General features: G+C 35.9%; 4 protein-coding genes across 4 annotated transcripts; all 4 read left to right on the top strand.

Annotated features, from left to right (window-relative positions):
* Positions 1 to 20,066: 20,066 nt before the first annotated feature.
* LOC147501009 (cytochrome P450 CYP72A219-like) lies at positions 20,067 to 25,496 on the top strand. Its single transcript, XM_086606039.1, has 5 exons — positions 20,067 to 20,503; positions 22,797 to 23,017; positions 23,348 to 23,589; positions 24,134 to 24,521; positions 24,824 to 25,496. Exons 1-5 carry the CDS (start codon positions 20,224 to 20,226, stop codon positions 25,247 to 25,249), a joined length of 1,557 nt encoding a protein of 518 aa, XP_086462165.1. The 5' UTR covers positions 20,067 to 20,223; the 3' UTR covers positions 25,250 to 25,496.
* A 13,170-nt stretch (positions 25,497 to 38,666) lies between these two features.
* LOC147501008 (F-box protein At2g26160-like) lies at positions 38,667 to 41,041 on the top strand. The gene has a single exon (XM_086606038.1). It carries the CDS (start codon positions 38,682 to 38,684, stop codon positions 39,879 to 39,881), a length of 1,200 nt encoding a protein of 399 aa, XP_086462164.1. The 5' UTR covers positions 38,667 to 38,681; the 3' UTR covers positions 39,882 to 41,041.
* Positions 41,042 to 42,459: 1,418 nt separating this feature from the next.
* On the top strand, positions 42,460 to 47,084 carry LOC147501007 (uncharacterized). The gene is made up of 9 exons (XM_086606036.1): positions 42,460 to 42,916; positions 43,333 to 43,438; positions 44,076 to 44,380; positions 44,477 to 44,582; positions 44,662 to 44,973; positions 45,066 to 45,145; positions 45,244 to 45,368; positions 45,706 to 45,960; positions 46,809 to 47,084. Exons 1-9 carry the CDS (start codon positions 42,852 to 42,854, stop codon positions 46,835 to 46,837), a joined length of 1,383 nt encoding a protein of 460 aa, XP_086462162.1. The 5' UTR covers positions 42,460 to 42,851; the 3' UTR covers positions 46,838 to 47,084.
* A 1,736-nt stretch (positions 47,085 to 48,820) lies between these two features.
* LOC147501006 (uncharacterized) lies at positions 48,821 to 51,699 on the top strand. The gene is made up of 3 exons (XM_086606037.1): positions 48,821 to 49,915; positions 50,798 to 51,026; positions 51,321 to 51,699. Exons 1-3 carry the CDS (start codon positions 49,038 to 49,040, stop codon positions 51,483 to 51,485), a joined length of 1,272 nt encoding a protein of 423 aa, XP_086462163.1. The 5' UTR covers positions 48,821 to 49,037; the 3' UTR covers positions 51,486 to 51,699.
* Positions 51,700 to 52,043: the final 344 nt, after the last annotated feature.

Here is a 52,043-nt window from a genome sequence, read left to right as displayed (position 1 = left end):
AACGAACTCAAACGCTTTCCAAAGCTCAAATGCTGAATGACTAAACGCTCACTCGAGCTCAGAGGCTAGCTACATAACCCATCAATTCTCGCTAATTGAGGACCTACACTTCTAGGATCAATTCAGTGTGGAACGCTTACATAACCGCTAAAAGGTACCTTGACCAACTGGAATAGAACGCTTACATAAGCGCTAAAAAGTCCATTGACCAACTGGAGCATAACACTTACATAAGTGCTAAAAGGTCCATGGACCTACTGGAGCAGAACGCTTACATAAGTGCTAAAAGGTCCCTTGACCAACTGAAGCAGAACAATTACATAATTAAGCACTAAAAGGTACCTGGACCTACTGGAGCAGAACACTTACATAAGCGCTAAAAGGCCCCTTGACCAACTGGAGCAGAACGCTTACATAAGAGCTAAAATGTCCATTGACCAACTGGAGCAAAACACTTACATAAGCGCTAAAAGGTCCCTTGGATCTACTAGAGTAGAACGCTTACATAAGCGCTAAAAGGTCCCTTGACCAACTGGAGTAGAACGCTTACATAAGCGCTAAAAGGTCCTTAGACCTACTGGAGCAGAACGCTTATATAAGCACTAAAAGGTCCATGGACCTACTAGAGTAGAATGCTTACATAAGCGTTAAAAGGTCCCTTAACCAACTGGAGCAAAACGCTTATGTAACTAAAAGGTCCATGGACCAACTGGAGTAGAATGTTTACGTAAGTGCTAAAAGGTCCCGAGACCTGCTGGAGCAGAACGCTTACATAAGAGCTAAAAAGTCCTTGGACCTACTGGAGCAGAACGCTTACAAAAGCGCTAAAAGGTCCCTTAACTAACTGGAGCAGAATGCTTACATAAGTGCTAAATGGTCCCTTGACCTACGCGCACTCGAGCAGAACGCTTCTATAAGCGCTAAAAGGTCCCTAGACCTACTGGAGCAGAACGCTTACATAAGCGCTAAAAGGTCCCCCGGACCATCGGAGCGTAACGCTTATATAAGAGCTAAAAGGTCCCTTGACCTACTGGAGCAGAATGCTTACGTAAGCGCTAAAAGGTCCCTTGACCAATTGGTGCAGAACGCTTACATAAGTGCTAAATGGTCCCTTGACCAACTAGTGCAGAATGCTTACATAAGCGCTAAAAGGTCCCTTGACCAACTGGAGCAGAACGCTTACATAAGCGCTAAAAGGTCCCTGGACCTACTGGAGCAGAATGCTTATATAAGTGCTAAAAGGTCCCTTGACCAACTAGGAGCAGAACACTTACTTAAGTGCTAAATGGTCCTTTGACTTACGCGCACTCGAGCAGAATGCTTCCATAAGCACTAAAAGGTCCCTTGACCTACTGGAGTAGAACGCATACATAAGCGCTAATATATAGGTCCCTTGACCTACTGGAGCAGAATGCTTACATAAGTGCTAAATGGTTCCTTGACCTATGTGCACTCGAGCAGAACGTTTTCATAAGCGCTAAAATTAAAGGTCCCTGGACCTATTGGAGCAGAATGCTTACATAAGCGCTAAAAGGTCCCTGGACCTACTAGAGCAGAACGCTTACATAAGCGTTAAAAGGTCCCTTGACCAACTGGTAAAGAACGCTTACATAAGCGCTAAAAGGTCCATAGACCAACTGGAGCAGAACGTTTACATAAGTGCTAAAAGGTCCCTGGACCTACTGGAGCAGAACGCTTACATAAGCGTTAAAAGGTCCCTTGACCAACTGGAGCAGAACGCTTACATAAGCGCTAAAAGGTCCCTGGACCTACTAGAACATAAAGCTTATATAAGCGTTAAAAGGTCTCTTGACTAACTGGAGCAGAACACTTACATAAGTGCTAAATGGTCATTTGACCTACGCGCACTTGAGCAGAACGCTTCCATAAGTGCTAAAAGGTCCCTTGACCTACTGGAGCAGAACGCTTACATAAGTGCTAAAAGGTCCCTTGACCTGCTAGAGTAGAACGCTTACATAAGTGCTAAATGGTCCCTTGACCTATGCGCACCCAAGCAGAACGCTTTCATAAGCGATAAAAGGTCCCTCGACCTATGCTCACTCGAGCAGACTGCTTACTTAAACACTAAAAGGTCTCTTGACCTACGCTCACTCGAGCAGAATGCTTACATAAGCACTAAATGGTCCCTTGACCTATGCTCACTCGAGTAGAACACTCACTTGAGCACTATGGATCCCTAGACCTACACTCACTAGAGCAGCACGCTCATACGAACTCCAAAACGTACTAGAGCAGAATGCTCACTTGAGCTCCAAATGCTCTCTTGAGTTACAATCTTCTCACTAATTGAGGGCCTACACTTCTAGGATTAATTTAGTACTTGTCAAAGCAGCATTATTTTCATCTTCAATCATTACGTAACCGGTGTGTTTCCCACGTGTGGAGTTAATCTCTCATCAGATCGTCCTACGAACGACCTATATGAGAGGGGGCTATGTGAGGGACTAATATACACAACAACCAACGTATATTATACACGTGTTCAACACAACTCGTCACTATATCAAGACCTGCCAGGTCACTCATACCAAGACCTGCCAGGTCGCTCATACTATGACCGCAACCAGGTCGCTTATACCAAGACCACAACTAGGTCTTGTAACGCTAAAAGATGGAAAACCAGACATTACAACAATTATATAACAACAACTATGCCCTTTATTATATCTACATTAAAGCTCATTCAAGACCACATTACGTGGATGAGCTATAAAATCAATAGAAGACATTATCTAAAAAGGAGGAGAATTCTATGTTTCTTCTCCACTCTCCATCTTCCCCCTAAGCGCTCCAGAAGAGACAACACCAAATCATTCATCCCAAATCATGAACTACGTCTGACTTGATTTTGGCTCCTCTCGAGAGAGCTAGATACGTAGGCAGTTCGTCCTAAACGAGCTTAATCAAATCCATATCAAATCTCTTTCTTCCCCAATTATCCAATAATTGTAAGGTCTCTGACCAAATCTTACCTTTACAATATTGTGAATGATCTTGATATTTACTACTCTGTTTGTATTTTATTGTATTTCCCCTATTATTGTTTCTTAACGATAAACAAAGTTTTTTACTGTATGTGGATTTGACATCTTACTTAACTCACGTATTGCAATTCCGTACAAGGAATGATTAATAATTAGGCAACTAACTCATGATTTGTGAGTTGCGTATACGTTTAACCTTACTTGAAAACATATGAGTTTGCCGCTCTGCGCACATTACCGCATGTATAGATACACTCGAAAGATCTATCTACAATTCTACATACTAATCTTTTGTTTTTTAAGACATTTTCTCTCCACAGTAGATACCCCCAGCCCCACTACAACTGCCCCCACACACGACATAACTGCCTGATATGGTTATATACTAAAAGCATTACTTTTGTATTAACTCTAATTCTTTATTTTTTGAATGAGAATCATATGGGCAAATGTTATGCATATTATATATGTTATTAGTCATATGCATGTGTCTAATACTTTATGTTGTAGATGATATGGTGTGAACACACAGAAGATCATATCATCAGTACCTTATAAAGTATAAGTAATCGTTCACAACTTAGATGGATTTGGACAAACTATTAGTACGGTTGTAGCATAATCTGGTATTAGTCTATCTTGACTATATGATTACACTAGTACACTTTGTGTGTATTGAACAGGACCAAGTGAGGTTGTTTTTCCTTATACTGACTATGTAAGAGAACAAACGCCTATGTTATTATGAATGTTTGTCCTCCTAATCCGGATATAATAACGGACACTTTCATGCATTGTACATTGCTTTAAATCATCAATGAGTGAGATTCATTTGTGAATCAATAAACTCGATGGATTGGGTAATGACATTGTATGTAAGGTGTGCTGTTGATTATAGAAGGAATCCGTGTCCCGCAAGAAGACGGGTTGATGATGTCCCCTTGAGGAGCTCAAAAAGATTGTCATGTAAACCCCGGCAGTGGATTTATTCCGACATGACAATGAGGTTGAGTGGTACTACTCAAGGACATAAGAAGTTGATTAATGTAGTTGTCAGTAACTTGACTTAATCAACGGATATTCGATATCTTAAACACGAGGAGATCAACGAGCATATAATATGGAGCCCATAAACGCTGACACGTAATTTGGGATTAGGGCGATAGTGCAACAATGGCCTTTAGTGGAATAAGCCATTTGTTGATGGACTTGGGTCGTGTGTTCTGGGCGAACATGGGAAGCCCAAGCCCGTCAGGAGGCCCAACCCTAATTTCTCCTCATGGTCCCTGTTGTAGCCTCTAAATAGAATATTCTCTCTCTGGCCGAAATTCACTATTCATTGTTATGAAAAAGATGCAAGAAAAGTAGATCTGAATTCGTTTATGATCTTGAGAGAAAGAAGGGGGTTGGTAGATCGTTGTCCACACAACGTCCAATCTATTCCAAAGGAATACAACAGAAGATCAAGATGTTGATTTTGGATTTTATAAATGTTGGATTCTCAGAGTTATCTAAACTGATTATCAAAGGTATGTTTTCCAATCACAAATCATGGACACCCATTAATTCCGCTCCGTGTGGTGTTCGCGGTTTGTAGAAATAGTCATTCTGAAATAACAGTTCCTACACTGCCCACTGCCCCCACTAACAAATTAAAACTGAAAATGATCAAATACTCCAGATACACACAATTACACAGCACACACCCCCACCATCTTTTAGATTTGTCAAGTCATAATTTAGATCTAATGGTTTTTATGTGAGTGTGGGGCTATGTTTTATTAGATAGATAGGCCAATCCCACTGTCTAATCATGACATGGATGGTAGAAGGTTCCATATTCAAATCAACACACGTGGTTTCCCAAATGTCATATTTCTTGAGTAGCAAGTTGCAACACGTCAACACATCCGAACACAAGTCTTCTATTATGTCATCAGTTACGTCTAGGGCTCGCAATGGGTCGGGTAAGAACCGATATCCGATCCGGTCCGAACCAATAAAAGCGGGTCTGGGACAGGTAGTTAGCATATTGGACCGGTTCTGGGTCTTGAAAATCAGAACCGGACTCTTATTGGATTGGTTCTGGATTATGTATGTACCGAACCGTTATGGGCCTAATCCAATTAAAATTTTTATTCTTATTCTTTCTAATTTTCCTCCACCATATATTTCTATTACCTTATACAAAATTGCAATATTTAAAGTTCCAAAATAAGATATGCAAAATACATATGTAATATTACGATATTTTTTTACATAATAAAAAGATGGTTTCTATTACAAATTTGGATTTCAAATAATTCATTATTCCTTTTTTATTTGTATATCTTGTTTTTGTGTTTAGCAAAAAAAAATTATTTAATATTTATATAACGAAAATTAGGATCCAATTATTAAAAACTCGGTTCACCGGGTTGAAATTGAGCTTATTGGTTCGGAACGGATCGGATCCGGAATCAAAAAAAAGTTTTTGGTTCGGTTCTGGTTCTCTAACTCAAATATCCGTTCGGGTTGGGTCCGATTCTGGGTCTGTATTGTTAAAAAGCATATCGGTTTTGGATTTGCCTATATCCGGACTGATCCAACCCATTGCCAGCCCTAGTTACGTCCATAGGTCTTTCTTTCTTTTTTTCTTTCCGTCCACAAGTCAATAAACGAGAATTATCGACTCCTCAATTCCTCATACTAACATTTAAAAAAAAGGAAAATACCAACTTATCGAACACTCTCGGCCATGATTCAAAATGATACTCAATAATCCTGGTCCATGTATGTTCTATGAGAGAAATGCTAATAGTCAGTGATGGGATTTTTATGAGTGCTAATTTTTTTATCAAAGATTCTACACATAAACTATTTTCTGGATACTTGATAGGTCACACAACGGTCGGTATGGAGTCCGGAATCTGGACGGACGGTGATCATTGTTTTAGTCCTTTTAAGTTTTAACTGTTTTAAGTGGCTTTATATTAGGTAACTAGTAAACCAATGACCAAAGAAATTTCCGCCGTGGTATATAAGTATTTCCCACGGTTTTTGGAAGAACCGTGGTATAAACGTTTTTATTGACCGTGGTATATGTGTCATTCTGTAGTAGTGTCTGTTACGCTACTTCTAATAACATAACAGTTGGAAGGCGTAGCAAAGCATGTTTTGTGGCCCATTCACAATTTTTATGTAAGAGCTCGTGAAACAAAGCTCGTCCTATAAGGGACCAATCTAAATTAGAACAAACAAACAGAGAACATGAATTGGGAAAGCAACAGTTAGAAAAGATATAAAACTAAGCTACTTCGATTAGGTATTTTAACATGTTGCTGCTGAAGTATATACTACTCCACTTTCAAGAAAGATGCTACTTCACTTGCCAGTGGTAGAATCATGATCATTAGGAGGGTCATCAATTATATAGTTTTTTTTTTTAACATAAATTAGATATACCAATTTAATACTTGGTTAAATATAAACGGATAGCTTTTTACGGGGGGTTTTTAGCAACAAAAATGGCATTTGTTTTATAAGCAGCTATGTCTTAAAACATGCTTTAGTTCAACTTCGACCCATTTAGTTTGAAGACCATGCTCTAGGACTATTTCCTAATTAACTTTTGTGCAAATTCAAAGAAATACTAAAAAGACCTTAATGGGTGAGACACACAAAAAGATCAGGGCAGTAGGTATAACACCAATATTCCAATATCACTAAACGATTATATTAAACGTTGAATGCATATAAAGCTTCTGAGTGGAGTGAGAAATCCCAAATGAGCATGTTATGAACTGAAGTAAAGAAATATAGCATGCAAGCATAAACTGCTTAAGTCTTCAGAAACTGAGACCAAATATTTATGTCACACCGTAATATTTTCTAAAGAAATAGATGATACATTACCACTGAAAAGATTCATTCCAGGCTAAGATTTTGAGGTTTGTGAGATATACTGTAAAGTCTAACCCATAAAATCAGATATTCTCATTAATGTGAAATAATTAAGAAATGATTAAATACACTTTTTTCGGTCAATTTGAAGCAACTATGGATATTGATCAAGGGATTGGAATAGAAATTGTGAAGGTATCAAAGGAAGACGGAAAAATATGCGTAGGGGCAGAGTTTTTACGTGGGTGATATCATATGGGATTCAAGGCCCAACACTCATCATCATAAGACTGCATAAAAACATTAATGAACCGCAACTATGCAATACTTACTGAGTCAATTTTTTCGGCCATAGCATCAAGAAAGGTAAGTTCTTTCCTATTAAGAATAATATTGAATAGTGTAGCATTACAATAGGTAGAATGGCTTTTTTCTTAGCCAAAATAATTGTAGAAACATAACAGCAGATACTTCGCAGAAACATAACGCTGTAGAGACTTTTCTCTGTCTCAGTGCTTGCTCATTACTTCAAAAAAAAATCTTCCTAGTGGTCAAGCAAATTGGATCAATCAAATTTAAACGAAAGTGGCATCAACTACCATATTGTCATTTTCTACAGATACTTTGCAACACCGGATTCGTATATTGGATCAAAGTTTCACGACGACAATCATTATTGGACATGGGAAAAAATGGACTAACAACATCGATCAACATAAAGGAAAACAGTAAGAAACAAAGCAAAACTTCATTTCGTCAAGCGTGGCCGACGAAGAAGGATACGTAATAAGTAATCTGTAATGTAAAACTTACCTGAGACTTTGCTGGTTAGAGACGGAGAAGAGATGCCTGACTGAAGTCGATCACTGACGGTTCAAACACCTAGCTTTGACCAAAAATCAATATTTACCAAGGCCTAGGTCCCGATGCACACCTAACTCAGATTCCCAAGGACAGAACGAACATGAACTACCAAGGCGTGTTCCGCTGGTTGTTCTTCGATTATTGAATTGAGTAATGAGTATAGACTTGTCTTCTCTAGGAACCACTTCAGTAGGTTTCATAATTCGTTTGATAAAATTATGGAACTGAAGTTGCATGGTTTATTCCAATTGTGTTTCATTCAATACGCAGTAAATGTTAATCAAGGCTAAAGAACCTTTATGAATGGGAGTAGCTAGATAGTGCATATTTAGATTAAACCTTAGAAGGGCGCAGGTTGTTGACCTTTTAATATAATTTAAACTTGCCAAGCAAAAAAAAAAAAAATGCAGTAATTGTTTTGTTTCTGTTGTGATGCCGTTTCTATTTACAAAATGGTGTGCATGGTGGCATGTAGCTCTTTAAGTTCCTTTTGTACGTGTAGCATTACAGATAAATACCTTGCATTAGCCACACAAAAAAATCTGTTAATTTAACTTGGAAGCAAATGTTTGACAAAACTGACTGGCTAACTGAATTATATATTGGTGTAGAGCAGGGCATAAATTGCTTCTACTGCCTTCAGCACATGCTATTGCCTACTGGGTTAGAATTCCACTCTTCATCACATCTGCAATCTACTTAACAAAATCACCAAGTTCTTATACGGAATACATTTGCAAGTCTTGTACGCCATTAACTCCGCGCAGAAAAGGGGGGGAAATGTGCAAATATTGTAACAAATTTCAAGTCGTTATTAAACAATAAGAAGTCAAGATGAATTTATTCAAATTCATTTAGGCTATATTTGGTTTGAGATATTGAAATTCCTGGAAATTGGTGAAGAATACAGAAAATGAAGAGCGTGGTAGCAGTAAAGTTGGCTTCACGCCAAGTACTTGACAGAAAAGAGAATTCTAGCAATTTATAACACTTTAACCATTTAGGCTTAACTAATAACTACAGTAGCCTGAAAATCCATATGCTATCACAGCAGCCACAAAGTTTTATTCCACCCATAGTCTCCTGCACCCTTTCAGGACGTGCTCCCCGATGCACTTCAAAATCGCCAAACACTCAGCAACGAACAGAGCTTGTATTAATACCAATATTCATACATAGCACCTGAAGTATGGCAATCACGATCTCTATATATCACTTCTAAACCTACTACGCCAGAATTGTCATTTGCTGACTTGTCTACACTGATTGGTTAGGTGGCTCCCATTTAATCTCATTGACCTTGACTATGGTACACACACACAAATGAGCAGTGAACAAATCTATCCTTGGCAAACTCTTCATAGAATAAAGAACAAAAAAGGAGAAGTGATAGAGATTTACCATAGCCTGGCAACGCAATATTGCTCAGTTAACGATCCCCTATTCTGAATATACTCAAGGCACTTAACAACACCAAAATTTGTTTAATATGTATAACCAACGATTAGAGATGAAATAACTGACCAAATTTTGAAATTTACCATCCAATATCCAAAAAGGATCACAACCGCATTCCAATAACTACCTAATTTCTCATCCAAATGATAGTTCAAATAAAATTTTAATAGAAAAATATATTAATGAAAGATAAATAAGGGGTTTCAAAGTCGTACCTGAAAATCCACCAACACCAAACATTCAACGTTTTGGTGTTCCTGTAAAGAAGCTTGGGCGAAGTAACACAAATACGTTAAACATTTCTAGCTATCTAAACAAATCAACAACCCACAAAAATTAGGGCAAATAAAGTTAGATAAGCACATTAGTTACTGAACCAAATAACAATGTCATATGCAATTAAATAGCCATCACGTAAAAAAAATCAGTTGTTGGGAGTCCTATAATAATGTGCCATTGAATGCACATTTTATTATATCTATTATAATAAAATGGCTTGAGTATGCCATTTTGTTTTATTAAAATAAAAAAATAAATTAATAATGTAATAAATAAGACAATATAATAAATAAGACAGTAGAACTGATTGAACGATAGTGGAATTGAAATTTGACTTTCTTTTTGTGTGTATTTAGGGGGGGAGACCCTAATTTCCCATCTGGGGGGGGGAGGATCCTAATTGGCTCATCTAATGGGGAGTAATACTCGTTAACCCTCAAATTAATATATAAGAGCAAGTTGAATAATAGTGCAATATAGAAGATCTGAGGATTAAAGACTTTAAAAAATCAGACCAAATTAGGATTGCCATTGGTATGCAAGTCTTACCTCACTGATCTTTGATGAAATATCGGCATCAACTGTTGAAATGTCAATGTAGCATTTTCCCTCTCCTATTTGCTCAAGCACACCATCTTTGTCAAAAACCACCTGCAAATCTTCCAAAAGTTGCAACTTGGTGACCTGTACAAAAACATTTGATGTGACAAAAAGTAGAAAACAAATAATTTCTCACTAACCGAGATAGAAGCAGATGGATCAGAGAGCGGTGTACTTACACTTCTTGACTACTTCTGCAGGGGTTGTTCCAACATAAGCGCCATGCTCGAGAGGCTCGTTGCACTACAAAAGTTATATAAAGTTGTGAAGATGATTTGATGAAAGAAGGAAAAACGACTCCATACAAATATAAACAATTATATTTGGGTACGTACATATAAACGAACATTCTGCTGATGATAACATTGCTTAATTAAGATATACTTCAAGCAAAAAGAAAAAAAACTAAAGTAACACATTGGTCATTATATTAAATAGCATATTATTCCTTCAATATTTTTACAGCTCATACATGAAACTGCACAACTTTTAGTATTTCATGTATGACCGAATCGATTTGCTCATTGAATCCCCCCATCCCTCTCCGACACATGTTTAAGATAACCACCATTGCAATTCCAGGACTGTGACATGATAGACTAAATTATTGGTGACTTACAACTGCACAAAGAGTTACATATCCCACATTCTTTGAGAATTATTATTCTAGCATATCTCTTTAATTAGAAGTTACCTTTTTTTTTTTGCTAATCCTTAGGAGTTACAACTTTGACACATAATTAATACTTTTGTCCACTTGGTCAAGTTCACGAAACAGATAAGTAGAGACCATGGATAGTCCAACATGTTCCACTTTGACACATACGATGCGCTGGTAAAAAACATTTAATTAACACACGTACATATTATGTTATGTCCTTTAAGGTTGTTACGGTGCCGTCTTGGTATATATCCATACAACTACAACATCATAACATGAAGTAGATTAAGACCAAATTCCATCAAAATCATGTACATGCAAACTTTTGGTTCATACCAAAGGTATGCTGTAATTTCTTATGCATGCTCATAAATCACACAAAGTATATACATAACAAAGGTAATTCTCTAAATAAGCTTAAAAAAAAATTAATTCAGTGCATGTCTCAATGACCAGAGTAAGCAAAATTTAACTTAAACCAAAAGCTGATAGTACGACATACTATATAGTTCAGATACAACCAGCGCCATTAAATTACAGTATATATACAATGTAAAGAGCAAGTCTTAGGGAATGAATCACCCCTTGGTCTTTCCATGTAATTCTATTGGAAAAATGAAGGTTTCAAATTTCTCAATTACAAACGCACATACCTAATATTCATTATTTCTTTTGTTGTGGTTGGGTCCTCCTTATAATTGTTTATCCTTCTAATTGATATTCATCAACACAAATCAGAATAATATAGAATGTTTTTTTTTTTTGGTTATAAGGTTTGGTAGGTTATATATTTCTCACATGCTTGCCTAAGGCATGCATTGACATGCTGAGTAAATATTAAGAAGGCGTGCAATGCTGATGGTTGGGCAATTATTGTTTGTAGTTCAATTAATGCTGCAAACTAATTTACTTTTATATTAATTATATATGAAATGAAATGTGAAGTCATTGTCAGCATGAATTAATTAAGTGCTTACCCGACGGTGCAATTTCAAACACCTACGCATAAATCAAAATAAATCAAACACCTAACGCACCTTATGATGGGCAAAAAAAATCATTGGAAATTGATTGCACAGATGTCAAGATCTTACTGTGATACCACATAAAAGAGAACGCCGTCTGCCATTGTCCATTGAGAAGATAATCGTAGACTAAAAGCAACTCATCCTGTAGGCATGAAAATTCGTAACTATTAGTGGCAGTTAACCATTAGCAAACGAAACTTCAAAAATGTTAATTGTCAAAACTATAATGAGTAATTATAATACTAATAACAATATATAGTAATAATGCAAACAAACAAAAATATGTAATGCTCTGAACAACAAATCTATATCATTATCCATAAAGTAATAGTTATTCTATTTGTCGAAAAATAAACAAAAACATAAAAGGGTGAAAGATAGAAGTATAGAACTTGTAGATGTTATGGAAGAAGCCAAAATATTGAAATTTATAGTTAGAGAAGAAACACCATAAAAGGAAATCTATCATGATGGGAGAGAATGAGGGAGTAACGGATGAGAACTTTAAGATGTAATTTGTGGAGTTTGGGAGGGGTTTAAGAGAGAGTAAGAAATGGGTAGGCATTAATGCCATTTAAGATGAAGAAGGGCGTTGGTCTAGCAAATCTTTAAAGAGGACTCACCATTTAAAACACCCATTTGTCATTTACTTTATTAATAAAGCCCAACCCACCTCCTTTTGAACGTTTTTAGGATTTAACTGAATTTATGTTAGTAATTTAATAGTTTTACTAATTTAGATATTAAATGAAGCAATCCCGTCCCCTATGTTTAATGCACCCCTAAAATTTCTCAATATATTTAGTGTATGACATTTCTTCTCAAATCCAAACGTAATATTTTTAAATGACATTGAAAAGGAATTTCAAAATGCTCTAGATCGCACATCTGCCCCAATCTAACTTAGATCCCCAGACAATCCCGACCACCCTTTGTCTTGCATTGTGTTTTATTATAATAGACTAGGTATCACCCGTGCCTACGGCACAATTTGTTATGAAGTGCTTATTATGTTATTTGTGGTATTAACGTTGGTGCACCCATAGTTCGTGATTTTGAACGGAATCACGGATGAATTCCGACAATTATTTCAGTTTTCCAAATAACCGAAACGGAATCGAAACGAAACATCATACAATAACCGAAACGGAATCGAAACGAAACATCATACCACCAGTAGTATTTTGAGTAAATATATGGAATACCGACGAAATTATGGATAATCAACTATCTAACAAAACCGCAAAACTAAAACTCTGATTGGAATTGGAACGCAAAAAAAAAATTAAATAGTATTTGAATTTTTTGTAGCAGCCATTAATGGCTTTTTTTCAGCTTCTTCTTCATCAATTAAGTAACTCAATAACTTTAGAGAAGATGAAATAAAATAGGATTTGCATAAGAAAATAAATAAATAAATGAGTAGAGGAGAATTGGTAAAGAGAGTTGCAAAGATTGGGAGAGATGAATGAAGATGTGTTGACGAAGATGAGTGGAGGTGAAAACAGATGTGTTGGCGAAGATGAGTGAAGGTGAAAAACCCGGATGAATAACCGGTTATTTTCAAATGTGTTTACTCAAAATAAAATACTACATGCCATAATAATAATATTGCAAACATGCAAAATAAAAAATAAAAAGCATTCTCAAATTGACCATGGATGGATAAAATAATTATGAAGATCCATTGTGTCTTAACTTTCTTTGGTAGCTGAGATAACAAAGCCTCTTTGCCAAGCAAATGCTTCAACGTAACAAAACAGACTACATCGAAGCACATGAGCACATGAGTTTGCTTCGTAAGTCGGTTATCATAAAAGCCTTTGGTAGATACATCTACTAAAGCTTTGACTCGTAACTCTGAAAAAATTTAACACCAAAATTAATAACATTACAAAATCATTCCACCATTATTAACGGGTTAATCCCCACTAAAACATGTTTTCTTTTACATAAAGGCTTGACTAAAATATTATGTTAAGTTGGTATTTCTTCAGCACCATTGCAGATCTGGCATGATGTCCATTTGCTCACATAGGCTGGAGCACATGTCTCAACTATCACACCCTCGTTGATAATTGAAATATTTTCACCCAAGAAAATATCAAGATTAAGCATCAGTAACATATAATATGTGAAAGTGAGCTGGGACCACTTTCCAACATACTTGCCTTTGAATTGTCTAGTTGTTAACTAGGAAGTCTAATGAGGACTTGAAACACCAAGTCCAAACAGTCCTTCACAACACTCCTTGTAAGCGTCACTTGCACCTGGAGTCAATATACAAAACGGCATGCAAGTATATCAGAATAAGGAAAAATCAAATCAATGCATATCAACTTAGGGGATCACCTACTTTTCTTGGTTTTCACTAAAGCATCTAACATTGCATATACATGTCGGTTGGCATAAGTATAACCTCCAATGAATTTGAAGCAACAAAAAAGCTAAACGTAGTTATTATTTCTTCCAATATACTCACAAACAGAGTATATTTAACACCTTGGTGACATGTGGTTTATACAAGCAAGATGGAGCACACGACTGCATCAACAGTTCTCAATATTGTACTCACAGTCGAGAACACCAAAAATAATAAATCTACTGAAAATTCCCATAATGGTCTTTCTTAAATGTATGTAAGCGAGAAAACACAAAACAATGCATCGGTTTATTAATTAGTTATCCAAGTTGAACGATGCAATCTAAAACCATTTCGCAACCTGAAATAAGACTTGCATAGTTTCATTCAAACTAAAATAGCTGAATTTGAAATGAAATGAAAATGAAAACTTACCAAACATGATCGGATTCATTAAACTTGTTCAATTATAGAAATCAGAAAATAGAAAACCTACCAAGTGAATTGGAATTGTATAATTGTATCATTAATAAAAAGAAAAAGAAGGAGTTTATTAATTAGTTATCCAAGTTGAACGATGCAATCTAAAACCATTTCGCAACCTGAAATAAGACTTGCATAGTTTCATTCAAACTAAAATAGCTGAATTCAAAATGAAATGAAAATGAAAACTTACCAAACATGATCGGATTCATTAAACTTGTTCAATTATAAAAATCAGAAAATAGAAAACCTACCAAGTGAATTGGAACTATATAATTGTATCATTAATAAAAAGAAAAAGAATGAAAAACTCTGCAAGTACCAAATTGAATTCTGAAATTGGAATTAAGATTCGCCCAATGAACAATGATTGAAAAAAGTTAGTTCTAAGAAATTGACGAAAACAGGAAGACTTAGACAATGATGTTGGAAATTGCAGTTGTTTTATACCTTATAGAACCCTTCTAGAGTTATGGGGGATGGTTACAACAAGTGAGTTTGAGCAAGTTCGGAAACCACCGATCTTGGGAGAGAGAGAGTAGGGAGTTGGGGTTTTATACGTGAATTGTGGTTCTATTGAATAATTGAATTGAATGGAAAAGGAAAATGGAAAAACAAAAGAGGCTAGGGTGTAACGACTATACTAATGGCAGTTTTGAATAATCCAATTAATTTTTTGGTGAAGAAAAAAGAAAATTTTAGATTTAGTAATGGGGTGAGGAGAGGAAGTCAAAGGGAGTTGAGTAACTCATTGCCACTAATGGGAGTCTTGAAAAATCAAATAATTTTTCTGGTAAAGAAAAAGGAAACTTCAATGATTCCGTTTGGAATACAAACCGCCACATGTTTGCTAGGTTTTCTAAAGAATTGAGTGCATGGTCTTTCTAAAGTACTCTACCGTTTCAAATTTCATTATTGTAAATTTAGTGGATGTTATATCGTTTTTATATTTAGATTTTGGTAACTCTTCATGTGATGTAATTTTAACTTTCAATATATTACCCTTTCATGCTAAATTGTATTTTTGTGTTACATATTTTTTTACCAACAACTTCAAGACAATCTTCTCATCAGCAAAATAAGATCAAGTATTAAGAAAAAAAATGACATTGAAGATGAGGTCATTCGACAGGCAACTTTTCAAGAAAATAAACACAAACTCTCAACACAAGCGATAAATATATAACCAAGCTAGTTGAATGCTCCTAGCCTTCTAATAGATCGTATCATTGTATCATGCTCTTGAAATTTAACAATTGTGTCGGTATTAAGATACTCTCAACACAAACGATAAATATATAACCAAGCTAGTTGAATGCTCCTAGCCTTCTAATAGATCGTATCATTGTATCATGCTCTTGAAATTTAACAATTAAAAGAATTATTAAAAGCAGTAATGCTACATCGAACCACTTATTTGACCTACTATTTGAACCTACCGATGTGTTAAAAGTCCTAATCATATCATTGATTTACATAGAGATCGTGTCCATGTGTATTGCAATGCAAACTGTTTATCCAAATATAGTGAGTCGCAATAGTAGGTCTAAAATTAAAGTAAGTCCGTAGTACCACTTGTTAAAAGTCACAAAGCAATGCAATCAACATAAGCGTTAAATTTTTTATGCGTTCACCAGAATAAATTTATATATATTAATTGATTATCCACAAACTTGATTAGTTATATAACTATAATATCAACCGCTTTTGGGTAGAACAAATTAGACTTACATAGTAGGTGGGGAATTATTGTTAATAAACTAATAAGCAAATTAATTTATGATAAAATGTCAAAACATAGGAATACCATAGAAAATCAAAATTTAAGAAATGGGGTTTAAAAAAAGATGTACAAATCTATCCAAGTACCAAAACTTATCGATCTTACTTGATACAAAAGAAACTTACATCCCTTGACTTGATATGGTCAAGAAATAATAATATTATTACAATAGAGATTGCAGCAAGGCAAGGTTAGAGTTAAAGAATGAATGATAGTCACAACGGCCGTGCTCAATAGGAAAAGGATACCTTTTTAACAACGACAAAAACAAAATTTCAAACTGAACTGAAAACAAATTGAACTCAAAACCAATATTGTACTCATTGCCTCATTGGAGAACATTAATCATTCTTCTTCCGTGAATAACATTGTGTTAGACTTATGGGCTATGGCTAGCTTCTACCAGCATACTAACTACCCCGAGTTGTTTATCAAAGAAAAAGAAAAAGAAAAACGCTCAAGCTATATTGTCTTGCACCTAGACACCTTCATCATCAACAAATTGAAACTACAAAATAAATCAATTCAAACATGCTAAAAAAGTTGAAAGCAAATAAAGAAATTGTTGATGTTTAATTGCTACTATTAATGTTAAAATTGCACGAAAAAAAACATACACAAATATTTGTGGGCAGTCGCAAGAGAAATGAACAAATATAGTTTTACCTTGCATGGTTAGCAACTCGAGAACATCATGAAGCCATAGTTTCTTGAATCTCGAGATAGATTAAAATTGTGAAGAAACATATGCATCTTTGCTCTTAAAGCAACAACAAACAGTTAATTAGTATTATATATAATTCATTATCAAGACAAATATGTCTTAAACATTGGTAATACCATATATGCAACATGGAGTGAACAGAGTAACAACGCGTCGTAACAAACTAACAATGGAATTTACGTCATATTGTTGAACCCCCCATATCATTGTCCTTGGTTTTAGAAATGCATTAAACCTGCCAATAGTATTCATTAGCTTCACAAAAATATGTAAAAGTACCAAAATCAAAGTTACACACCAAAAAAAAAAAAAAAAAAGGCTAACATGACTAAAACAAATTAGTTAGAATTAAATGGAAATAATTTAAAACTTAATCAGAAGCAATAAACGAATAAAACACATAAAATGTTGATGAGAAAATAAAATGAAAAATGAAAAATAGAGAAGAAAAGCAATGACAAAAACAAATAAAACTAAGAGCTAGTCTAAGAGAAATTGTCATTTTTATTGACTATTGAGTAGTGGTTACATTTTAGAGGTGCCTTTTAATGGTGCTAATTAATGTGAGAATACTAATTAACCTCATATCATAGCTTGTTTACCGTTTTAATTAAGAAGAACAACAATTGTGGAAAAATTAAGATAATTCCAAAAAACTAAAATGTAACGAGGTACATTTATATTGATGGGTAAATTGATGATTCATAATTATGAGAATGTTACAAATTGATTATGAGTATAATATTGTGTAAAAGGTCATTCCAAAAGACTACGGGCGTTTCAAAATTTCAAAAATGGTGTAGAAAATTTCTTAGATGGTGTATTAATCCTTACTATTAATACAGCCGTTTTTTTTGTAATTGATTAATTTCTTTTAATACAATCTTTAAAAACACTTAATAAGTTTAATATAGGTAGGGAATAGACTTAAATGTCATTGAGAATTAGCATCAAAGGGGTTTCAAAATGCTCTAGATCGTACATCTGGCCCAATCTAACTCAGAACCCACGCGATTTCTTAAATTAGCATTAATTGGTTGAAAATGAACGGGTAAGAAACCAATTGGTTGAAAATGAACGGGTAACAAAACGTCACATAAACCGTCTAGCACGGTTACAAACTGACAATCTTAAATTGGTTGATACTCGAGTGTATTTCAAGCTTACATCTTGGGGTTTAATATATTTCAAAATCATACATAAATCGATGAAGACTTATCAAAGCATTATTTAATGTGTTAAGTAAACACTTTAAATGTTATTAAGAGACCTTTCAAATGTCCACATTACCCCATATGTAAAAAAAACGTCCAATGTATGTATTGTACACAAAATATTTTTTCTCTATTAAATTTTTATTAATTAAAATATTAATTACGATTAGGCATCCAATGTATAACCAATGTATGCATTGAACACAAATTATTTTTAATTAATTGAAACATTGATTACATTAGGCATCTAATGTATGTATTGAATTTGTATTTAAAACAAGATGTTTATGCAAATTTTATAACATCTGGATTCCGGATCCGAGTTATCTAAACCCGATTCTCAACCCATTTTGTTTTATTATAATAGATACCCAAAGGGTACATGGTCCCAGTACTACATTATCATTTATCAACACACTTATGGATATAAATAGTAGAGAATAGCTGGTTAAAACTGCCCCCACTAACAAATTAAAACTGAAAATGATCAAATACTCCAGATACACACAAGCACACACCCCACCATCTTTTAGATTTGTCAAGTCATAATTTAGATCTAATGGTTTTTATGTGAGTGTGGGGCTATGTTTTATTAGATAGATAGGCCAATCCCACTGTCTAATCATGACATGGATGGTAGAAGGTTCCATATTCAAATCAATACACGTGGTTTCCCAAATGTCATATTTCTTGAGTAGCAAGTTGCAACACGTCAACACATCCGAACACAAGTCTTCTATTATGTCATCAGTTACGTCTAGGGCTCACAATGGGTCGGGTAAGAACCGATATCCGATCCGGTCCGAACCAATAAAAACGAGTCTGAGACAAGGTAGTTAGCATATTGGACAAATTTGGAGGCCCAAAATTTATACTCTTATCTTTTGGTTACGGATTTATCGATGAACCGTTATGGGCCTAATCCAATTAAAATTTTTATTCTTATTTTTTTAATTTTCCTCCACCATATATTTCTATTACCTTATACATAAAAGATATTTAAACCCAAAATAAAATATTTTACATATGTAATATTACAATATTTTTTACATAATAAAAAAGATGGTTTCTATTAGAAAACTGATTTCAAATAATTCATAATGCCTTTTTATTTCATATCCATGAGTTTTGCAAAAAAAATTATTTAAGAATTTATAACGTGGAATTTATGATCCCATTCATCCCTGTTTTGTTAGATAGAAGATGAGGCCAATCCCATTGTCTAATCATGACATGGAATAAAAAAGGTTCCATATTCAAATCAAATATCCGTGGTTTCCCAAATGTCATATTTCTTGAGTAGCAAGTTGCAACACGTCAACACATCCGAACACAAGTCTTCTATTATGTCATCAGTTACGTCCACAGGTCTTTCGTTTTTTTATTATCGACTCCTCATACTAATATTTAAAAAAAAGGAAAATACCAACTTATCGAACACTCTCGGCCATGATTCAAAATGATACTCAATAATCCTGGTCCATGTATGTTCTATGAGAGAAATGCTAATAGTCAGTGATGGGATTTTTATGAGTGCTAATTTTTTTATCAAAGATTCTACACATAAACTATTTTCTGGATACTTGATAGGTCACACAGTGCGGTATGGACTATGGAGTCTGGAATCTGGACCAGCTGATCATTGTTTTAGTCCTTTTAAGTTTTAACTGTTTTAAGTGGCTTTATATTAGGTAATACCCAAAGGGTACATGGTCCCAGTACTACATTATCATTTATCAACACACTTCTGGATATAAATAGTAGAGAATAGCTGCTTACTTGTACAATTGTACCACACTCGGTATCTAGAGAAGTACTTAACTAAGGTACACTGTGATTGCATTTGTGCAGACTGCAGCAGGACAAAAGCTTGAAAGAAAATGGTGGGGGGAATTCTGTTCACTTTGCTAGTGACTTGTGCTGTTATCTATATTTCTTCATGGGCTTGGAAAGCTTTTGTGTGGGTCTGGTTAAACCCCAGGAAGTTAGAGAAGTGCTTGAGAGAACAAGGCATAAAAGGACCCTCTTACAAATTCTTGTCTGGAAACCTCAAAGACATGGTGAGTGCAACCCAAGAAGCAAGAGCCAAGCCTATGGAGTTGTCTCATAAGATTGTTCCACGTGTCATGCCTTTTGTTCATCAGACTGTTGAAAAATATGGTATGTTCAGCTTCTTATTTATTTATTATCAGTTTTTCTCAATTATTTGTTCATGCCATTTATACCATTTTATATCAAGTATTTTGTGTTATGGATTCTGGGGAAGTGGGAAGGAAGGAGGGAGGAGGGTTTCTTCAAAGAGGGCACTCACATCCTTGAACAATAAGGAAATTTAAAGAGGGTCTATTTGAAGAAATTAGAAGTGTCCTTTGACTTTTGACCTTTGTAGTAGTCCAGCTGTCAATATTTGACTTTTGAACTAGTGTATGCAAAATGTCAGCGTATTCTAGTTTTGAAGCTTTGTAGAACCAACTCCTAAGATGACGATTTGTTCTTGGGTCTGTCCACAATCCGCTGAGAAAGTTTACGTTGAGGAACTTACAGTTTTCTGTAACATTGTTATATGGACCAAGATTTTCGGTTCATTCCAATTTAGAGGCCTTGTCTAGTTTAACAAGTAGAACTCAGTGTATAGTTGGTATAAAATATAGAAGATTGTCTTGTCGTTTGTCCATGCTGTGTGTGTTGAGATTCACTTTCAATGTTTTCATATTAGGCTTAGGAGTTACTAGTTCGGATAGCCCTTATTTTCATAAAATCTGGTAGAAACATTAATGACTTAGGAGCAAAGCCCGTTTTTTGCTCCCTCTATTGATAGATTAGGGGCCCTCCTGCCGTCGTTTTAGTGACTCATAGGGCTTCCCTCAGCTCAGACTGGTGTCGTCACCTCCTCTCCCAAAACCAGAATGATTATCCCTGCCTGATGGGTCTACATCCATTCCTGAACGTCGTCGGGTACTGTTCACCTCCCCGCCATTCTTGGAACTGTCACCTGTAATCCGCACAGGTGTGTTGCACCCCCCTGAGTGGACGAGAAAGAAAGGATTTTTCGGAGCAACCCCCCTGCTTCAAAACGTAAAGGCTTAGCTAGCCCCCTAACAGTAAGGGGGCCAAAACAACCCAGCGTAGTAGGCGCTTGAATGTTAGTTCCGTCAAGTGCGCCAACATGCAAACTACGGATGCTGACTACACTACATGAGAAAAAGCATACGGCCCTTTTGAAGAATTTGAAGAAAGAAAAGATAGAGACTCAATACAAATGAATGAGTGAATGACTGTTCATCTCTCTGGAATTCCATCTCTTGTTTGGTTTCTGGTACTGGTTTCAGTTTCGTTGTTCGTTCCGTTGTCGACCCTATCTATGTTTCTACGATGGCTGCAGATACGGGGCCTCTGAAGTCTAAAGAGCTGCCGAGAAGTTTAAGCCCTCACTAGAACATTTTCAACGAACTGTACCGCTGTACGTAATGGTTGGATATGTCAAATAGCCGGGCAAGGTCCAAAAACGTCGGTGAACCCATTAATTAAGTGGCTGTTAAAATTGAGAGTATGTAAAAGTCCTGTTGAATATAGTAGAAGTTGAACGAGGTTGTTCAAAATTGTGCTTCTTCGGACTGCAAATTATTTGCAGTCTCACCGTGAAACAAAAATACGGAATTACCTATACAAGGACGGCATGCATCTTTTCATCCAATAAGTTTAACAATTGGCCACAATTTACTTGCTGTCCGAACCTTATTATAACAGAGTTTTAACTGTTGGCACAGCTTTAAGACATTGCTAAACTGGCTGTTAAATGTAATATGCCTCTTGTGGATCTTCTTCACAAGCCACATTTCCTTGGGGAATTTCTCCAACGTGTATACATGAGTAACTCTGAAATATTTTCAAGAGTCCAGATGTTTCATTGTCGTGATAGCAACTTGGTGTTGGTTCACCTGTAATCCTCATTTACGTGCATAATTGGAAGACTAGAAACTTTAAGTCTTGAACAGGTGAGAATTATTCAAAGAATTAACTACAAAATTTACAAGATAGAAACTTATACACATACTATTCCTGGCAATATGAAAACACGGTATTCACAGATGTGTATGTGATGTCCAAGCCATATATGTGAGTTTCAACAATGGCTAAAGTGCATCGCTTTCGTCAAGTAGGAAGCTTATTCCGACAAGATAATTTAAAGTAGTACGTGGAAGTTTCTTGAAATGCACGTAATGACAGAGCAAGTGATGTGATGGAGTGAATTTGCTGGGATGGGCAAGATTAGCAGGAAATGGGTCCAGACAAGTCTCTTGCTGAAGATGCTTTAACAAGTATATTGTTATTTGTTATCGACAGCATGAACTTTGACTGATTAAGAAATTATTTATATAAGACACGATACTTTTTTTCTTTTTTACTTTTTACTAATTGTTAAATGATATTCCTTTTTTATTGAAAATTGCAGGTAAACTATCTTTCACTTGGTATGGTCCATATTGCAGGGTAAACATTATGGATCCAGATATGATAAGAGACATTCTTTCCAATAAATTTGGTCACTTTGAAAAGATACGAACGAACCCACTTGGAAAGTTGTTAATAACAGGGGTTGTAAGCTACGAAGGAGAAAAATGGGTCAAGCACAGACGGATTCTTAATCCAGCCTTCCATCTTGAGAAGCTGAAGGTTGCTCTCTTTTTGCTATTTAAAAATGAGTGCAAGTATGTGGAGATGCACCATTTGTATATCTCGTGGGCATCACATGGTGATTGGTTGGTTTGGAAAAGTCTTTTCCTCTTTTAACCTTTCCACTTTTTGTTTTTGATTGGATATTTGAACCAACCAAGCACCATGTCAAGAAGAATAAATGATATCTTCATTTGTCAAGAAGAAGATTCTAAAGATAGTAATATAGAAGTTAGATAAAAGTATTGAACCTTAGCCTTATTCTCAGTTGGAATTCTTCTTCTTGATGTTAATTACTCATATCTTCATTGTTGTTCATCTTGATTCCAGATGATGTTACCAGCCATCTATACTAGCTGCTCTGAGATGGTAAACAAATGGGAAATGATGGTTTCGCAGGATTCATGTGAAATGGATGTGTGGCCTCATTTACAAAATCTAACTGCTGATGTAATCTCTCGAACAGCATTTGGTAGTAGCTATGAAGAAGGACGACAAATATTCCAACTCCAGAGTGAACAGGCTGGGCTTGTTATTAAAGCTCTGCAGTCCATATACATCCCTGGCTTGAGGTACTTACTAGTCTTCAATTAAAGTTATTTAATTTTGGATAGAGCAATAGATTTTCTCCATCAGAGAGAAGTGAATTCATTTAGTTGTATATATTCATCGCTTTATGTGGTGTACATAATTAAGATTAGTTATTATGCGATGATCCCATTTTTTATGTAAGTCTAGGCACTCTGTATATTATAAAACAAAATAAGCCCTTTTTGGATGAGTCTGTCTTTTTTCTTTATATCACCAAAGAAGTATATATAGAGAATTATAAATAGGAAGGCCATAAAAAATGATTTAATGATCAATCATACTGTGGACGTAAGAATGTGTCTTGTTCGTCGTGACTGAAAGAAGTGCACATCAGTATTTGAATTCTTTGATAGGGCTTAAGTGATCTATATTACTGCTAGACTCCTTTCGTGTACTCTTTCGTGTACTCGTTTTTACGTTCTTGATTTAACCAAAAATAACAATGTTTAGACTACCAGTGACAATATGATCAACGCCGTATGATGCTAATCAATCCAATTTACCTTTTCTGTGTATCATGTGCAGGTTTCTTCCAACCAAAAGAAACAATAGGATGAAAGAAATCTATGGAGAAGCACGAGTTCTTCTAAGGGATATTGTTAATAAAAGGGAGAAGGCTATGAAAATTGGAGAAGCACACAACGATGACCTACTAGGCCTGTTAATGGAATCCAATTTCAAGGAGATTACAGATAATGTGAACTCTAAGAATTTTGGGATGACTATTGATGAAGTTATAGATGAGTGCAAGTTGTTCTACTTTGCTGGACAAGAGACTACTTCAACTTTACTTGTTTGGACGATGGTAGTATTGAGTATGCATCCAGATTGGCAAGAGAAAGCAAGGGAAGAAGTTTTGCAAGTCTTTGGAGGAAAAGATCCAGACTTTGATGGGTTGAACCACCTAAAAATTGTAAGTGTTATTTTTCACCATCCTATCTGCTTGAGAGTGTATTTCACAATACCTTTTATTGTAGGGTTAACCAAAATTACCCCCCCACTAGATGAGCCAATTAGGATTCCCCCCCCACTAGATGGGAAATTAGGGTCTCCCCCCTAAATACACACAAAAAAAAGTCAAATTGGGTTGACCGAATTTTTTGTGTGTATTTAGGGGGGGGGGGGGAATCCTAATTGGCTCATCTAGTAGGGGGGTAACACTAGTTCACCCCTTTATTGTATATATGAAATTTTGATGGTCATTGTTCATCACAGGTTACTATGATCTTGTATGAGGTTCTTCGGTTATACCCTCCTGCTGTTTTAATGACTAGAGGGACTTACAAGACAATGAAACTAGGAGAAATTACCCTACCAGCTGGCGTACATCTTGCAATGCCAACGCTTTTAGTTCACCATGATCGTGAACTTTGGGGTGAAGATGCTGAAGATTTCAATCCAGAGAGATTCTCTGGAGGGGTTTCTAAGGCTACAAAGAATCAAGTTTCATTTTTTCCCTTTAGTTGGGGTCCAAGGATATGCATTGGCCAAAATTTTGCCTTGCTAGAATCAAAGATGGCTATAGCCATGATCTTACTGCGATTTTCTTTCGAGTTGTCATCCACCTATGTTCATGCTCCGTACACTGTCATTACTCTTCAACCCCAACATGGTGCTCAGCTGATCTTACATAAACTGTAAGTTCTGCCCATATAAATCTAAATCTTGTGAAGTTGAGATTAAATACAGTTTTACAACTACAGTCACATACGTGGAGGTTTATTGCTTTGAGGCATCTGTAAGTGTTAATGTGTGAAAGTATATAGTTTATTATGTTTTAAGTCAGTTTGCATAGTAGAAGTGTGGTCTATGGTCAGTTTTCATACTCTGTACTATGAATTGTATTTTATGATACCAGTTGATGGCCATATTTTGAGCTTTCCTTCCAGTTCCTTATTCATGTCAAATGTACAAGTTACCAACATATTTTTGGGTGACGACGCCATTCCTGTTGCAATACCTAGCATGATCTTCCAATGGTACATTTAATATGGGCTGCACAATGACGACTCCTATTTGTGTTTGCTCATGAAATGTCCGGACTCCTCAGTAGGGGATAACCTATCACTGATGCGCTTTGTTAATCGAACACCACTAGTTAGGTCTCTGGACCGAAACTATCTCCAGTCCAGTACTGAGTATGTAGCAGCGTATATAATGACTATCACCCCTCACAGCATTGAGACGGTCTGAGTTAAAACGCAACACCATGCCTCGGGTGTGGTTGGGGTTCTGTGGTGGCCAAGGTCGGGTATAGTACGTATTAGGCTTGGGTGACGCTGATCTGTGGGATCGCCGATCATGCATGGGCACGTTCGTTAAGCTATAATGTACGAAGACTGATCGTGTATTCTGGCCCTTATTCATGGAACAACATATTTTTAAGAAGTACAAAGCCCAGAATAATAAGACATGTGAGTTGCAACTAATGATTTGACTCCAAAGTTAGTTGCACACTTGCATCATTGATGGAGTAACACATGAACAGATGCCAGAGGAAAAATAATTCATAAAGAGAGAAACTAATACCTTTTCTCTAGGGTTCATGATCTTTAATGTCCTTAGCTTGCTATCTTTTTTAATTTTCGATAATCCTAGTTTATATATATGAACTTTCAAAATATAAAGGATTGCATGTCAGAAAGTTTGGTGGAGGTTCCAAACCAGAAAATGTTGCTTTCCCACGTAGTAATATAATAGGGCCGCGGGCACCCCATAAATGGGACTAACACCCCTTTGACCAATTCAACGGTACTAGCACATCTCTATTAAATACACAAAAAACACTAACGGCAAGCACTGCCGGGATCGCGATAACCCCATCGGATCGGCAAAATTGATCGAGATCCCAATCCCACGGAAGGTGGCTACCGTGGGTCTTTTTTTTTAATTTTTTTTTTAATAGTCACCATAAAAAAAAGTTAGTTGCCGCGAGATAATTTTGTTTACTAAAATGGAGTCTTTGCTTGTGTTAATTATCAAAACTCTTCTTCACTAATTTGATCACAAAATTTTCTTATAGCATATGAAAATATTTGCTGCGAGATAGCAAAATTATGGCTCGATTGTATATTTTTTTTGTCATGGTTTTGGTGTTGTTCTTGGAGTGTATAAAGAAACTTTAAAGAAGAAAATGAAGTATTCATGTGTCGTGTGTATTCAATACGTAAAATTTGAAGTGAAAAAAAACAAAAAACACAAAAAAAATATGCTGCGGCAACTGCCTGCCGTGGGATATGCGATCTCGCGGCAACCCAATGTCGTAGATTGTGTGATATCGCGGCAGTTGTCTGCCGTAGGATATGAGATCTCGCGGCAACTGACTGCCGTAGAACTATGGGTATGTGGGGTGTAAAAACACATATAAGAAATAACAATTATTGTTTTACTTTTTGTCAAAGGGATACTAGTCCTATTTATCGGGGTGCCAATACCGCTCCCCATAGAATAAGCCTCCCCATTACAGGTCTACTTATCCACTTAGAGCAGAAAGGAAAATCAAAAGAGCTAGTACTATTTCTAATACTTTTAAGGATAGAAGTACACTTCCAGTCAACTAATGCCAGGACTTCCTTCATGGCAGCAACCACCGTACTATTATCACCTTGAATTACTGCACTTTCAAGAGAGTTAAGCTTCAACAGTACGTACATTACATACATGCCAATTTTGCAGCTAGAAATTCAACCGGTAAAGAACTACAAGCCTTGAATTATATTTCTTGTTGCACTTCTACACGGAACCCCTGCAGCTCCTCTATTTGAAAGTTTGTCAAAAGCAGCATCATAAGAATAAATATTCCATCCATTAGGAATATCAGTAACAACTTTGGGGGTGACAACATTTCCAGCTATTGTGCGTCCTTGCTTGAAAGCCTCCAGGATGAATTTTTTTCTGGTCGGGTTTGGGACTAAACCGATCACCAAACCGACCTTATTGGTTTATATTTTTCTGGAACCGAACCGAACTGAACTAATTTCCAACTTAACCAATATCTGAACCAAACCAATTGGGTTATAATTTAACCGATATAAACCGACCCGACCCGACTGGTTTTCACATATTTTAAAATTAAATCAGGAGTGTTATGAAATCCGTGGGCTTATATAGATGCCCACCATTGATCTGTGTTTATCCTGATAACCCTCTATCTGGTATTTATCCTGATAATCCTTTATCTTGGAAATGAGGTTACCTAGTTGTATATAAAGGTAACCTCCTCCTATTTAGACTTACCTCAATGAATAAAAATTCTTTCCATTACATTTTCTCAATGATTCAATACATGTTAAGTTAGTATTAAGTCAGTGTGATATTTTCTCCAAATCGGTTTAATTCTAACACGTTATCAGCACGATAGTCTCTAGCTTTGGATTAAAGGTATGTGTTTTACTTACGATTAATGGCATGTGTTTAGTTTGTTATTATGAATAGTAATCGATACTATTGAATTTAAATTCGTATTTTGGTATTAAATTCGTTACTGTCGAATTTAACTGCGTTTTTCTCTGGCTTGTTACTGTAAGTGCATGTTTAAACTTTTTTGTTTTACTGGAGTCGTGTAAAACAGTAGACAAAGATGCTGTTATCGGTAGTCTTTAGCGTTGGATTCCGGTAATGTAATATAAGAGGTGTCTTTGCCTTTTCAGTCAAGAGAGTCAATGAATGATCTGCATGTGGTACGATAATTAGGTTATAGTGCAATACCTATCTACCAATAAACATGCAAATTAATAAATAAATAAATGTGGTAAGAAATATAAGCTCTACTGCAAGGACTGATTGACTATAGATTATTCATGGTCAAGTCTATTAAAGTTCATTGTGCCTTGGTAGCTGAAGTAAGGAGCTCTAATGTTCATCATATCGTTTATATTTCCTGGATCAACTTATAAAATTTTCTTTTGTTTTTAGTTTGATAAAAGAAAAGGGTTAATACCAATTTATTAGCTATGCCGTACTTAGTTATGACTTGTGATGCTGTAAAGCAAGATAACAACCTTCTAGAGAGGCATGGGACATGTAATATTTAATTTCGTCAGGATATTTTTTTTCTTCTAATTGGGCTTTATAATAACTGGTTATTAAATGTTATGCATCTATTATAATTAGTTAAATCAAGCTTTAAGTACCTGATTCGGTGATTCCTTTAAAAACTTATGTTTCGACATTGTTATTGGGCCTAAAAGCGAAAGGATTATATTTCTTTTTGACATTACAAAAGCCACAAAGTGGGTCGTGGGATGAAAAACTTTGTTTCTCAAAACTTCAAAAGGCATATTATTCGTCATGCCAAATAGTCAAATACTAATTTCATCCACGTTGATCAAGTTCCTGAAGACCGACCTATCATTTCATATCTTTTTAAGTCTTTTAATGCTAGCTTATGGAATTATTGGAGTTGTTAGCAAGTTTTAGTAACACTGATGAAAATCTTTTTAACTCTTTTCATAGTACAACTAACACTATTATGTTTGCCTGTTTGGGACACCTTATTACAGTGTTGTAGATGTTAGGAATTTTGAAAATAAGTAGAAATTGTTTGGAACACATTATGGTTGGCTATTCCAGGGAAGAAGACGATGACAACATGTTATATTTTGTTGGATAAAGGGCCTAATAACTTTTAAAGGCCAAAGCCCATATGTTTTATTGGTTCTGGGCCTTAAGTTAATAAAACCCAGCTCATGACATTAGCTTCGAAATTCGGAATGTTGAGACACTCTCAATGAAAACGGCTATAACTTTCTGCTCAAACGTCGGATTTGCAAACCGTTTTTTGCATTAGAAAGCTGACTCAGAGATGTTTCCAACGGTGTGTGGAATGAAGCCTAATTTGTTATGAGCTAATTCAGTTTTACAATTCTTTATTGACTAATTTCTCGTCAGATAGAGAAACGTGGTAATCCGATTTTTCAATCGGATAGGTATCGTATTCCTTACCAAATCTATGCAATTCTTTGTTTTATATTGTGAGATGGATTAAAACATAGAATTACATGCTAGGGTTTTTACTTTAAGGAAATTTCTTTTCTTTTCATTTTTTTTTTTTTTATGTATACTATTGAACAATGATGCAGACCCTAAAGTTTTACGATATATTTGGAACCCGAAGTTCAAAGATCCATTTTTTTTAGGAACCTGAAGTTCCAAGAATTAAATTGTTTGGAACCCGAAGTTCCAAAATCTATTTTTTTTAGGAACTTGAAGTTCTAAGATCTATTATTTTTAGGAACCTGACGTTCCAAGATTTAATTTTTAAGAACCAGAAGTTCTAAGGTCGAAATTTTAGGAACCTGCAGTTTCAAAATCTATTTTTTTTTTAAGAACCTGAAGTTCCAAAGATTCAATTTTTAGAAACCTGAAGTTCTAAGATCGTCTGGTTGACTATATCGACTTGGTCAGGTCCAACCTATAAGGACTGGTCCGGTTTTGGCCCATTACAGTGGTCATTTATGTAGGCCCAATTCGTTTTTATAGCTATTTTGTTTTCAAGAACTTGACGTTCTAACATAAATAAGGCCTTGAAGTTTAGTATGAGAATCCAAATAACAATGGACAAGTTTGATGAGCAAACTTTCATAATTGGAATGATTTATTTAGTTAATTATATTTTTATTACCAGTTCATTTAACGTTTACAGTTAATATTGTGTTCTCTTCATGGAATGTCTAGGCCTTAATTGTCATTAATAATTTGAATTTTCTTATTATGAATCTCAAGTTTTATTTTTCTTAATATACTTGTGCTAGTATCAATCTTTACAAATTTATTTTGCTTTATGTTAAAATGTATGGATATATAAATGGAGAAAAGTATTATGGATATATGTCCGGTAGACTATACCCATAAATGAGAAAGACATTGTGTATCATATCTAACGTTGGGAGCAAGAAGCTCACTTAGACAGTCTGTATTACATACTTGTCAATTTAATGAGATAGTCTTCCCGTCGTTAGGGGGAGAAAAGCAATGGTTGCTCTAAGGAACGACGTGAAGCAACTTGGATCACGTCCTCTGTCTCATTAAGGATCCAAACAATGAATGTGACTATATGAGATAAGGAGAATGATATACTTGCAAGCGGTTGCAAAGAAAATACCTAAACATTTAATGATATGGTAAAAGTAACCATGAATGTGCCAGCCAGAATTGATGTTCCATTTGGACGGGGTCCAAACATGGCGGCAAAATGAATCTACTATACGCTAAAAGCGTGGTAGACCTATAGGATCCAAAGAGAGTGCTCCCAGGAGAGGAGAATTGAGGAACCATCTTGTCCAAACAATAGGCATGTAATGGCTGGAGCTCCATAAACAAATAATGAAAATGTGCAAATATCCAAAATTCACTGAAATGCCTATATATGGTTGCCCCTGGAGAGGCACAGGTACCTGAAAATAAAGAGATCGATCTCAATATTCCATGCATGTTCAGGTGAATTGTTGGATAGGAAAGCACTTGTCATGGATGACATATTTAGCTATGGTATAGATATTGGAACATCAAAGGACAATGATGAAAATAAATGAACCACGTGTTTTGTCGACAAAGGAAAGATTGGCCAATCTGGAATTTGCTATTCAAGCATAATTAAACTCTTTCAATAAACGTGATGTATTTGGACTTATAGTACAAACCCCAAAAGGTGTTAACCCTGTAGGTTACAAATGGGTGTTTGTTCGAAAACGAAACGAGAAAAATGAAATTTCTCGATATAAGGCACGTCTTGTGGCACAAGGTTTTCTGCAGAAACCTGGGATTGATTATGAAGAAACATACTCTCCTGTTTTCCTGAAGGATTTGGTTTGCCTGATGCAAAATCAAGGAGTACGTACTCAATTAAACCAGGACGTTTATTATATGGTTTGAAACAATCCGGAAGATTGTGGTACAATCGTCTTAGTGAATATTTGTCTAAGGAAGGGTATACAAACAATGAAATTTACCCATGTGTCTTCATAAAGAAATCCTTAAATGGATTTGCAATACTAGCTGTTTATGTGGATGACATAAATTTGATTGGAACTCTGGAAGAGCTCGAGATAACTGCTCAATACCTAAAGAAGGAATTTGAGATGAAAGACCTTGGGGAAACAAGACTTTGTCTCGGCTTGCAGATCGAGAGAAGTTCTAGTGCTGTATTAGTCCACTAGACTAATTACACCGAGAATGTTTTGAAACATTTTCATATGGACAAGGCACATCCATTAAGTACCCCAATGGTCGTCCGATCACTGAATACAGAGAAAGACACCCATATCACCCCAAAGAAGAAGATGAAGAAGTATTGGGTCCTGAAGTACCATACTTGAGTACAATTGGTGCATTTATGTATCTAGCACAATACGTGCACAAGATCATACATTGCATTTTCTATTAGTTTCTTATCAAGATATAATTGTGCATATACACTTAGACACTGGAATGATGTCAAACACATATTGAGATATTTTTATAGAATAACTTGTATGAAACTATTTTATTCTTATGGCTCCACTAATGACTATGATCTAGTTGGCTATGCAGTCTTTGGTTATCTATCTGACCCTCAGAAGGGTCACTCCCAAACAGGTATGTATTTCTTAGTGGTAATGTTGCCATTTGTTGGCATTGCACTAAACAAACTTTAGTGGCAACTTCCTCTAACCACTCTGAAATTTTAGCTCTTCATGAAGCTAGCCGTGAATGTGTATGACTAAGGTTATTAATTGGGCATATTCGTAGTTCTTGTCAATTACCTTCTATAACAGGTGTTCCCAGCATTATTTATGAGGATAATGCAGCTTGTATAGCCCAGATTCAAGAAGGATTTATAAAGGAGACAGGACAAAACACATTGCGCCAAAATTCTTTTACACTCATCAACTTCAGAAGAAGAAGCAGATTAAGGTCGAGCAAGTTCGTTCCAGCGACAACCTTGCTGATCTCTTCACTAAATCACTATCAAAGCATACATTTCAAAAGCTTGTATATGGGATCGGCATGCACAGAGTTCACCACCAAGCCATATAAAGACTTGTCTTTATCAGGGGGAGTAATAAAATAGGGGGAGAATCCTGAAGAATGTGTCCCAGGACATATGCACTGTACTCTTTTCCCTTATCTAGGTTTTATCCCACTAGGTTTTCCTAGTAAAGGTTTTAATGAGGCAGTATAAAGCAAGTCACAATGATTCTGAGTAATGTTGTACTTTTTTTCCCTTCGTTTTGGTTTTTCCCACTGGGTTTTCCTTATAAAGGTTTTAATGAGGCAACTGTCATTGGATAGTTATAGAGCATCCAGAAGAATGCTACAAAAAGATGCATCCACCATAATTTCCACAAGAATGGTGGACATCCAAGGGGGAGTGTTATGAAATCCGTGGGCTTATATAGATGCCCACCATTGATCTGTGTTTATCCTGATAACCCTCTATCTGGTATTTATCATGATAATCCTTTATCTTGGAAATGAGGTTACCTAGTTGTATATAAAGGTAACCTCCTCCTATTTAGACTTACCTCAATGAATAAAAATTCTTTCCATTACATTTTCTCAATGATTCAATACATGTTAAGTTAGTATTAAGTCAGTGTGATATTTTCTCCAAATCGGTTTAATTCTAACAAGGAGTTAATTATTACCCCTTATATGAGCCAATTAGGATCTCCTCCCCCTAAATGGAGAAATTAGAGTCTTCTCCCCACGCCTGCCCCTCCCCCTAAGTACATTTAAAAAAAAAATCAACTTGAGTTGACTTTTTTTTTGTGTGCTGGGGGAGACCCTAATTTTCCCATCTAGTAGGGAGCAAAGCCTAATTGGCGGGTTGGTTTGGGTCGGGTTTGAAACTAAACCGACAATCGAACATCGGTTCGGTTTTATATATATTTAACCGAACCAAACCGACTATTAAACATAACCAAACCGACTATTAAACAAATTTTGTGACGTTTGTGTCATAATTTTCCATTCAAATGTACATACTAAGTGATCGGATGACTCTCATAAAAAAAACAGGGATCGGATGACAGAAATTGAATTTGTGTCGTGAACTGTCGTCTGCATCGTTTTGACACTCCACAATTAAAACTTGTATTGGAATGAGCTGCAGCCGCTAAATATACCAGGAAAACTTTTATCGAGATTTGGGAAACTTTTGTGACGAACCCTTATCTTTAATATATTAATATACTAGAATTTAACCCGTGGCTATGCCACTCAAGTCATTATGGATGTAAAAATTACATCTAGTCTTCGTGGAGGCGATAAAAAATTGCATATGTTTCCAAATAATCGTACATAATTGATCTAACTTGAATGACATTTTTAAAATACGAATGTATAGTAATGTTCTCAGCTTGGCCAGAGGCATTGTAATGTTCCCACCACTTCTCATGCCACTCATCACCCATTCTATGCTTCCCCCACTTGTCTGCAGTTTTCTCCATATATAAACTAAGAGTTAACGATAAAAAAGTGATATAATCAGCCTTACCTTACTCACAAACTTCCATTTATCTCATGAGTAAAACTATATCATATATGGGAATAAAATGGCTTATTAATGTTATTATCTTTGTTATAGGCCATAAACTTACCTTAAGTCCATAAAGCTCGAGCAAGCACTTCATCTGCAAATCTTCACCTCTACTTGGAGGCAACTCTATCTGTTTCAAAGTTATGTGTAACTTAGTCATTAACATAGAATACATACATTAATGGCTGCAAAGATGACAAAGCTCGGTCTCCAAGACGTGGGCTGACAAAATTAAGGTCCTCCTGCAATCCTTTTAGTGGTGGATCATAAGAGTCGATGTACTGAACCAACCTGCAGTTGAAAAATGATAAAACTAACAACATCTTATAAAAAAAAAACAGTATGAACCAAAAGGAACCTTTCAATGTGAAGTGTTCGTGATTAAGTTTATTCATGGCTTATTCGTTATGTAACAGGACATGATTCTCACTTCAAATATATTCATTGATTGGTGTGAGTGATGATCGACACCTCTATATGAGGTATCTGGGGCTCTGGGCATGTGACGTGGGACAGGATAGTCAATAGTGGCGATGATTCTCGTGTATAAAAAATGGACCTGACCAACAGCTCTCGCTTAGGAACTATCGAAGGTTATGTGTCTGTGATCTTGAGTTCATCAAAGTTTCGTGCACCTGGGCCAACACAGTTACTTGTTCTTAGATCCCAAGCCAGAGGTTAGGAATTAGGACTTACTTTCAGCCCGGGTCCCAGATAGAAACCTAGCCAATAAAGCCTATAAGTCTATAACTTCCAACTATGCGCCAATCACTTCCATGTCCCTAAAACCCTTGCTTGGACGCCAACGTTGGCACTAATCTATCTACTTCTTAAATGCGTGGAACTTTTGGGCAAAACATTGTTGAAACTTCGTAAATGCACGGCCTTTGAGGCTTTGAGGGAGAGGAATGCTTTGTTAATTGATGCATCCTCCATTTGCTTGGTTTTTTTTTTATGAGACCTATGTTTTTTTATGTTTCGTTTTGTTTTGTTGTTGTTTTTTTCCCCCTCAAAAAGGAAAAAGGAAATACTGTGCTCAAAAAAATAGATGTTGAGAGTCAGGCTTCAATGCTTGCTTCAATGCTTCTAAAGCGTGAGAGCTTTATATAGCCTTGGATATATATCATATGAGATATATCATATGGCCCAGGTAAAAGCTTCTTCGGATATATATCATATGAGATATAATCAGGTAAAAGCTTCTTCGGAATTATATCATATGAGATATAATCCTGTGGATATATATCTGAATGAAGATATGAGATATAATTTGAGATATAATTTAATATATATATCTATGAGGATTAATATACTGTACTGTATTAACTGTTAGCCGTCCGATTAATATATATATCTATGAGGATTAATATATCATATTAGCCGTCGGATGATTGTTATATTAAGCTTATAGCCGTCTGATGTAGGCTTCACACAAAGAGCTTAAAGACCAAGCTGTTTTATTATATAGATAGAAAAATGAGGGGTCGAGTGAATAGTGAATATGTGTGGATGTAGGGGCATTTTGGTCATTTCACATTTTTTTAATTATTTTTTTAACTTTTGAGAGGTAAAATAGTAATTTAACGTTTATAAGTTTTAAAAAAAAATCTGTAGATCCAACGTGGGTACCACGTGCACAGTAGCTAGTGTTTTTTTAATATACGGTCCATCTTTAAGCCATTGACCACTTTATGGTCTGAATGTCTGAAGTTTGGAACTGATATATTTCACAAATACAATTATCCAAAATATATATATATATATATATATATATATATATATATATATATATATATATATATATATATATATATCGGTTTGGCTATACTGCCACTCTTATCTCACACTTCTTCTCAACCGTCCGATCTGATCCTGAGATCATCAGATCTAATTTGAAATTTAAATCGCGAAATTTCAAAATTTCAATTTATTTAAAAAACTAAAAATCGAAAAATTGAAAAAACACGAAATTGCTGGGGGGAAACTCATCTCGGTCTTCTTCTTCTCCACTCTAGAAGCTCAGACCAAAATGCGAAATCAACTTGTTCAACTCTCACTACCACCGAACTAGTTTCTTCTTCATCTCCAATTGTTAAAAAAGTATTCAAAGTCCATTTTATTTAAATCTCTGTTTGTTCTGTTTTTCAATTTTCATATCAGATCTAATTTCAACCAATCGTTTGTTATTTACAGGTAATTAGAAGAAGGCGTTCAAACCGCCATCAGAAACTCAGATTCGAAAAGTTGCTTCTGGTGAAGCATGAAGCATGAGCATCGAGTTCTTGTAATTATGTATAATGATCTGAATATTATTATTGAAGATTTGAATAACAGTAATGTAATGATTTCAAAAGAATGTATTCCTTTACATGTTAGAATGCTTCACCAGAAGCTCATGAGCTAAAGATACACTGAAAAGTGCCAATATTTGTTCTTGTGTTTGTTTTCAATGCCAGTGAACAACAATGGGTCTTTTCATTTCATTTTTTTCAGTTAAACATGAAAGTGTTTCAATGCCAATGAACAACAATGGGTCTTTTCATTTCATTTTTTTCAGTTAAACATGAAAGTGTTTGGACGCTCGAAGTGGTCTACTGGCTTCTGGAACAAATTATAATAAATATTGGCACTTTTCAGTGTATCTTTAGCTCATGAGCGTCTGGTGAAGCATTCTAACATATAAAGGAATACATTCTTTTGAAATCATCAAAGACCATTAATACTGAGTAGTTGAGAATGCTCCCAGTGACCCACGTCAGCCCCTTTTTTTTTCTCTCAGACTGACACATCATATTTTACCTAAAAAAATGAATTCTACGCCTTTTTTTGGCGATTTTAATTGTTCGTAGCCCAAAATACATAAAAACCCAAAATAGATAAATATATAAAAACCTCTTTCTTAAATCTTATCTTCATTCTTAAACAAAAGAAACCTGAAAAGTGAGAGCTGAGTAGTAACTAAGGAAACCTAACTTACTGCAAGGATAGATTTTTGGCTGCGGACATTAGGTACAAACTTGAATTCATGACTCAAGATGAAATGAGGAATATATAAATCTGCAGACATTTGAATCTCGCTCTCTCTAGAATATATACTATTTAAATTTGGAGGATGCAGTCTAGGGGGATACTATTTATTCATGCTCAAGCTTCATAGTCTTCACGAGTAATCTGATATCGATTTATTGTTTGTTAATGCAGTGAGCTTCCTCGCTGATCTTGGTGGTCTCTATGCCATAAGTTTTACCATTTTCTTTTACTTTTTGATGCAAGTAAGTTATTTTTTCCCCCTTAACTTGCTCTCCTTTTTTTAACTAATGTATGAACGTGTCTATATTAACTAATGCATTGTCTATATTAACTAATGTATGAACGTGTACGTGCTTGATATATTACATATATATATATATTAGATAACGAATACGTGCAATGCTAACTAACAATTGTAGTACATGTGGTATTTATTCTATATATGACGCATTACGTATAGTATAATATACATATGTTCGATTTAAAATATATACATACGTATAATGTATGAGAATGTATTTAAAATTTTTAGATAACTTTCAAATATTATTATTGAATTTAGGACCATTACTTCTTATGAGAGGACAAAAATATCGATGACAAGTGTTATAGTCGCCGTAAACCAACTTTTATATCGGTTATATAACTAAAAAAAATAATTTTAGCAATAAAAATATATAACCCGATAAGAAACCGAAATCAGAAACGGAACCGACTTAATTAATGAGTATGGATCTAGGTTTTCAAAATATAAGAAAAAACCCAAAAAAACCGAACCTAATAGGAACCACTAAAAATAGACTCAGAACCGACTCAGAACCGACCCATGAACACCCCTAAAGAAGTTGACCCTTGGATAATCCATAATCGGACGTAATTAAGTGAACAAGGACAAAAAGAAATACTAATGGGAATTGAAGTTGAACTTAAATCAAGTAATCTCCGAGTAGCACTTGTATTCATAGTACAAAATATCAGGATATGGGTATTTATCGATATTCAGTTTCTGGATATGTATCGTGGATATATCCCCCTCTTTGGGGATATTTGACATTGTTTCACATGCAAATATCGTGGATATATCCAAAATATCGAAAAATATCATAAATATTGTGGATATTTCTTGATATATCATGATACCTTATTTATATTTATTTGAAATATAATAGTAAATATTAAATAAAATTATTATATACACAAAATATCGCAAAATATCCCCAAATATCTCTAAATATCGCAAATATCGTTGAAATATCACTGATATTTGCAATCGTATATATCTCTGAACATATCGTAATATTTATATATCTTTTTCTGAAATATGGATAAATATCCCCAAATATCGAGATATATCGGGATATTTTGTACTATGCTTGTACTACTAATTAGAATGAGAAAGAGTGAACGTGGCGTCTTTATAAATATGTTCCACAACTAGTGTGAGTTCTCTATCTTCTTCTTCGTTTTTTGTTTTTCAATAACAACTTTTAGAAATTCTTCATTGTTTGCAGTAGATCTTAAGAAATGAGGTCTGGTTTTGACAGAAAAAGAAGAAGACAGTTTTCCCCCAACAAAAAAAGATTAAAGTCGATTGTACTAGTTTTAGCTGAGAAAGAAATTAGTACAACCTCCTTCCCCAATTGGTTGGAACTTCCAGACGAACTTCTAGAGGTGATACTCAATAAGTTGACCTTCATCAGCGATCGCATTCGGTTTTGTGCTGTTTGCCACCCATGGAAACGTGTCTATTGCCGCCATAATGCTCTCTATCATTGTCTACCACCCCAACTTCCAATGCTTTTAATTCCCAACCACAAGAAAGATAAGTTAAGTTTGTACAACCGTTTTTCTACTGGAAGGAGAAGAAAGATGTATGACTTGGAGGAGATACGTTTACCGTTTAATAGTCACTGTATAGGTTCAACTCAAGGATGGCTTACTATTGAGGAGGCGCAGGGTATTAAACAAACAAGCTCAATTCGTTTGCTTAATCCATTCTTGGCTGTGAATAATGACATCTGTTTGCCATTACTTACACCAACACCGTTTGAACCATGGTCTTCAAAAATCAACAAAATTGTTTTGTCTGCCAATCCAGCATCAACTTCTGATTATGTAGTTATGGCAATTCATAGTGCTCCTTCAGTGCTGGCCTTTTGGAGATTCGGTGATGAAGCTTGGACCAGAATAGACTGCCTAGAAGCATTTGATGATATTATATACTACAAACACCAGTTTTACGCTGTCAACAGCTCAGGACAATTGCTGCTCTGTGACATATCCTCCCCTCATCCGGTTGTGAGACTTGTTGCACAATCCCCACCACTTACTGGCCCAAATGCAAAGAATTATCTTGTGGAATTATCCGGGAATTTGTTGTGCATTTTTAGAGAAGTTCAGGATTTTAAATGGAAAACCACTGGGTGCAAAGTCTTCAAGCTCGATCCAAGCAAGTTAGTCTGGAAGAAGTTGGAGAGCTTGTGTGGTCATATCTTGTTCTTAGGCGGTATTTCTTCAATGTCTGTCTCAACTTCGCATTTCCCTGGTTGCTGCAAATCGAATTGCATATATTTTGGTTATGATGCATGTAGTGAGCTAGGGTGGAAAGCGTCGTGTTTTGACACCGTAGTCTTCTATTTAGAAGATGGAAGCTTTGAACGACTTGTCCCCCCGATGTGCAAGCACAACCCTTTATGGATTGAGCCGAAACTACACAGCTGCTGAGGTTGGAGCCTGTCTTTCTCCAGAGGCTTGATGTTGGTGATGGAGCTCAAGTTCAGTTCTGTTGAATTGTGCAGTTGTTTTTATTTGTCCTCTTATGGTTTTTTGGTGGCCAAATGTGATTGGAGAGCACTTAGAGAAGTAAAAATAACAAAGTAGGTTGGTGTAAGTTGATATGCACTCAACATATACACCCTAGAGCTGCCAGCACTGTATGGAAATTAATCCAAAAAGCTGCACTTTCTGATGATAGGGTTAAGAAGGCTGGGGCCAGAACTGCATCAAGGTGTTGTCTGTGCAGAATCAGCTGAACATCTGATGTGGGACTGCCCTCTAGTTAGACAACTGTGGTCATGGGGTGCAGGGGTTTTTGAGGTCAGGGTTGTCAGACATAGACCCAAGGAATTTTATGGCTGCAGTGAAGACTAAGAAGTCCATTGATAAAGGACTCATGGGATGCTGCTGTGGTGCAAATAATGGTTCGGGTTTGGAAAACAAGGAATAAATCTGAGAAGCATCAGCTAAGAAGAGAAGTTCTGCAGGGAATCAGTGGCCCCTTGGTTAAGGCTATTATGTTTAACACTGAACACGACCTGAATTTTCTTCACAGACTCGGGTTCAAGTGTAAACCTAGAGCTGCTCCTATTATCAGAGAAGTCATGTGGTTACTGCCACAATGTAATGAGAAATAGATTAATACAGATGGCCTTCTTTTGGCAATCCAGGCAGTAGTGGAGCTGGAGCTATATTCAGGGATAGTAACAATCAGATCATTGGTGTCTTGGCACAATGATTAGCGGTTGCAACAAAAAGGTACATGGCTATCATTCTTGCAGTGGAGTGTGCAATACAAAGGAACTGGAGCCAGATTTGGATTGAATGCGATTGTAAATCGTGGTATTCGGTTTGAATGGAGAGGGAACTCACCTTGGAACATCAGAGCTAGATGGAAGAGGGAATCCTCAATGCTTACCAGCTGGAGACTAACACACTTGGCGGGTGGCGTACTTTGGTCAGGTTCTATGGAGTGACACCAGACCACTTATTTGAGTTATTTCGGATTCTGCTGAGTCAGTTGTAATGTAACAAACATTCTTCGATTCTAAAACAATTCCTCTTTTTTTTTTTTTGCTTAGCAATACAATTCCTTTTTTTTTTTTTTTTTTCCCCACTTTCACTTTCATTAGCATATAGCGAAAAGTTGATACAATTCAGACTGACCCTGCTTAAAACTAGACTTAACAGACATAGGCACCTCCCCATTACGAGCTAACTGCATACTAGACTTGGCTGTATCAGCCAAAAGGTGGGCATGGTGAAGCAGCCTTCTAGGACAAAAAACACATTTACGAAAACTTAAAGTGGCCTTTAGAGCCACAGTTTTGCTAGCCGTTTGTGCAAGAGGACAGCCTGACTGGAGTGAGCTATGATGATTAGAACGAGAGCTCTTCCTTATTAGTTGCATGTTTGTCGTAACTTCAGAAGCTATTATGACACGGTAGATCATCTGGGTCGTACCGGTTTCTTGTAGGAAGCAGGAGACATGATACTACTACACCTGTAGCTTCAGAAGCTATCACATGGGAGCATTACTTGGGGCTTGTCGGATCCATCGAGATACAGAACTCAGAGAAAGAATCAGAAAACTTGTATACAGTGTGGACTCTTTCTGTTTTTTTTTTTTCTTTTTTTTTTAAACTGAGTGTTCCGCTTAAAAGTCGATTTCAGGTATTTGGGACTGTTGCTCAACAGTGATAAATTATTGTGATTCCATCGGCACTCATCAAATTGGATTGGACAACCCTCAAAGAAAAAGAAATTTTACAAATTTGCTATATTACAAATTTGTCATCAAAGCCCAAGCCAAAACGAACTCTCCGGGTCATTTCTGTTTACACTCAAACGACATGGTCACATCGTTTGAGTGGACCACGTCGTTTGAGTGCCCTACGCGATCACATCGTTTGAGTGTAAACTCAAACTACGTAACCGTATCGTTTGAGTGTATACTCAAACGACGTGGACATGTAGTTTTACTATACACTCAAACGACTTGGTCACGTAGTTTGAGTGTACACTTAAACGACGTGGACATGCACTCAAAGTCTCAAACGATTCCAAACGCACTCAAACGATTTCAATTAAATTAGAAAAATTGAAATCCGATTTAAAAAATTGGGTTAGAAACAACACAATTACATCAATAAAAGTCTCCACTAATGGTATGTTTGGCAAATTCCATATAAATTTCAACTGGTATTCTAGTATGTGTCGAAATATATGAAATAATCTTCTTATCGAAAAAAGAAAAAGAAATAAAGTATATGTCGGTTAATTCGGTAAATATCTTGATGTATGTAAAAACTAAGATATATCATAAATATCTATTATTTTGTTGACTAGTTAAAATTTTGTTTTGTATGGTAATATATTAGATATATTGTCGATTATATCAGAAATAGCGTCGATTATATCGAAAATATCGTCAATATATTGGTCAAAATAAACCATTTATATCGAATATATCGTATATATATATATCAGTTGATATATATTTAAGTAGGCGGAGCAAACATTCTGGGGGTGACAGGGGGTATATGGCCAAAAAGTATTTCCCTCCTTCACTATCCCTCTCCCTTTTTCTTTCTCAACAAAATCCAACTCTCTCTCTCCTCATCACAAACCCATCTATTCCTTTCTCTTCTCCACCTCCTCCGCTCACGCCCCAACTGCTTACAGTTATCTAGTTTTATATCGGAAATTACGAAATATATCAGAAAAAAACATATTCAATATTCGGTTGAGATATATCAGATATTTCCATCTCGGTGTACCCAAAAAACGAGATATATCATTCATATCTCGCATATCTCGGCGATATTTTGGGCCTTTCTTTGAAATGGGGCAACAGTTGAACACTTGAACACACTCAGTTCTGAGTTGAAGCGAGAGAGAAAGCCAACAAGTAGTAAAATGGATGAGAAAGCAATAACAACCGCTATGCTCGGACGTGTAGGGCATTTCAAGGAACAAGCAGAGTAACATCATCTTCACTTTAAAATTTTTCAATTAAATTGTTCATGCCTAAACCCTAACTATTTTATTCAGTTTCTAGTTTCTACTATAAGGTTTATGTTTTTTTTTTTTAAAGAAACCCACTTGTATATTGACATAAGGGTGCCCTGATTATTTACCAACGAGTTCGCAATGCATTGACCAGTTAGTTAATTCTGATACAAAATGTTGGTTTCTGTTTTATAAGGCATAGATACATGATAAAATGTAGCGCGACGAGGTTTACGAGGCGAAGAATTCCATTCTTCTAGTGGAGTAGCTTCTGTGTTTTTGTTTTTAGAACACACTTTTATGGCTTTAATCAAACTTTGAAGGTCCTATACCATTTACTTATGACTAAACAGATTTGTATTCTGTGCTGCTTTTGTTTCTTTTGAAGCTCGTTGACTCTTGAGGGGGTTCGGAGGCTAATAGAAAAGGACTTGGGTATGGAGGAATATGCATTGGATGCGCACAAGCGATTTATCAAGCAATGCTTGGCGGAGGTACGCATAAGCTTAATCTACTTTTAAAGTATCAAAATATCTATCTTTACAGTTATATGTGAATGGCCTAGTTCTGTAAGTATGAACCTTCCCTTTCTTTCTACATGTTCACACCTCACTGCTATGTTACCTATATTTTGTGTTTGATATTGTTAACTACATGCCATGAGAAAAAAGGCATGAAATTACTACTTTTGGTTTTGTGTTTGATACCGACTGGTGGATTGAAGAATCCCCAGTTTTGCATCACTAAAGACATCTTGACTTGCATTTACCCTAACAACTCTATCGAACAACCTTTAACACTGCCACGAAGGATAGACACCTCGAATCAGTTCATCCTTGTACCAATTGAACTCTATCTACGGCCTGTGTTTACCATCAAAGCTCTTTGTCTTTAAATATGATGTTGGACACTTCATCTATAGAATTCAGACTGAGTTAAAATCTGGTGTTTATTGACGTCTCCTTTTTTTTTTTCTCTGTATGTGCTTTGATTCTCTTTCCTGCAACACTTGAATATTAATAATCCTTTGATTTACTAAATAAGAATGTAGCAGTACTTGAATTGATTTCCTTACTTACATTTCCTTTTCATATATATTTCTTTGATTTGATAAATCTTATTTCCTGGCAGTGCTTTGATGCTTCTAGTAACGAGAATGTCTCCAAAAGTTCAGGAGAAACTGGGGAAGAAATTGTTCGTTCAACAGAAGCAGAAACAACTGAGTTCTCTGAAAAGCTTAAACCAGACAAGGAACTAAAACAAGCAGAAGACAAGGAGGACATGCAAGGGTCTCCTGTTTTGGGACTTTTGGACGGAGATGATGCCCCAACCGATATCGATAAAAGACAACGAGTCCGAAATGAGAAAGCATTAAGCGAGGATACAATAAAGAAAGCTATTAAAAAAAGGGCTTCTTATTTCAGAGCTAATTCTGAGTATGCCACTTCAATTTTCTAAGCAAGCCTTCTGGTTCCCTTCTTACTTATTTTTAGATGATTAAAGCAAGCATCTTTCATATGTTTTTTTTTCAGGACAATTAGTTTGGTGGCAGCTCGTCGACTGTTAGAGGAAGATCTTAAACTTGAAAAAAATGCTCTTGATCCTTATAAGAAGTTTATAAGTGAGCAGCTAGACAAAGTAGGTGCCCTTAATATGACTCCAAAATGAAGCTCATATTATACGCGATTAACTTTCTTTCTCACTGTTTTTTTTCCAGGAACTGCAAAGTCTTGGTGTTGCTGAACCCGAAAATGGCTATAAAAACAAACACGTAAATAAGGAGTCACATAGGAAGAAGGATGACGCAGAAGATGAAGTAAAACCTAAAAAGAAAATTGTTTCAAAAGAAAAAGTTCAGAATTCTGAAGGGCTAAAAAATAGCAAAGGACTTGCAAAAGAGACCACCAAATCTAGCAACAAGCGGAAGAGACCTGTGGAGTCCAAGTCAGAAGATAGTAGTGATGCAAATGATGGCGGAGACCTTTCTGAAGATGGACGCTCGCAGTCATCTGTTGAAGAGCCTGTGAAGGTATTCTATACATACTTTCTCTTCCTAGCTCAGTCTTTGTAAGTCTTTCTTGTGTTAAAAAGTTGATTTAAAAATACCTCTTTAATATACAGAAGAAACGAGAAGCATCAACTCAGGTCCATGGGAAAAATGTTGAGCATCTGAAATCAGTTATCAGATCTTGTGGAATGAGGTATGTCTTCTCCATTTTGAATTTACCATCAGTTGATGTTTGCTTGTTTGTTAGAATCTTATATTAATGTCTTCTGTATATGTACTTTCCTTCTCAAGTATTCCTCCCTCAGTTTACAAGAGAGCCAAGCAGGCACCTGAGAATAAACGCGAGGCTTGCCTAATTAAGGAATTAGAGGAGATGCTCAGGAGAGAAGGGTTGTCGTCAAATCCCTCTGAAAAAGGTTTGTTTCATTAACAAATTGCTACTCACTCCTAAACTTGTTCCAATGCAAGCAGAGAGAGAGAGAGTGAGTAGAATATCCCCACCCGGTGACCACTGTGTGTATATGTTATGTGTAGGTCAAATATTTCTTAAATTAACTATCCCCAATTATCTGACCTTATTTTGAGTATTGCGCATATATGAATTGGATATTGAAGCATTCATTTTTGTTTATTTATCCCCTTGAATTTTCCATTAAGCCTGAAGGGATAAACTTTCATACAATGACCAAGAAGTAAATCTAAATTAAATTTTCTTGTTTTTAAGCTGAGTGGCCGTCTGATTTTCATCTTCAGAAATTAAAGAAGTCAAAAAGCAGAAGCAGAGGACGAAGGAACTTGAAGGCATTGATCTCAGCAATATTGTTTCAAGTTCTCGACGGAGGTCCACCTCCAGTTTCGTAGAACCTCCAAAACCCAAAATATCAGTTGGAAGTGATGACGATGCGGACAATGGTGACGATGATGAAGAAGAAGACGATAGTGATGATATGGATAACAATGAGGATGAGGAGGGTGCTGATGATAGCAATAGTGAAGAATTGAATGAAGGTAAGAGCGTTGAAGTTATTTATAAGCTTCTTATACTTCCTTTTTCGATTTATGTGTAGCATTGCTCGTTTGGTAGCTCCCTTCTGTGATCAAGGATCACGTCAATGAATTGTAGCTCATAAAATAATTGAGGTTGTTATGTCTAAACAAATAGGACAAAATAAAAATCTTCAAAGATTTGCGCTGTTGCAACTCCTGATGAGATGTCATATTTCCCACCTATTATTGTCAACTGTATACATATTGCAATATTGGACTGCCGAGCATCCCGTGATTGACCTACAATTAAAAATTCATGGCATTTTTATTTTTTAATCTTTTTGTCATTTATGTTTATTCGAACCTCATACCTGAAAATTGCCTTAAATTCAGAAGACACTTATGTGACCAGTATGTGTCACTAGTATCACAGAACCATATACCTGCACAAGAAAAAAAAAAGATAGCGGTAAAGAAATGGTTTTGGTGTGTTGACCCGATTTGGCCTGAAAAATTGGCTAGTCCAGAAAAATTGTTGCAAGCATCGTAGTTGGGGGATGCCAGTCTAACTTTTTGAAATGGGTGTGTATTGGACTTCTTCGTTCCATTTTTATCTTCTTGAACAGTTGAACTAGTCTCTGCCCTGGAAATCCATGTTATGATTCAGTGTTACTTATTTGTCTCCACTGAGTTGGTCTTTTAAAATATTGATCAGAAATGCCATGCAAATTTGTCGTTGCAACTGTTGGTTTTGCTGTGCAAGCATGATGCCTATTTCATTATTAATAGTAGTGATACCTAATTAAAATTTGCGTATGAATCTATCATATGTGATTTAAACATATACTTTTCTTGCTTTTGCTTTTCAGAAGTTGAAGATGAGAGTGACTCAGAGTGACTCAGAGTGACTGATCTCCCCTTTGCTACTCTCCTGCCAGTACGGGGCCATATGTACCGAGGCTCCTTGGTCCTCTCTCAAATACAGCGATGTATTATTAGTATGAGTATTATTTAAGTCTGGGAGTAGGTTATTTGGATAGACACGTACCTAATAGTGAGCTCTTACATCAGATCATTTAGATGTATGTGTAGGCGTTCAAAATCTTTTACTAAGATGTGAAATGACATGAAAAATTCAAGCTGAAGGAACAGTTGGGCATATAGTGTTCAATTTTCTTCGGTTTTATTTCCAATATTCCCCTCGGCAACATGCAGCTTGTCGTTAAAAAAGTTTTCGGAGTTGGAAAATTGTTTGCTGTTTTCAGAAGAGGTTGCCCAGATCCCCAGAATACCACCTTCAGAGCAATGTCCAAAATATTGATGTGATTCCGGATATTTCCACCCATGCTTTTGAGAAAGTTTTGTAGAGTTGAGACTTTTGGTCAAATATTGTTACCAGCTTAATCGGAACTTAAAAATATTGTTACCAGAAGAAAACGGACTGGACATTTGAAATTCCAAAGGGGCCTTCGGCTGTTGAAAGATAGAAGAAACTTGATATACCCAAGCCTTCTGTTCTTAAAAGTTCATGAAGTAACAAACAGCTTCATTTGTGTATGAACATACATTCAGTATTTCAGTGAAACATCTTTCTTTTCTTTCCCAGCTCCTTTGTAATAGCTCACGAGCTTTTATATTCCACCTGAGACTGGGATTCACACTTTCAGTGTCACACTTCACAGAAGTATGGATGCCTTTTTATTTATTTGATAAAAGAAGTATGCTTATTAAAAAGAAGGTATTGCTTTTGGAAGTCAAGATAGGTAAAGGCATTCTTTCTTATAAAAGGGAGAGTCTATACATGTATTTTTGCATTTCAAGATGTTCAGTAACTCACATGCAGTGATGCACGCATGAACCCTTGCCTGATTCGAAGAATCACACTTTCTCTCAAAAGAGACATACCTTCGCACGTGCCACATAATCCAAACAATACCCTACACCAGCACATTATACCACTTTTCACTTTCATCATACAGATCCCACCATCTCAATGTCCGACTTAGGACCACAAATTAACATAACACTATAGCTTCTGTTGTACCCATAGTTCGGAATTTCGGAATTATTGGAATTCCTACAAATCCAAAAACCGAAATTCATTAAATTTCAACCCCTATTACATTTGAAATTTCAAATAATTTCAAAATTTTAGATATTACGACTCTATATTCAGAATTCTGATTTTTTAAAAAACCGAAATTTCAAACGGAATTCTGAAATTTTGTTTAGAATCACGAACTATAATCAAGACTCAAAATATCAAATTCGGTAAGAGTTCGTCTACCACGAAGATATCCCTATAGGGACGCCAGCCGAGACCGTTGGATCCGAGATCTAACGGTCCGAAAATAAAAAACAAACCCATATTCTCTCTCTTCCTTTTTGTTTTTGATTTTCGGACCGTTGGATCTCGGATCCAACGGTCTTGAAACACTCATCCCTATAGGGATATCCTCGTGGTAGCCCAAATCATTCGGTAAATATTTTGATATATTAAAAAACCGATATATATTAGATATATCGAATTTTTTTTTTTTTCTTTTGACTAGTCATAATTTTGTTTTGTATATTGATATATCAAAAATATCGTCAATTATATCATAAATATTGTCAATATATCAATCAAAATCAACAATATTTAGTCAAATTCAACAATATCGTTAATAATATACTAACACGTGCCGGCCTTGATCCGGCTCTGACCGTATCTTCCCCGTCAAACAAGATGACCCATCCACGGTCAATAACAACCCTTCATCCCCAACCGTAGATCTTAAATCACTTCCAAATCAACGTCCGTAATTAAAAAACAAGGGGTACGTTGGGAAGATCGCTTTTTATTATTTAATAAAAACAGTTTTCAAGATTTTCTTTTTCTTTTTCTCTTTTTGAGCTCTTTCCTCATTTCTTCTTCTTCTTCTTCTTCTTCAGCTCTGCTTATCCTACGCACTTTACACTGCTTATCCTACGCACCTTGAAAGAAAAAAATGTCTCAATCCTCATTTCAAGAAACTCTCATTGTTAAAAAACTCAAAAAAAAGGAAGCTCATAATTCATAGTAGTAAATAATAAGCACCCAACCAGCACCTTAACATATGGGAAGCCAAACGAAGCTAACGAGAGCAAACTCATCTTTACTTCGTTCTTCACCAACAATTAGATCTTCAATACATAGTATATCATCAATATATAAAGAAGAAGATGAAGAAGCAGCAGCTGAAGAAGAAGAGAAGCCTCATAAATCAAATTCAGGGATAAGAAATAACAATGGGTATAACAGACTTGTACCTTTAATAGCCATTGTTGTTTCATTTCTATGTTTCTTCTTCTTTTATCTTGGAAGAAAAGAGATACCCACTTCAGGAAACTTGTTATTAGCTTTGATTTTCATTGGAGTTGTGGTAGTTTACGTGAAGAAGAAGAGGGGGTTTATTATAAAGAACTCATCTTTTTTAAAGCAGCTTTGGATTGAGAGGAAGAATAGAAGAGCTGGGTTTTCGAAAACTGGGGGAGAATCAGTTCAGTGGTTTATTGGAAATGGAGGGACTTCTTCTTCTTCTTATTCTTATTCATCTTCTTTTAAGAGAGAAGAAGAGAAGATTATTAAAGAAGGTGTGGAGTTTTACAGCAATGGTGATTTCTATGAAGGGGAATTTCATAAAGGAAGGTCTAATGGAAGTGGTGTGTATAATTACTTTGTGAATGGGAGATATGAAGGGGATTGGATTGATGGAAGGTATGATGGATATGGAATTGAGAGCTGGGCTAGGGGGAGTAGGTATAGAGGACAGTATAGGCAAGGTTTGCGACATGGTTTCGGAGTTTATCGGTTTTATACTGGGGATAGTTATGCTGGGGAGTGGTGTAATGGGCAAAGTCATGGAGTTGGAGTGCAGACTTGTTCAGATGGGAGCTGTTATGTTGGTGAATTCAAGTGTGGTGTTAAACATGGCCTTGGTTGCTACCATTTTAGGTACTATTCGAACACTTTTACTGAATTCCGATGATGTGTTTTGATGCTTTGTTATTGATTTACAATGGTTAATGATGCCCTGTGAAAGTTTAAAATAGTGAATCTTTGATTGTTTTTTGGTGAGTTATATCTGATCAATCAAACAGTGACTTATTCTACTGTTTGGGATTAATTTAGAAAGCATTGTGTTATTACTCAACTAGGAATGTTTGGATTTCTCTGACTGTATTAGATGGAGAATGATCTCCATCGAATCAGTTGTTAGGGTAGTAGATTCATAGATAGTTAGAATTTTGGTGAGCAATGCTGGTATTGAAGTTCTGTTTTCTCTTTTCAGTGTTTGTATCAGAGAATTTATATCCTTTAAGCTGCTTATGTGTTTCTAGGAGTCTAGTGACTTTAAATTTCCAGAATTTTGAGTTTTCTAATGAGACTGGGTCTGGTTTTCCCGGTGTTGTGGTTTTTTTCTTCTTATTTCCCTTCTGAATAAATTTAGAGGTGTGGTACACTTCAACTATTAAGAGAAGCCCCTGCTGGCTTATAATTCAGAAATCCATATCAGTTACTGCTTTCTGGTTAAATTATCTAGTTGCACACCAATATTGACGAATCATTGATAATGGTCTACCAGATATCTGGAGAGAATGGTTTAGGATAAGTAGGTCCATCTGACCTGAATTTCCATGAGAGAACTTTCAATATCCGGACAAGATAATATCAATTGATCCAATCCTGTTTGAAATGATGAAAATTTTCTTTGTATAAGATAAACAATCATGTTCATTGTTTGAATATTGAAGGATTTGTTTGTCCTGTTTCTCTAATGTTCTGAAAAATAGAGACCCATTGGTTCACTGATATTGCGTCTGAATTTTTGTGTAGGAATGGAGATAGATATGCTGGGGAGTATTTTGGAGACAAGGTCCATGGGTTTGGGGTTTATCACTTTGCCAATGGCCACTGCTACGAAGGTTCATGGCATGAAGGACGAAAGCAGGGCTTTGGTAACTATACTTTCCGAACTGGTGAAACAAAATGTGGAGAATGGGATTGTGGCGTTCTGAAGAACCCCCAACCCGATTTCAGTGATGCAGTCTTGCGCTCTGTTCAGGTATGTTACTCAAGTATACTTCTTGTAATAGTACGACACTAACTTTCATTATTAATAGCATCTAAATGACCAAGGAATGTGAGAGGCAATAAGTTTTCATTGAAATTAGTTAAAAGTGCCGATCTGTTCCGAAATATGTTTAGAATAAGTATCCAACTCTATAATCCATAGGACGCCAGACTTTTTCTTCATAAGTTGGTAATAGGAACAAGACAGTTCATGGATAGCTCGCTCACTGTTTTTTACCTTGTTCATCCCAACATACAATCTTATTACGTCTCTACTGAATTGCAGGCAGCTAGAAAAGCAGCAGAAAATGCTATTCATATTCCACAGATGGAAGATCAAGTTAACAAGGCTATCAAAGCTGCTAACAGGGCTGCCACTGCAGCTAGAGTTGCTGCTATAAAAGCTGTTCAAAACAGGATAGATGGAAAATTTTGTGAAATCGACGTCTAAAAAACTAGGTTCCACTACATTGTAAATTTACATAGTTGTTTGTATTCGAAATGCCAGTGACCCGGGTAAGCGCAAGCTCATCCGGCGTGTCAAGAGAGAGTTAACAACAGTTAGATGTTTGAAAATTTATGATCTTGCTGTAACATGTATATAAAATCATATGTATTAACAATTGAAGAAGCATTTTCAGGAAACGTTATTCCTCCGCTGTAAAGGTGTGTGCACTTTTGTGTTTTCCTTGTTTTTTTCTTTGACATTTTCAGGAAATCCCTTAACCCTACTTGACCAGAACGCTTTTGCTTATAAAAATCAAAGTCAGGTTCATCATCCTGGCCCTACTTCATTAGAAATGTATTGTCAAATTCAGTGAAAATACTTCTCATTCTGTTCTCTGCTTCTTGGTTAGTCATAAATGTTCGCTTGGAGGAACAGGTCTTGTATTAAAATTCTGGATGCCTGACAGTTTGGCTTCTTGATATTGAAATTTCTTTGAATAGGTGCGGTTCTTGGTGTTGTACTTGTTCAACGAATAATTGTATGGGAACCCTTATTGTACTG

This window comes from Coptis chinensis, chromosome 4 (genome assembly GCF_015680905.1).
Source record: "Coptis chinensis isolate HL-2020 chromosome 4, ASM1568090v1, whole genome shotgun sequence".
NCBI lineage: Eukaryota > Viridiplantae > Streptophyta > Magnoliopsida > Ranunculales > Ranunculaceae > Coptis > Coptis chinensis.
Note: the sequence above shows the minus strand (reverse complement) of the source record. Positions and strands in the feature narration are given on the sequence as shown.

Bases quoted from the DNA above. Each gene is read 5' to 3' on its own strand.
- LOC147501007 (XM_086606036.1), top strand. From the start codon at position 42,852: ATGGATGAGAAAGCAATAACAACCGCTATGCTCGGACGTGTAGGGCAT. The intron at 44,381-44,476 runs GTATGCCACTTC...TTTTTTTTTCAG, and splicing joins TATTTCAGAGCTAATTCTGA to GACAATTAGTTTGGTGGCAG. The intron at 44,583-44,661 runs GTAGGTGCCCTT...TTTTTTTTCCAG, and splicing joins TAAGTGAGCAGCTAGACAAA to GAACTGCAAAGTCTTGGTGT.
- LOC147501008 (XM_086606038.1), top strand. From the start codon at position 38,682: ATGAGGTCTGGTTTTGACAGAAAAAGAAGAAGACAGTTTTCCCCCAAC.
- LOC147501006 (XM_086606037.1), top strand. From the start codon at position 49,038: ATGGGAAGCCAAACGAAGCTAACGAGAGCAAACTCATCTTTACTTCGT. The intron at 49,916-50,797 runs GTACTATTCGAA...ATTTTTGTGTAG, and splicing joins CTTGGTTGCTACCATTTTAG to GAATGGAGATAGATATGCTG. The intron at 51,027-51,320 runs GTATGTTACTCA...ACTGAATTGCAG, and splicing joins CAGTCTTGCGCTCTGTTCAG to GCAGCTAGAAAAGCAGCAGA.
- LOC147501009 (XM_086606039.1), top strand. From the start codon at position 20,224: ATGGTGGGGGGAATTCTGTTCACTTTGCTAGTGACTTGTGCTGTTATC. The intron at 20,504-22,796 runs GTATGTTCAGCT...TGAAAATTGCAG, and splicing joins TCAGACTGTTGAAAAATATG to GTAAACTATCTTTCACTTGG. The intron at 23,590-24,133 runs GTACTTACTAGT...TATCATGTGCAG, and splicing joins ATATACATCCCTGGCTTGAG to GTTTCTTCCAACCAAAAGAA.